The sequence below is a fragment of the Erinaceus europaeus genome, chromosome 4 (genome assembly GCF_950295315.1).
Source record: "Erinaceus europaeus chromosome 4, mEriEur2.1, whole genome shotgun sequence".
Classification (NCBI taxonomy): domain Eukaryota; kingdom Metazoa; phylum Chordata; class Mammalia; order Eulipotyphla; family Erinaceidae; genus Erinaceus; species Erinaceus europaeus.
This window is the reverse complement of record NC_080165.1, coordinates 93,465,311-93,537,399: the sequence shown is the minus strand read 5'-3', so window position 1 is coordinate 93,537,399 and position 72,089 is coordinate 93,465,311. Positions and strand designations below refer to the sequence as shown.

At 40.2% G+C, this 72,089-nt stretch overlaps 1 protein-coding gene across 3 annotated transcripts; it reads left to right on the top strand.

Moving 5' to 3' along the window:
- The first annotated feature begins 27,274 nt into the window (after positions 1 to 27,274).
- On the top strand, positions 27,275 to 57,253 carry TFAP2B (transcription factor AP-2 beta). 3 transcript variants are annotated; one of them, XM_060190055.1, is made up of 10 exons: positions 27,275 to 27,572; positions 30,792 to 30,818; positions 32,023 to 32,481; positions 37,259 to 37,319; positions 45,023 to 45,242; positions 46,837 to 46,955; positions 49,538 to 49,679; positions 52,595 to 52,854; positions 53,935 to 53,997; positions 55,286 to 57,253. In XM_060190055.1, the coding sequence occupies exons 1-9, from the start codon at positions 27,492 to 27,494 to the stop codon at positions 53,994 to 53,996; spliced, it is 1,431 nt and encodes a 476-aa protein (XP_060046038.1). In that variant the 5' UTR covers positions 27,275 to 27,491; the 3' UTR covers position 53,997; positions 55,286 to 57,253. The 3 variants fall into 3 exon arrangements, 2 of the variants coding, with proteins under 2 accessions (XP_060046038.1, XP_060046039.1); XR_009549522.1 differs by having other exon boundaries at positions 27,277 to 27,572; positions 52,595 to 53,997; XM_060190056.1 differs by lacking the exon at positions 30,792 to 30,818 and having other exon boundaries at positions 27,279 to 27,572.
- Positions 57,254 to 72,089: the final 14,836 nt, after the last annotated feature.

Here is a 72,089-nt window from a genome sequence, read left to right as displayed (position 1 = left end):
CCAAAGAAATAGCATTAATTCTAAGATTCAAATAACCTAGAGTTTGAACCTTATCTTGAACAGAGCAGTTAATAACTACTAGAATAAATATTTGTATAGTATGTGTCTTGAACAAAAGCCTCATAAGGGGGATTTTGTTGTAATTTTCCTTTTATTAACAAAGAAACCAAGTTTGCAGAGTGTCAAGTAACCTTCATAAACAAGTCACAGAATGGTAATTGGTATAATCAGGACTCAATCACAGAACTAGGATTCTTGATCTTAGCTCTTCAACTCTGACGTAACACCACTTATCTCTCCTAAATCATGCTGTCTGCATTTATAAAATCATAGTAAACAGAGTCTGGGAAAATGGGTCAACTGGCAGTTTCATACTTACATGCCTGAATTTCCTGGTTAGATCCTTGTCACTGTGTGTATCAGTGTTGCTCTGATTTCTCTTTCTCTCTCCATAGAAATAAATGACTATGTGTATCTAATGTGAAACTTTCACGTGATAACAAATCTGAAGAAAATATAATATTAAAATTACAGTAAAGGGGAGTCGGGCGGTAGCACATGAGGTTAAGCGCATGTGCTGCAAAGCACAAGGACCAGCATAAGGATCCCGGTTCGAGCCCCCTGGCTCCCCACCTGCAGGGGAGTCGCTTCACAAGCAGTGAAGTGTCTATCTTTATCTCCTACTCTCTGTCTTTCTGTCCTATCTCCATTTCTCTCTGTCCTATCCAACACTGAAGACAACAAGAATAATTACAACAATAAAACAAGGGCAACAAAAGGGAATAAATAAATATTTTGAAAAATTACAGTAAAGAAACATAGCTCGTTATATTTGAGGGATAGCTGGAGAATACCAGATCAAGTGTGAAGCACTGATTCAAGGACATAGCAGGTGCTTAATACTACTGTTTCTAGTGTTTTATCCCATTACAATTTCATACTTCAAGATGACCTGACCTTCATCCAGTTTTGGTAGCAATAAATTACTCCATAAAACCCCCAGAAAGACTTCCTGTAGAATTCATCTCTGGAAAAAGAACCAAAAGAACGTCTTTTCCAGTTCCATCACGATATAGATAAGCATAATAATATCTAGAAACTAGAAAGTTCTTTCCCACGAAGCACCAAAACCAAGCCCCTAAATTCTACAATATCATACTGATATGATAGTTCATTTTTGTTTGTTTGTTTTGTTTTGTTTGCCTCCAGGGTTATTGCTGGAGCTCAGTGCCTGCACTATGAATCCACTGCTCCTGAAGGCCATTTTTTCCATTTCTTGCCCTTGTTGTTATTGTTTTTGTTGGTATTGCTGTTGTTGTTGGATAGGACAGAGAGAAACTGAAAGAGGAGGGGAAGACAGAGAGGGAGAGAGAAAGATAGACACCTGCAGACCTGCTTCACCATTTGTGATGTGACTCCCCTGCAGGTGGGGAGCTGGGGGCTCGAATGGGGATCCTTATGCAGGTCCTTGTGCTTGGTGCCAGTGCGCTTAACCCCCTATGCTACCACCTGGCCCCCTTGATATGATAGTTCTGTCACTCTGTTTTCTCCCTATAACTTGTCTGAGTAGCTTCACCCCCCGAAAGTTCTATGCTGCCATTTATTATGTGAGTACAGCTGTAATCATATATGTCAGTTGAGACAGTACAATGGGAAAAGAACCATAGTACATCTCTTCTATTAGATTATTAAACATATTATGGTATTTGACAGGCAAAGACATTTTCCCTTTCTTCTGATTCAGATATCACTTCTTTCGTAATATTATTTTATTAGTGACTTAATAATCATTTACAAAATTATAAAATTAGTGGTCAGTCAGCAATGCACCCAGTTAAGTGCACACAGCACAAAATGCAAGGTCCTGTGCAAGGATCTGGGTGTGAGCCCCCAATTCCCCACCTGTACGTGTTGGGGGGCAGTTTACAAGTGGTGAAGCATGTCTGCAGATGTCTACGTTTCTCCCTCCTATCTCCCCTTCCCCTCTCAATTTCTTTCTGTTCTATCCAATAATAATAAAAGATAAAATAAAATAAAAGAAGAAAATATAAAACAAGATAAGGAAAGAAAAAAAGAAAGAAAGAGAGAAGAAAAAAAAATAGTCAACAGGAACAATGGATTTGTATTCCAGGAACTGAACCCAAGAGATAACCCTGGAGGGAAAAAATATATATAAAATTACAAGAGTATAGTCTCACACTATATCCACACTAAACTTACATGACCATCCTTTATAATCGCCATAGTTCTAAGTCTGAGACACAGTTTGGTTACATTGTTTTAAAATTTTTATTTATTAGCATGAGAGAGAGAAGAAAGAACCAGAGCATCATTCCTGCAAAAGTGATGTTGAGGTTCAAACTCAGAATCAACACTTTTAAGTCCAACACTGTAGCCACTATGCCCCCTTTCAGGCCACTGGTTACTTTTTTTTTTTTTGCAAATTTGTGTGTTTTCATCATCTATATTCCACATACAGGTGAAACCATCCACTAGTTCAGACGTCCATTCTTTCTCCTTTGTCAAAAAAAACTTGACTCCAGGGAGTCAGGCTTGTTAAGCGCAGGTGGCGCAAAGCTCCTAGGACCAGCATTAAGGATCCTGGTTCAAGCCCTGGCTCCCCACCTGCAGGGGAGTTGCTTCACAAGTGGTCTGCAGGTGTCTATTTTTCTCTCCCCTTCTGTCTTCCTCCATCTCTTTCCATTTCTCTCTGTCCTATCCAACAATGACGACAACAATAATAATAACTACAACAATAAAACAACAAGGGCAACAAAAGGGAATAAATGAATAAATAAATATTTTCAAAAAAAAAAAACTTAACTCTGAATTCCCAGTATGGTCATATTTCTCTAGAGGAAGTTATACACATATATACCATTCTATACAAAGTTTAATAAGACTATTTAAATCTTAATTCTAATTTTATTTTTTCCATAATTTATTTATTTATTTTTATTTTTAAGAGAGAGAGAGAGACCATACCTAACCTGAAGTCTTTTTAATGCAAGGAATGTGTTCTACCAGCTGTGATTTATCTTGCTAGCTGCTGAATCTAAATTTTCTGAAAAGTATTTTAAGGCAAATACTTTGCTCTTGCCACTAATTTACTCAATCAATAGATTTAGGGGTAAAGTCTGAAATTGTACTAACTTTATTCTATCCCCCCTTTTTTTTTCTACATTGCTAGAGTCAGCACCTCTTGCATTCAAGATTTCATTCTTCCTGGGCTGATATTTTTTTTTCCTCAGAGAAGAGAGGCAGATAGAAATGTTTTACTCAGATTCAAACCTGAGTCTTTGGCTTGCTCCCTACCCAGTAAGTTATGTTATCTGGCCCCATGCACTCCCTATTAAAGCACCCTAAAATTGAAGACTATTACCTTAAAGAAGAGGACTAAGGCTGAAAATAGAGGGCAAAGGGGGTAGATGCTTGAGCACACACATTATCATGCCCCCAAACCAGGGATCCTGGCCCTCCTACCACTGAAGGGCAGTTTCACAAGCAAGGAAGCATGTACTGTTGGAGTCTCTGTTTCTTTTCCTCTATATCTCCCCTCCTCCCTCTCTTAATTTCTCTCTGCCCTATCAAATAGAGAAGAGAAAAACGGGGGGATGGCTATCAGGTGTGCTAGATTGGTCATGTAGGTGCACTAGTGCAATTAAAACTTTAAACATAAAAATTATTTTTAAAAAATAGAGGGCAGCAGTGAGGGAGGTTGCAGCATAATGGCTATTTCAAAAGACTATGTCTGAGCCTCCAACACAAGCCCTAGGTCTAATCTCATCCCATCACCACCACAACCATATACAGAGCTGAGCAGTGTACTGGTATTTCTCATTCTCTATCCTTTGATCTCTCTCCCTCTCCCTTTCCCCTCTCCCTCCACTTCCCTCTCCCCTCCCCCTTTCTCTCTCTCTGTCTCAATAAACTAAAATGTATTTTTAAAGAAAAAAAAACAGAATGCATTTTTTCCAGACTAATCTTCCTGGAGTGGCAGGGCAGGATGACCCAGCCTCCCTTCAGAGTGAAGCAGTCCCTGCCATTACTACTTTATATAGGGATGACATAAGGGCTTAAGATGACATTCCTGATGGAAATGACCAGTGATGATGGAAAGAGAGATCTATTAGAGGTCTAGGCCCATCATATGTGGGAATCCAAGGGCCCCAAATGATGGGGTGTCCTGGAATTGACCCAAAACGTCATCATTCACTGAGATAGGCTCTTGCTTTATTCAACCTTATAGTCCTTTATTTATCTGAGTTTAGACTTTATCCAAGTTGTTAAAGCACTGAGTGTCATTTGTTGTATCTTAACCAGTATTAGAGTTATGAGGTCTGCCTTCTTTGGGCCTTTCTACTAGATTGTCAAGATTATTAGGTCTAAGTCTAATTAGAGAATTTATGATGCCTTCTTTAGGCCCTTCTACTAGGATCCTGGGCTTATTAAGAAATGTGGGCATAGTCCTAGGGGTTCCAGACTAGGAGAAATAAGGATTTAAAGAGAATTGAAATGTTGGTATGCTTCTAAATTCTGCTTATAAGACCTTCTGTTTTGATCATCACATTAGGTTCCCTTGTATTACTTACGATGTGGTGGTCTATTTACATAATCACTGTTTTACCTGGGTCCCGCCCTGCCTGCAGGGTATTGATTTAATCCCCACTTGTTAGATGGAAGCTTTCTATGTTCTGTTCGAGCTCTTTTTTTTTTTGCTCTGCCCCCTCTCCTAGTCATTTCCTTTCCCTTGCCACTTCCGGTGAAGAGATGCATAAAAGGCGATGTATCTGATTAATAAAAGAGATACTGCTTCCCAGCTCAGCCATGAGTCCCTTGTCATCTCTCTACTGCCCGTGAAGCTAGCCCAGCCTGGCATTGGAAGGGTTCCTTGTAGTCTTAGAAAGTCAGGGAGCTGGGTGATGGTGCACCTGGTTGAGTGTACACATTACAATATGCAAGGACCCAATTCCCACCACCAAAGTTCCATATCCCATATCTTCCAAAGGAAACTCCCCTATTCTTTGTCCCTCCAGAAGTATGGACCAAAATTCTTTTTTTTTTATTATTTATTTTTCCTTATTGTTAGTGATTGTGGGATAAGGGGTATAATTCCATATAATTGTCACCACCATAGTTCCATATTCCATTCTCTCCAATGGAAGGTTCCAGATTTTCTCCCTCTAAGGAGTATGGATCAAAGGTCTCTATGGGGTGCAAAAGGTGGGAGATGGCTTTGCAATTGCTTCTCCACTGGGCATGTGCATTGACATATGGATACATAGACCATCCTGTTTCTATCTTCCACTAGTGGAGTAGGGCTCTGCAGGCATGGGGTTTCAGGACACAATGGTGAATTCATCTTCCCAGAATGTCAGGTTGTAGTCATGGTAGAATCTGCAACTTGGTGGCTGAAAAGCATTAAGACATAAAGAAGGACAAATTGTTTAATAATCAGGAGCCTAAAGGTAAGAATATAGCAGATTGGAATTGAGGTCCAGGTATTATACACTCCAGAGTGATGCCCCAATACTCTAACTTTAATAGAAAAAAAAAAAGGACAAAAGTATTTTAAATAAATTAATAATGAATAAATAAATGAAACAAGCAAGTAGAAAGACCTAAAAAGACACTATAAAGTACCTAATGAAATAGTTTCTACTTAGACATAGATATCCTCCTCTCCTACTTCCTATTATACTTCCCTCAGCCAGTCCAAAGCTAACTTTATCAAAGTAAGGACTACAAAAACTGAATAAAGGGCAAGAGACTGCCATACTTTAATGATGACTCTTTAGTCACTATCAGGCCACCCCATCAGCTGGAGCCCTAGTCGGGAGTCCTGAGATTCCCAAACAGACATTATGGGCCTAGACCTCAAATAAATCCCTCTCTCCATTGTTACTGGTCATCTCCATCAGGAACAACATAATGGACCCCTTTGTGGGCCCCCATAGGACCTTGCCCTCAATGAGTATCAAAATTGGTAGAGAATGCTCCATCCTCCAACAGGGGGACAGGTTGGATAACATACTCTATCTACCACCTGAGGAAGATGGGTCCTGAAATTGGGGCAGCTTGGAATGTTTCTACTCAAGACCACAGAATGTGAGCTCAGACCTACAGGGATGCAGAGGCTACATAGGCTCCTACGCTGAATATGGGCAGCAGATCAAATTGATGGGGTTTACAGTCAACAATATTTATTCACCTTTCCCATATTTGGGAGCTACTCTCTTCCCTGATCCAGCCTTCTGGTCCTTTTTCCAGCCATGACATCATCTCCCCAGATAATAACTTGGGTCCACTCGCATGTTATATGTCAAGCTCAGGCAAAAACTGATGAAGTCATGGGCCCTTTGGAATATACCTAAAATACACCTAGTAGCTATTTCCAAAAGGGAGACTCCAAGTATTCATCTGCAATATTCCAGCCTTTAGGTTCATGATTAGTCAACAATTTCTATGGCTCTGTATGTTAACTCTTTTTTCAGCCTCCAGTTTCCAGATGCTAACATGATGCCAACCAGACTTCCCTAAGCAGATGACCCCACCTATGTGTTCTAGAGCCCCACTTCCCCAGAGCTCCACCCCACTAGGGAAAGAGAGAGACATACTGGAAGTATGGATCAACCTGTCAACGCCCATGTTCAGCAGGGAAGCAATTACGGGATACACCTTCTGTATCCCATAATGACACTGGGTCCATACTCCCATAGGGTTAAAGAATAAGAAAGCTATCAGGGGAGGGGATGGGATACAGAGTTCTGGTGGTGAGAATTGTGTGGATCTGTATGCCTCTTATCCTACGGTTTTTGTCAGTGTTTCCTTTTTATAAGTAAAAATTAAAAAAAAAATAGTTCAGTACCCAAATTAGGGGTTAGGGTTGGAGGGGTGGGGGGGGTGCAAACTGAATGTAATTCACTTTGACTCCTTTCATTAACTTTATAACTGATGGAATATAACTATAATATATATGTAACATATATGTTGTTATATATTATATATTGTTATATATTATATCAAACATAACAAATGGAAAATATCCTCCAATAAATTTCATATTCCTTTGTTACTAATATGACTTTGCAGTTGAGAGAGGTAATTTCTATTTCTATAATGCCTGGGACCACTACTTCTCTGTTCCTCACCTCTTTTTTTTTTAGCGCAGTCAAGTTCTTTCATATTTCTGGAATCAAAAAGAAAAGAATTCTATACAGCAGTTTTAGAGCAATACATCTCATATGCCAGCATACATTATATATATCAAGTATTGGGGCCATGCTGATGACTCTTAGTTCAAACTAATTTTGTCTTGAAAGTTGGACCCACATCTCTTAGCATGCTCACCTGCATGTACCTGTGGCTTAGTGAATACCTTCAAATATTGTGAGATTCTGGGTGTTTTTGTTGTTGTTTTGTTCTCCCCACCCCTCATTGCTTTTTAAATATATATTCCCTTTTGTTGCCCTTGTTTTTTATTGTTGTAGTAATTACTGTTGTTGTTGATGCTGTCATTGTTGGATAGGACAGAGAGAAATGGAGAGAGGAGGGGAAGACAGACACCTGCAGACCTGCTTCAAGTGACTCCCCTGCAGGTAGGGAGCTGGGGGTTTGAACCAGGATCCTTACACAGGTCCTTGTGCTTTGCGCCACATGCGCTTATCCTGTTGCGCTACTGCCACTCATTGCTTTATCTAGCTGTTCCTCAGAGTTGCTGCTGCTCCATGACCACACTCTGTAAAAGTCCCTCACCTTTCAATTTCTATCTGTCTGTAGGGAGGTTGTGGGGATGTGGTGGAGCCTGGCAGGGCTTGACCCAAGAGGTGAGTCCATCCTGGCAAGTCTCTCTCTCTCTACTGAGGGGCTGAGCAAAAGAGGGGACACATGAACCTCAAAATGTTGGCGGCCATATAAGTCTTCCCTGCCTCACACAAACATCCTGCATCTTCCTGCCTCTGGGAGCCCAGCATTCCTTAAAACATTAAGCCTGCTCCACCCTGTATTCCCTGATACTATGGCCTGTCCTTTTATTATCTACATATCTATCTTCTGCTTTGTCTTACAAATTACTAAAGTTCTCCTTCCTAATTCCCCACAGGGTATTGCTAATCCTACCAATTGAACCCCTAGCAACAATTGCTGGGGAGGTCCATACTATTCCTGGCCCCCTTTGCCTTTCTCCACCTCTTTCCTAACCATGTATTGTCAAGACACTTCTGTTTCTGTCTTGTCTCTTCCATGCCCCGACCCGGAGGAGGGCAGATGTGTATAACAGGAGGCTGACACCGGCCATTGCAGTTTGCACCACATGGTTTAACCAGGTGTGCTACCGCCAGACTCTGGGGCACTCAAATGAATAAAGATTTGTATTGCTTTGCTGCCATGAGCTTAGTTCCTGGGCCATCTATCTCTCTTGCGATGCTAGCCAGACATCTGTCCAATCTAATTTGAAATAAAAGGAAAAATGGCCACCAGGAGCAATGGATTTGTAGTGTCAACACTGAGTCCCAGCAATACCTCTGGTAACAACAACAACAACAAAAATAAATTAACAATAATAAATCATGTATTTATTAATAAAGATGGAAATTTCACTAACTGTAATCAACTTTAAGGAAGCAGAACTAGATCAAATAATCAATTTGAACTATTCTTTATGAGGATGTTAGAAGCCCAGTGTTAATAACTGACCACTTATGGACCAATTATGCTATCATTTTACAGAGAAGTAGTTAGGTCAGGGTTCAGAAAGGTTAAGTGACTTAATTAGGATCATAAGTGATTTTCTTGGGACAAAACCCCAATATTCTATCTTCTAATTCTTACCCTTTGCTCGCTTAAATCTGCTTTAATCTCTGTCTTCCCCTCCTCTCTCCATTTCTCTCTGTCCTATCTAACAATGACAACATCAATAATAACTACAACAATAATAAAAAACAAGGGCAAAAAAAGGGAAAATAAATAAATATTTAAAAAATTAATGTGCTTACAAGTTTTGCAATTATTAGTAAAAAATAGTTCCTTCTTCATCTATGATGAGAAATTTTGTAATAGTAGTGAAGTTCTTCATTGGTTTAACCAACAATAATTTTCAGTAATGTAGCTTGTGAGCTTTTATAACACAAAAATTAAGAACATTACTACTAATTCACTGTTTTCTTCATTTTGTTTATTTATTTATTTTGCCACCAGGGCTATTACTCGGGTTCAGTGTCTGATGATCACGCCACTATTCCCAGTGGTCATGTTTTCCTTGATCTTTTCTGATAAAAAAAGAAATAGAGAAGGGGAGAAAAACAGAGAAAGACACATCTGCTCCACCACTCATGAAGCTTCCCCCCTTGCTCCTGCAGCTTGAACCTGGGTTCTTGTACACTATAATGTGCTCTAACAGGTGCAACAGGACCCAGCTCCATTACTCTCCTCAATTAATGCATTTTTCAAAGATATCTTCAGTGTAATTCAACAGTAGGAAAGTACAACTCAAGAGCTAAAATTAAATGCATAAATGAACTGTGCATAAATACAAAACATTTATTAGGTGCCTGTCAGCATTCCGCATCTTAGAAACCCTTATAGCAAGGGCTGGTAGTAGCACAGCCGGTTAAGCTCACAGGGCACAAAGTGCAAAACCGGGGTAAGGATCTTGGTTCGAGCCCCCGGCTCCCGACTTGTGTGTGTGTGTGTGTGGGGGGGGGTCACTTCACAAACAGTGAAGCAGGTCAGCAGGTGTCTATCTTTCTCTACCGCTTCTGTTTTCCCCTCCTCTCTCCATTTCTCTCTGTTCTATCCGGCAATGAGGACATCAATAACGACAATAATATTAACCACAACAACGATAAAAACAATAAGGGCAACAAAAACAAAACAAAACAAAAAAAACCCTTAGGGGTAGATAGCATAATGATTATGCAAACAAACTGTCATGCCTGAGGCTCTGAAGTCCCAGGTTCAATCCCTGCACCACCATAAGCTAGAGCTGACTAGTGCTCTGTTAAAAAAGAGAGAGAGAGAGAGAGAGAGAGAGACAGAAAAGAAAAGAAAAGAAAAGAAAAGAAAAGAAAAGAAAAGAAAAGAAAAGAAAAGAAAAGGAAACACTTATAGAACTAGCTACTGTATGGTCTAGAAATGAGAACAAAGATCAATATGGGATTCCATTTCCTTTGGAGATAGATAATTAATTAGGGAAGTACTGCACATAAGACTGAAATTCACCTATGTATAACTGACTTAGTTTCAAAGAGAAGTGAGTAGGAAGGAAAACAGTACTAGTAACAACATTATTTTCATTAGAGATAGTTTCTAGGGTCCAGGTTGTGGCACACATGGTTGAGCACACATGTTACAATGCACAGGGACCTGGCTTTGAACCCCCAGTCTCCACCTGTAAGGGGGTGTAGGAAAAGCAATGTGAGTGGCAAGGCAGTATTGCATGTCTCTCTTTCTCTCCCTGTCATCCCCTCCCCTCTTGACCCTCTCTATTTCTGACTGTCTCTATCTAATATATAAATAAATATAATGAAAAATAGAATATAAATTATAAAGAAATTAAGTTTTGGGAATTGGGTGGTAGCGCAGCAGGTGCAAAGCACACGGACAGGCATAAGGATCCTGGTTTGAGCCCCCAGCTCCCCATCTGTAGAGAAGTCTCTTCACAGGCAGTGAAGCAGGTCTACAGGTGTCTATCTTTCTGTCCCTCTCTCTTTCTTCCCCTCCTCTCTCCATTTCTCACTGTACTATCCAACAATGACATCAATAACAATAATAACTACAACAATAAAACAAGGGAAACAAAAGTGAATAAATATTTAAACATTCCTTCAATAAAAGAAGAAATTAAGATTATTTTTTATTGTTTCTTTCTTTCTTTCTTTCTTTTTTTTTTTTTTTTTTGATTGACACAAAGAGAAGCTGAAAGGTGAGATGGAAGAAAGAGAGAGGACCAGGCGATGGCATACCCGGTTAAGTGACCACAGAATGTGAGCTCAGACCTATAGGGATGCAAAGGTTACATAGGCTCCTATACTGAATATGGGCCCCAGATAAAACCGGTGGTGTTTACAGTTAACAATATTTATATTCTTTCCTCATATTTGGGAGCTACTGTCTTCCCTGATGCAGCTTGCTAGTCCTTTCCCAACTATGACACCATCTCCCCAGACAATACCTGGGGCCATCTGCATATTAGATGTCAGGCTCAGGCAAAAACTAGTAAAGTTATGGCCCTCTGTAACATAACTAAAATAGACCTACTAGCTTTTTCCAAGATGGAGATCCCCAAATCTTCATCTGCAGTATTCTTGCCTTTAAGTTTATGATTAGTCAACAATTTGTTCTGCATTATATCTTAACTCTTTTTCAGCAAACAGGTTTCAGATGCTAACATGATGCCAACCAGACTTCCTAGGGCAGAGGACCCCACCATGTGTCTTGGAGACCTACCTTCCCAGATCCCTGCCCCACTAGGGAAAAAGAGAGACAGACTGGGAGTATGGATCGACCTGCCAATGCCCATATTCAGTGGAGAAACAATTACAAGAGTCATACCTTCCACCTTCTGCACCACACAATGATATCGGATTCATATTCCCTGATAAAGAATAGGGAAGCTATCAAGGGAGATTGGATATGGAGCTCTGGGGGTGGGCATTGTGTAGAAATGTAGCCCTCTTATTCTATAGTCTTGTCAATATTTCCATTTTATAAATAAAAAAAGCAAGAGTTCATATTATAGTATGAAAGGCTAGGGTTCAAATCCCTGGTCCCACTTGCTGGGGGGAAAGCTTCACAAGTGGTGAAACAGGCTTGCAGTTTTTGTCTGTCCCTTTTCCTTTCTACCCCTCCCTCAATCTCTCTCTGTCTCTACCCAACAGTAAACAAATATTACTAAAAAAAAAAAAAAAAGTAAAGAAAGATAGAAAGATCCTTGAGCACTGTAATATATGCATTCAGCCAAATGAACCACCACCTATCTATTCTCTTAGAGGAGATTTCTAAAAGAAGGTGAAGGTACAATCTAAGCCTAAGTGAAACGGAGAAGGAAAAATACAAAGAGAAATACAGGAATAATGGGTTCCAGGACTGTAGAAATAGAAACACCTCTCAACTATAAAACCATGTTAGTGACAATGGAATGTGAATTTGATTGGATAATATTTTACCTTGGTTATATTTGAAGGTAAAAGTATAAAGTTAATGAAAGGACTCAAAGTAAATCACATTGAGTTTGACCCACCCCACCCCCCAGTTTGGGTCCTAAAGTCTTTGTGTGCAGGTCAGAGGGAAGTCAGTGGAAGCTAGAATGACTTCAAGAGGAGAGGCCATAAGTCTTCCCAAATGTGAGATGAATGTGCTTTTTTTTTTTTTTTTTTTTTCACCAGACCAGAGCACTGCTCAGCTCTGGCTTATGGTGGTGCAGGGGGATTGAACCTGGGACTTGACAGAGCCTCAGGCATGAAAGTCTGTTAGCATAACCATTATGCTATCTACCCCCCCATGAATGTGCTTTTTAAAAAATATTTATTTATTTATTTTTCCTTTTGTTGTCCTTGTTGTTTTTTTATTATTGCTGTAGTTATTTTTGTTATTGATGTCGTCATTATTGGATAGGACAGAAAGAAATGGAGAGAGGAGGGGAAGACAGAGAAGGGGAGAAAAAAACAGACACCTGCAGACCTGCTTCACCACCTGTGAAGTGACTCCCCTGCAGGTGGGGAGCCGGGGGCTTGAACTGGGATCCTTGAGCCAGTCCTTGTGCTTTGCGCCATGTGTGCTTAACCCACTGTGCTAACGCCCGACTCCCTGAATGTGCTTTTTTGAAACAGTGCTAGAGCCTTTCCCATTTATAACCTAGATTAGTTTGAAAGTTGCAATTTAAGATCTCTTAGAAAATTGTGAAGCTCTTCCAAAATGACCCATGTAATTATTAGACCACACCAAACCTCAGAATAGGTTTTGCAACATCAGTACTATTGATATTCTGATAATTATTTATTTTTTGTGGTTTTCTTTCTTTCTTTATTATTATTATTTTTTTTTGGTTAGTTTTATAGAACAGAGAGAGATTGAGAGGCAGAATAGAGAGTGAAAGAGAATGAGAGAAAGAGAGACACCTATAGCACTGCTTCACCACTAGTGAAGATTCCCCACTATAGATGGCATCTAGGAACTTTAACCTAGGTCCTTATAGATGGTAACATGTGCACTCAACCATGTGCACCACCACCACTCTGCTTTCCTTGTAGAAAGTTTTCAATGTATTCCTTGTGTTTACCCACTAAGTTCTGACAACACCTAGTAGCCCAAACTGAATTTGTAAGTATGAAGTCTTGAGTTCAATTCCCAGTAAGACATGTGACTTCTTTCTTCTCCTCACTATACATCTATCTCTTATGAAATGAATAAAATTGGGAGTCGGGAGGTAGTGCAGCGGGATAATGGCACGTGGCGCTAAGCGCAAGGACTGGCATAAGGATTCGGGTTCAAGCCCCCGGCTCCCCACCTGCAGGTGAGTCGCTTCACAGTCGGTGAAGCAGGTCTACAGGTGTCTCTTTCTCTCCCCCTCTCTGTCTTCTCCTCCTCTCCATTTCTCTCTGTCCTATTCGACGACAACAACAACAACAACAATAATGACTACAACAATAAAACAACAAAGGCAACAAAAGGGAATAAATAAATAAAACTATTTTTAAAAATTTAAAAAAAGAAATGAATAAAATTAAAAATATATATCTCCAAACATTTCCAGATATTTCTTTTAAAACTAATTTTATATTTATTTATTTATTGGATAGAGACCGTCAGAATTAGCAGAATTTATTTATCTATTCATTGGAAAGACAGGAGGGAGAAAGAACCAGACATCACTCTGGTACATGTGCGGCTAAGATTGAACTCAGGACCTCATGCTTGAGAGTCCAATGCTTTATCCACTGTGCCACCTCCTAGACCACATTTCCAGATAGTTCTTTAAGATCAAAGTTATCTTCACATTGAGTACAGCTGCTTGTATGGAAAGACAAAATATCGCCATTCTGTTTCTATTTTCTTAACATTCTGTCCATTTTTTTCTTTTAATTTCTCATTCTTTCTTTTCCTGTTTCTCTTTGATCTACTTTTCCACTCTCCTTTTCTGTTCTCTTTTTTATATGTATTTATTTATTTTCCCCTTTTGTTGCCCTTGTTCTTTTATTGTTGTTGTAGTTATCGTTGTTATTATTGATATCGTCATTGTTAAGTAGGACCGAGAGAAATGGAGAGAGGAGAGGAATACAGAGACCGGGAGAGAGAGACAGACACCTGCAGACCTGCTTCACCACCTGTGAAGGGATTCCCCTGCAGATGGGGAACCAGGAGGCTTGAACCGAGATCCCTATGCCAGTCCTTGTGCTTCAAGCCATGTGAGTTTAACCCTTTGTGCTACCACCCGACTCCCTCTTTTCTGTTTTCTTATACAACTATGTGCACTTTAGGTTTGCCACTGCTCAGATAACTAACCCTCAAAAGTCAGAGGAAAGCTTGCTTTGGTAGGCTTTGGTAGGCATCCACAGAATGATCATAAGGCTAAGAGGACAGTTTTGAGTCAAATTCTACTTATGCTAACTACCATTTATTTTTCTTCTTTCCTTTTCTTTTCTCCTTTCTTTTTTTTTCCCCTTCAGGATTATCACTGGGGCTTGATGCCAGCACCAGCAGGACAAATCCACTGCTCCTGAGGCAATTTTTTTTTCCAATTTATTTAATAGGACAGAGGGAAATTGAGAGGAGAGGGAAAGATAGGGAGACATAGAGAAGATAGGGAGAAAGAAAGCTTCACCACTTGTGACACTATCACCCTGCAAGTGAGGAGCCAGGGACTTGATCTGGGAACCTTGCGCAGTTACTTGTGCTTCATACTATGTGTGCGTAACCCAGTGCACCACCTCCCGACCAGCTCTACCATTTCTATTATAATTTGAGATAGTTGCTTAATATTTTAGGCCTTGTTTTCCTTATTTGAAAATTAAGGTGTTTCCCCCCTCCTGCACCCATTGGTCTTGTGTAGATTAAATGTGTTGAACTAATGTGCTGAATACACTAAGCTTATGATGTGGGGCGGATGAGATCTCAATAGGTGGCAATTAATATGTAATAAAAAGAAAAAAGTCTCACAGCAAGGTTTCTGAGAGGCTAAAATAAATATGTGTGAAAACATTGTCAAAAAAAAAGAAAAGAAAAAAGTCAGGGGGTCCTGGGGTAGTGCACTGGGTTAAGTGCATATTGTGTAAAGTGCAAGTACCTGCTAAAGATCCTGATTTGTTCAAGCCCCCTAATCCCCACCTTCAGAAGGGATGCTTCATAGGCAGTAAAACTGGTCTGCAAGTATCTTTCTCTCACCCTCTCTATACCCCCTTCCTCTCTCAATTTCTCTCTGTCCTATCCAATGAAATGGGGGGGGGGGGGATTGGCCTCCTGGAGCTCCACAGATAACCCTGGAGGAAAAAATAAATAAATAAATAAATAATTCTTCAATTTTAATTAAGAGATTGTTAAGAATATAAGAGCCTATGACATTACATTAAAGCATTATTTTAAACTGACAGAACAGAACCAATAAATCTGAAGAAAATGAATATCTATTAAGGGTATAGAAAAAGATTATCCTTGAGACTTTCTTCCCAGTTAAATACACAAATTGCTAATTTATTTATGGTCTGTAATGTGACCACTTCAGATAAGAATGACTGCATTTGTTTTCAAAAAGATGTATTAATATAATAATCATTATAAAAGTAATGTGTCCTATTATCAGCTGAAAAAAATTTGGTTGAAAATAATTGGTCTTTGATCCATTTGGAGTTGATTTTTGTTTCTGGTGAGATAAAGTGGTTCAATTTCATTCTTCTGCATGTTACAACCCAGTTTTCCCAGCACCGTTTATTGAAGAGAGCCTCCTTTTTCCATTTAATCCTTTGGGCCCCCTTATCAAAGATTTGATGTCCATAGGTGCGGGGATTTATTTCTGCGCTTTCAATTCTGTTCCACTGGTTTATGTGCCTATTTTTGTTCCAGTACCATGCTGTTTTGATGATGATGGCTTTATAATATAGTTTAAGGTCTGGGAGTGTGATGCCTCCATTTCTGTTTCTTTTCCTCAAGATAGTTTTGGCAATTCTAGGTGTTTTCAGGTTCCAGATAAATGATTGTAGTGTTTGTTCTATTCTCTTAAAGAAGCTTGGTGGAACTTTGATGGGTATTGCATTAAATTTGTATATGGCTCTGGGGAGAATATTCATTTTGATGATATTTATTCTTCCAATCCATGAGTATGCCTCTCCCAATCCATATCAAATAATATTGCATCCGCCGATCACAACCTAACCAACGCAACGATTGCCACCTCAACATGCTTCACTTCAGACTGTGTCCAGAGACTTCACTTGTGGAATGACAACCTTTCAGCTTCATTACTCGGGTGAGACCTTTCCTTTTATAGCACACTCTAATTTCATCTCAGGTGGTTCACTTTCTAACAAAGTCCCAAAACCTAGATATACACCAGTTTCTGTGAGAGAGAGCTTATGTTCACACGTATCCATAAACTACTACAAAATATATACCTGAAAGCAGAAGTACACTAGAGTTTGCAGTGAGTACCTCCCTAACACTTCCTCTCCACTATTCCAAGCTTTGGGTCCATGATTGCTCAGCAATTTGTTTGGCTTTGTATGTTAACTCTCTTTTCAATCACCAGGTTCCAGATGCCATCAGGATGCTAGCCAGGCTTCCCTGGATTGAAGACCCCACCAATGTGTCCTGGAGCTCAGCTTCCCCAGAGACCCATCCTAGTAGGGAAAGAGAGAGGCAGACTGGGAGTATGGACCGACCAGTCAATGCCCATGTTCAGCGGGGAAGCAATTACAGAAGCCAGACCTTCTACCTTCTGCAACCCTCAATGACCCTGGGTCCATGCTCCCAGAGGGATAGAGAATGGGAAAGCTATCAGGGGAGGGGGTAGGATATGGAGATTGGGTGGTGGGAATTGTGTGGAGTTGTACCCCTCCTACCCTATGGTTTTGTTAATTAATCCTTTCTTAAATAAAAAAAAATTAAAAAAAAAGAAAATAATTGGTTAGGTAGGGCTGGGGAAACAGCATAATGGTTATGCAAAAGACATTCATGCTTGAGACTCCTAAGTTCCTAGGTTCAGTACCACCATAAACCCCAGCAGTGCATTCTCCCTTCATATCTCTCTCTGTCTCTTTCTCTCTCTCTCTCTCATCTAGTTCTCTCCCTAAGCTGTATTATGAAGAAGGGCATAGATGAGATGAGTTGTCAGTCAATAGATGTGCATACTCACCCACTACTGGATTCTGAGTTCCAGAGAGGTAAAAAGATCAGCCGAGATCCCAAGCACAAGGACTGCCATAAGAATCCCAGTTCCAGCCCCAGCTCCCCACCTGCAGGGGAGTCACTTCACAGGCGATGAAGCAGGTCAGCAGGTGTCTCTCTCCTTCTCTCCCCCTCTCTGCCTTCCCCTTCCTCTCTCCATTTCTCTCTGTCCTATCCAACAATGACAACAATAATAATAACTACAATAAAATAACAAGGGCAACAAAAGGGAATAAATAAATAAAATAAATTTTAAAAAGGAAGAGTCAGGCGGGGGTGGGAGGCTGAGGGGGGTGGGAATAGATAGCATAATGGTTATGCAAAGAGATTCTCATGCCTGAGGCTCCAAAGTCCTTGGTTCATTCTCTCCCACACTACCATAAGCCAGAGCTGATCATTGTACTAGTTTAAAAAAAAAAAAAAAAGCAGTGTGTCCTGGAGCTACACTTCCCCAGAGGGCCCCCCCCCTCCACTAGGGAAAGAGAGAGGAAGTCTAGGAGTCTGGATGGACCTCTCAATGCCCATGTTCAGTGGGGAAGCAATTACAGCAGCCAGACCTTCCACCTTCTGCATCCTACAATCACCTTGGGTCCATACTCCCAGAAGGTTAATGAATAGGAAGCTATCAGGGGAGGGGAGGGGATAAAGAGTTCTGGTGATGGGAATTGTGTGGAGTTGTACCCCTCTTATCCTATGGTTTTTGTCAATTTTTCCATTTATTTATTTATTTTCTCTTTTGTTGACCATTTAATTGCTGTTGTAGCTTTATTGTTGTTGTTATTCATGTCGTCATTGTTGCTGGATAGGACAGGGAGAAATGGAGAGAGGAGGGTAAGACAGAGAGGAGAAGAGAAAGAGAGACACCTGCAGACCTACTTCACTGCTTGTAAAGCGATTCCCCTGCAGGTGGGGAGCCAGGGGCTCAAACCGGGATTCTTATGCTGGTCCTGGGCTTGGCACCATGTGCGCTTAGCCTGCTGCGCTACTGCCTGCCTCCGTCAATATTTCATTTTATATATATATAAAACTATATCTTAGTTATTCTATAAAGTGACCCACAAAGATCCTATTAAGTTGGGCGTAGTAAAGTAGTACAAAAGATGGCGAAATGGTCTTAAGTTAGATCCCTAGCATCATGTTGCCAGAATTATACTCTGGTTCTCTCCCTCCTCTCCCCACCCCTTCTTATAAATCAGTCTGTAAATATTAGGGATGGAAGGACTGACCATGACAGAAGCAAAATAATCAAAAACTCAGTGACCAATAATTTCTACTAATAAAATTCATGCAACATATTGACTACATGGACTCAGTAAATGTGTACAATTTCCCAATAAAATAATACTTATACAGGTGCAGAAACAATGTAACCTTATACATATTCTCCCAAAGCCAGGCCTTTATAACTACTTGGTCTATTAAACTCTAAATGCAGTGTCAAGCTAAGCATCTGGGAATAGAGTCACAATATCTTGGCATTGTAGGGAACCTTCTGTCCAGTTTCATACTGGCAGACCTCCTGTCCAGAGTCACTCATCTCAAATAGAGATCTCCAGGCTCTGTCTGCAACCTGCAGGGTCTAGCAGACCATCACAAAGTTGCCTTGTCTAGCAATTCAACTTGTAGAAAAAATGTTACTTTGTATTGAGTTAAACTGGCCTCCTGAAAATATCTTCATTAATCTTTATTCCATATATTTAAAGGAAAATCTTTTTTACTTAAATGTTTTATTCAAATTTGCACCAACCATTTTGCTATATGCTAGCAAAAATGAAGATGAACAAGACAAATGCCAACTTTTTTCTCAGTCTATTTTTTCCCCCAGGATAATCCCCAAATATGCAAAGACAGAAATCATGCCTAAGTTTTCTCTATTTTAGGATCATACTCTTGTTTTTTCAACTCTATCTCCATTGACATGACTTCCTGGATTTTCTTTCATCTAGTTTCTTTCTTTTAGAAGCCTCTTGGTTTATCAAAGAGGCCTTAAATCAGGCTGTCCTGAGTGAACACAATGCCTGAACTGCAGTGTGATTTATGTAAGACTATGAGAATACAATTATTTTTTAATATTTATTTACTTATTCCCTTTTGTTGCCCTTGTTGTTTTATTGTTGTAGTTATTCTTGATGTCATTGTTGTTGGATAGGACAGAGAGAAATGGAGAGAGGAGGGGAAGACAGAGAAAAGGAGAGAAAGATAGACACCTGCAGACCTGCTTCACCGCCTGTGAAGGGACTCCCCTGCAGGTGGGGAGCCAGGGACTCAAACCAGTATCCTTTCGCCGGTCCTTGTGTTTGGCGCCACCTGCGCTTAACCCGCTGCGCTACCTCCAGACTCCCGAGAATACAATTTCTTTGGACTTAAAATCATAATCTTTACTAAGGCACACTGAAATTTGAATCAGTCTATGTTTAATCAGTCTCAACTGAGATTTTTCTGGATATGATGTCAACATGATTATTGTATACCAGAAAACATAAGGGCCCCAAGAACTGGAAAAACTGTGGATAATTTTGTAACTTCTTTTGCCGGTCTCTGATCCTCCTGTTCACACTTAGTGTTTTTGTTACTTTAATCTCTGTTACATTATAGCTTTGGGGATTTGTTCCAGAATATTAGCCTGTCAAAATATTTTTAAGTATCATTCTGTAATCCAGTGTACTAACTGTTCTTCTCAATATTTAGTTCCTGAAAAATAATGGACACATCATCTAATTCTTCTAAGTAACCAGTCAAAGTATATAATAATAACAAGACTTAAGACAAAAAACCCATATCAAATTACTGAAGCAATTACCTCAATTTTATTTTCATTAATTGGTATACCTCTTTGAAGAAGAATTATACAAACAGTTGCAAATTTGTGATTTTAATAGTAGATAAAACATACCAAGTGGGGGTCAGGCGGTAGCGCAGCCAGTTAAGCACAACTGGCATGAAATACAAGGACATGCATAAGAATCCCAGTTCAAGCCCTGGCTCCCCATCTTCAGGGGAATTTCTTAACAGGCAGTGAAGCAGGTCTACAAGTGTCTCTCTTTCTATCCCCCTCTCTGTCTTCCTCTCCTCTCTCCATTTTTCTCTGTCCTATCCAACAACAACGATATCAAAACAACAATAATAACCACAAACAATAAAACAAGGGCAACAAAAGGGAAAATGAATGATTAAAAAAAATACCAAATGACTACCTTATGCTAAAGCCCATCATAAACATCTCATACATAGTTTCTCATTTAATTTTCATGATCATTCCAATACAATGGCTCTTTTTCTTTATGTTTCATGTAATGATTGTTTCTATGTGAAACTATGTTTTCAAATGTCCCATGCAAGGAATTGAGGGTCAGGGAGACTAGGTAATTTTCCTTATATCTGAGACAGAAAGTGAAAAGATTTGTGTCCATATACATCTGTCATAACTCCAAAGCTCATGTTCTTAGTTTAAAAGTAGAACATTTCCAAATAACATAGCATTAGTGAACCGAGATTGGGAAGCCAAGGAGAAATATTAGAAATATCTTTGTGAAATCCAATTGTATTATGCCCCCAATGTTCAGCCTATGACAGAAGACAATGATTCATCTAAAAGGATGCTTTTTAGGGGCTTAATTCTTCCCCTTCCTAGGGCTTTCTTCTTTCTCTTTCTGAGTGCAAGACTACTCCACTTTGACTACCAAAACAGTGGGTTTTCAGCACTAGTTTCTAGAACACATACTTCTCTTTCACAAAGGTAAAGTGTTTTTTCCAATTTTTGCTAACAGATACTTCTTCCTTTTCGCATATTAATTCAAAGGTTACTAATCACAATTTCAAGATCAAAACTAAACACTCTTAGTATATAAATATGTAATTCTTCAATATTTAGATGCTTGAACTTTTTCTGAAGTACCAGTTAGGTGCTATTAAATAATATCCTTGGGTCCGATAAATCTCTAAGTAGGATATTTTTCTTGCTGTGTGTGCAGCCCAAGTTCAAGCCTCAGACCACATGGTAGGTGGTATGGCACTACAGAACACTTGAGTGCTATGATTTCTTTTCCTCTGTTTCTGTTTCTTTACTTGAATGAAAGAAGCAACTGAAACAATGCAGTTACACATGTATGATGCCTATACCACACACGTACACACACACACACACACACACACACACACCTTCATCCCTTTGTATTATTATTTTTCTTTTCTTTTAATTTTTTAAATATGTATTTATTTATTTCCTTTTTGTTGTCCTTGTTGTTTTTATTGTTGTTGTAGTTATTATTGTTGTTATTGATGTCATAATTGTTGGATAGGACAGAGAGAAATGGAGAGAGGAGGGGGAGAGAGAAAGATAGACACCTGCAGACCTGCTTCATTGCCTGTGAAGCAACTCCCCTGCAGGTGGGGAGCCAGGGGCTTGAACCAGGATCTTCTCACCAGTCCTTTGCACCATGTGCATCATTTTTCTTTTTTAAAGATGAGAGTTCTAAACATGTATGAATGATTACAATGCATCTAAATATTAGGGACAATTTCCTCTAGAAGGTCACAAAAATAAAATATTGTGACATGTTCAGAAAGAAATACTTTTATTTTAAACTTTACTATTTCTTGCTTTCATAAATCTCACAAAGCCCATTTCTAAGGAAGAAATATATATCACTCAGTAATTTCTCCTCATCTAAAAAATAAGAACACTAAGATCTGAGAGGGTCCAACAACTTGGCCTAGGTGACACAGATAATAGATGAAAAGAATTATATTAAAAATAGCCATAAAATGAGCAGTGTTCTTTATCAAAACATGTAAGAATGTTTTTTTGGGGGACTGATTCAATATAATATTAATTTCTTCTGATATCCCTTGTATTTAAGAGACACTTCAATTTTGATGTTATACATTACATGTGTTTATTCATGCTTTAAAGGTTATATTTCTGCTCTACATCATTCCGTGTCTTTATTTGCAAATTTCTCCTCACAGATATGTGTTGGTCTATTGGTCACATTTTGAAACCAAATTGTTTAGTGTTCTTACCCTTTTAGGTTGCTACTTCTCAAAGCAATAACATGGGAAATGTTCACAATGATGGAAATACCTGTCCTTCTGCATTAGTCACACCAGCCAATATACAACTCACACCTCTCACATTTTGTATGTGAAATATCCATTGGTATCAGAAACAACTGTTCTGTGGCTGTTTGCATCATTTATTTCAGTCCCCTGCCCTATCTTCCTTTCTTCTCCTCTTGATCTTCAGGAGACAGAAATTTAAAATCTGTTTCCTTGGCAACTTCATGCCCTCACAATTAGAGAAGCCTAAAGATTTCAGAATATATGAACATGTAATAAATTGCTTCTGCTTCGCAAAAATTGAAGAGACAGTAGGAATTTTCATAATCACAGATCTTTCTTTTAATTTCCACAAGTGATTCCAACTAAATATCTATCACTTTACAAATTTGTAAAAATTTCACTGATTGAACATTATGGTTAAAGTAAGAATTACTATTTCCTTTTCAGGGTTTACCACAATCTGCATAATGATGAAAAGTCTAAAGATAATTCCAACTTTATTTAAATTTTAAAACACTTATGCAAACTTAACTCCTTTTATTTCTGTTTCCTCATATCCAGTTACTGAAACCTATTGATATCAAAGGCCTATAAATCCAAGGGTAGACACTGAACTAATAGTTCCACACACTTTACAGTATTTTTTCCAAACCGTTGTTAAAAATACACAATCAAAATTCTCAAAACATGTGATCGTGAGAAAGCTTCAGTAGAAACATAGCAGAAAAACACAGATTGTCACAATAATAAATGCAGCTGTCATGTCTTTTTAATCAGCTCATTGGACAATAATGCTTCTGATAGGTGAGAAATGTGGGGGTACAATCTGGGTATGTCAAAATAAGTCATTTTCCCATTTCTCTCTTCCTGTGCCTGAGCAGAAAGAAAGAAAAGAATTAAAAAAAAACAACAAAAAAAAAACCTGTGGCCAGGCAGGTTAAGTGCACACATTACAATGTGCAAGGCCTTGGATTCAAGCCCCTGGTCTCTACCTACATGGAGAAAGCTTCACAAGTATTGAAGTAGAGCTGCAGGTGTCTCTCTGTCTCTCTCCCTCTCTGTCTCCCTCTCCTCTCAATTCCTCTCTGTCTCTATCCAATAATAAATAAATAAAATTTAAAAAAAGAAAGGAAAAACATATTATTTAAAAAAAAAACTCTGGCTAAACAATAATCAAAAAATACAGTTCTCCTTATTTTAGAGAACATGAAAGAAAGAAAAAAGAGTATTCTGGCGCTGTGAGCAAAGTGCTAAGAACACAGAAGACCAGAAATGTTTGGGATTTTTATACCTCCACTTTTCCAGACAAGACTTGGTGTGAGGCTCTAGAAAAGAAGGTCCTCACTTTCCCAATACTCAATCTGTGTGCTTCCTTCATAATGAGAAATTAAACTGTATTACAAAATATATTCCCTTACAAACATTAATTTAATGAAGTCACACAATCCTTCTTGGTAAAGTCAAGGTGATTAATAGCACACCTTACCATCTAGAAGGAGAAGGGTCTGGGCTGACTTTTATTCTTACTTATTTTTGTTTGTTTTGTTTTGAGACTATAGAAAAGGAAAGCTCAGGTAGACTATGGAATGTGTAAAAGGAAAGGCATTGCATTCTGACGCCCCAAGAGTAAGTTTACAAAATCTTAAATCATAGATGCAAGGTAAGAAATAGGGAAAGGAAGTCTGAAAATTGAAGCATTTGATTTTTTGTGTGCATTTTTTTTTAAAGACGGTTTAAACCAACCCCAAAAATTACCAGCAGAGGGCTCCTTTCTAAGGAGCATTATTTTTGAATTAGTGACTCCAAAATTTATCAGAAAACAGTTCCTTTATGTAAGATTTTGAAAATGTAGTTATTAAATCTGCTTTCTGCTGTTACAAAATGAAATAAATACAGAAGAAAAGGGGAAAATACAAATAAAACTAGCTGGGATGTCTTTGGCAATGTGTGCGTGTGTCCCCAAATATACACACGGGCAGAAGGCAAGACGATGGAAAACGCTTTCTTTTTTACTAGCTTAACTTTTATTCTAAGTAATTTGGTTTTTCTTTTGTACTTATTAGGTCCTTGCAGGAAGCTTTTTCTGAGTCGCGTGGTTGAATATTGACTTAGAAATTTAGGAGATAAATCTCAAATTAGTAGAACATTTCCAGTAGAGATTGAGCTTTATTTGTACGTTTTTGAGAAGTTTGATGTTTTGGGTGGTCAAACAGCTTCTAAAATTAGTATGCACCATAAGAATTGAACTTTAAAACGTCCTTAGCTGTAGTAGTTTTTGAAGATCAGAAATTGCTAAACAGGAAATTCTGAGACCATTCAGGATTTGCTTATATTATCCCGACAGAGGGAGCTGTTGCCCGTTTAATGATTTCGAGGAGACAAGCTTTCCCTTCAATTTCTAAGATTTTTTTTTTTTAATAATGTCCACTTTGAAAGAATGATTTGGGTTTTGATTATCGCTATGCATTTATTTAAGTATTTCTCGCTATATGTGTATTTTAAAGTTATGTCTTATCGGTTTTCCTGAATAATTTACATAAATTATAACCCAATGTGTAAACCCAATGTGTAAAGAACACTTCTAGTTTTAAAAATAGTGAACACTGGTAAAAAGAAGGAGGAGGAAATAAAAAATTGTGTATGTACAATTTAAATTAATATATAAAACTGTAATTTTTGTATATTGATAGTATGCTATCTATTTAAGTGTGGGTGTGTGTGTGTGTGTGTGTATCCCTCTTGAGTTCTAGTCTTGTTAAACTTTAGAGCTTAAGTCTATCAGTGATATATCAAAAAAGAGACGTACTTAGCAAGACATAATGTAAGATTTTTTAATGTTTTCTACTGGATTGTAATTATCTTTCTATTTAAAATATTAATAACGAAATCACTAATTTTAAAGAGAAGAAACAGATATCCTCAATAATACATTTGTCTCTGAGAGTCGGAATTTCCAAGTTTCTAATATTTATCATGCAAAATATTGATCTGGGTTGGACTTTTAGTTTGGAGAAATGTGGAAAGAGAAGTTAAAACCTGTTTCAAGTTCCATCACAAAATAAAATTAAGAAGAAATCTCACTGTATTCAGCCGAATCTGCCAACAGGGAGAAAATCATGCTCCTGGTAGAAGAAATATGTACAAGTTTTGTATGCTTGAAAGTGTTAAGCAGAGAAAAGGAAAAAAGAAAGAAAAGGATGAATGGAGGGTGGGGTGAGAATTTATGAAAGGAAGGATGGGTAACAGAATGAAGAGGAGGAAGGAGGGAGGAACAGAGGAAGGGTGAGGCAAAGCATAAAAAATAAAACTACACATCAAAAAATGGTTTATTTCTGAAGTTCCTTGTGAAGCGTGTCTTTGTGTTCATTTCCTTGGACCTATTATTAGAGATTTTTAAAATTTAAATTCTGCAGAATTGTTTATACCTCACGATATGAGTCTCCTTGGCTTTTGAATAGACAGTCACAGCAGCAGTGTGGAACCCTCTCCTGAAAGAGTACAGGTCTTTGCTGTGCACCCGGCAGCATTCAGCAGTCCTGAGATTTAAAGACAATTGCCCTTTGCAGATTCACTCTTATCAGGTTTAATAACTTCTACCCAAATTGCCCTGGTTACTGCTCATTCCCTCTTGTCATTTATTTTCTGCCCCTCGGGCAGAGATACTCCAATGGACTTCCCTTCTGGCTGTAGAGATCCTTCCGTATCCTGAAAGGTAGTAGAAAAAATAAAAGGGGTGAGGTAAAGGGGAGAATTTATAAGGTGAATATTCACTTCCTGATCATATTCAGAAAACCCTGTGCCTTCACGAGTGCCCATTTTCGAGATTTGGTTAACTCTACTCTACTTTTGTATTTCATTTATATTGTCTTTAATATGTGTAATATGTGTGTGCGTATATATCATCTTAATAAGGAAAAATACAACCAACCAAACAAAAAAATGCATCCTTAAAAAAAATATTTTTCCCTCTGAAGAGCATTGTGTTTAAACCTTCCAAAGGTTCAGGTAACCATTTCTTAAGTCTCCATGTTAAAACTATTTAAAAGTTACAAACAACAGATGAAATATAAAATGCACCATGCCTTTGCAAAGAAAGCTCCAAATAAACATTGCGCAAATATGTATGACATGCTGCTCCCAACATGTGAAAGAAAAAAGGAAAAGAGAGGTAGAGAGAGGCAGAGAGAGAGAGAGAGAGAGAGAGTAGATTTTCATCAAATTCAGACCTTAGTCAAAAGAGACCTCAGCACAAGGAATCTGTTGAAAAGATGCACAACCTCTAAAATTACAAACAATACAGACTAAGGTGTCCATAAGATATATACAATTTTAAATGTGCTGTGAAGATATTAGAAATGGGTACTGAAGTGAGTTAGGTTTTTTTTTTTTTTTTTTGTACAACAGTTTCAGAGGTAGTTTCTTTTAAAGTTCTGCAATCATTAACACCAAGACATAGCCCTCAAAATCTTAAAATTCTGTTTTCAAAATAACCTTCTGCTGAACACACATGCATAGCAGCTTTTGTGTTTGAAAATCTCTGTAATGGTCCTCCTTTTAAAAATCTACATAGAAAATGGGGGATTGTTAACCCCCTGGTTTCTCATTATAGGTTGTAAAGGCTCTTGTCAGTGGCTACAATGATTCATCATTTTCAACATAGAGGTTTTTAAATGAGTATATTTGTACTAATCACACTGAACAACTATCTCTCCTTTAAATGCATGTTTAGAGTCTTCAGGCTGTGTGTGACCCAAGGGTGCTTATATAAGTAAATGTGGGTGTCCGGGTGTAAATACGTGTTTATGATTTTTATAATATATATGTCTGTGTATGTGTGTGTGGGTTGCATCTAACTCCTGTGTGTGTGTGTGTGTGTGTGTAATAATGTTTTTTCTCTCTGCTGAGGCTTACTTCTCCAGCCTATTGTTTGAGACAACAGATATAAGTTGCGATGGGAGAGGAGCGTCGGATTTGGTGTGTATCCCCCATTTCCAATTATAGATGGATCATTACAGACAGCGGAGTCCTGAGAAGCCAGACATCTGCTCCTCACATGAATGCACTCACCTCCTAGAGACCAGGCTGCCATCATGCTCTGGAAGCTCGTGGAGAATGTCAAGTACGAAGATATCTATGAGGTGAGCAGGCACCCCCAGATGCATCTTAGAGCTTTGCAGATAGAGAATTTGAGCATCTTGACACCCCCAACAGATATGTATTTTTAAGCTATTTGCCGGGAGATTTCCAGTCGGTTTTCTCAGCTTTCTGTAACTTTTAGGAGAGCTGACTTGGGAGACTTCGCTACTCTGAAAAAAAGACTTTAAGGTGGAAATCTGACTATTTTAACATAGCAGATTTTTCTCCCTTTTTATTTATTTTATTTCCCGTTTTCTCTTCCTTGTGCCCCTCCTCCTCCTTTTAGGCTTGCTTAGGAAATATGGTGCCACTGAATGTGGGAAGGAAAATTAGAGACATAAAGGCACCGATTTTCCTCGTTTAGAGAGAGAGTGGGAGAAAATTAAGTTCTCAAACCTGGTTCGTAACAGACTTGGGTTTTTCATTTTCTTTCTTTCTTTCTTTCTTTTTTTTTTTACGTTTTAGTAACATTTCTGAAATCGGTAACAAACGGATCCAAGTTAAGAACAGGGGAAAAAATGAGGGAGGGAGATAGACAAATAGATGGGTGTGGATAAACAGAAGCTAAGAACAGTTCTTTTTTTCCTTCTTTCTTTCTTCCTTCCTGTGTTTTGCTTCTTTGAGCAACTGAGCAATTAAACAGAGGTCTCGATAGCCCTGTTCTTTGATATTTTCGAAAGAAAATATCTCCCTAAGTTTAGTGCTCTAGGTTCTTTTGCGCAGAGACTAGCGCAACTCCGGCTCAAACTGTAGAAGTTACCCGCAGCGGGCGGGTGCCCGCAGCCCCGCGGGCCGGGGTGCAGGGATAGCAGCCAAGACTGGGCCCGGGAATGGGCCGGAACGGGGGTCGTGGGTGCCCGCTGGGATTGCCCCTTCCGCCCCTTCCCCCAGGGACGTCGCAGAGGCGGCGAGAGTCGGAGGCGGGCGAGCATCCGGGTGGGATGCGTAGAGCACTGCCGGTTCGGGAGCCGCTGGCCGTAGGGGACTGAGTAACCTCGACTCCGGAGGATTGGTTTGGGACACCCCGATTTAGAAACCTGGGAGAAAGAGGGAGCTTGGAGGGAGTAGAGACTTCGAGGAAAAGTAGAGAAAAGAAAAGAGAAGAAAGGAAAGGAAAGGAAAGGAAAGGAAAGGAAAGGAAGAAGGAAGGAAGGAGGAAGGAAGGGAAAGAAAAAAGAAAAAGAGAATGAGAGAGAGAGAGAGAGAAAGGAGAGAGAGAAAGAAAGAAAGAAAGAACTTGGGAAAAGGCGAGCGGAGTTGGAGGACCAGGCTGGAGAGCGGAGTGGGGAGCGAGTTGGAGAGGAGGGAAGAGGACGAGTCCAGGGCGCGGAGGCTGCTCTAGTCTTTTGGGGGCTGCTAGGCGACCCCCTCGCTGGATGCCACGAGAAAAAACTAGCGGGGAGAGACAGTCGGGCAACGGGAATGCACAGCAGGTCTGGCCAGCTCCTCCCGGGTCCTCTGGTCCGATGGGACAGCTAGGAGCTCCGAGGACCCAGCGCGGGGCTGGCTGCCGCCTGGCTGCACCCTACCATCGAAGCCAAGAAACCGCGCCTGGTGGCCCCCATTCAGTCCAGCCGGGGATTCTACTGGGGGAGGGGGAGAGGGGCGAGGTGAAAGACCAGCGGAGCACACAGGGAGAGAGAGAAAGCAAGCCCTTTTCATCGGAATGATGATTGGGGGTTTCCTTTCCCCTTTGTGGTTGTGTATTAACTGTAACGAAGTGCGGCGCCTCCGCCTGGTGGGGGTTGTTTTACGTGAGGCCTCCCTTTCTCTCTTTAACAAGCGGGATAATGGTGAAGTCAAAGGCGCTGAAACTGTCCTAAGAGTGTGAGCGACCATAGCACTGGACGGGACGGGACCACGATGTAAACAACTGGAAGTATACATAGAGGAGGGGGTTCAGTGGTTTCTAAAAGTCAGTAGGATCAATCTCATTCTTGGATTATGAAGAGTCAACCGACTAAATGGAGATGGAGGGAGGGAGCGTAGAGAGGAGGGAGAGAATGATCGGGAGGGGTGGAATGGTATAGGGGAATGAAGAAGAGAATTAAGAGGCTAGAAAGGGGGACTGAATGAGATAGAGGGCTGCAGATATTCCTAACTGCCTAAATTTTCTGCTTAAAAAAATCAGAAGAACCCGCAGCCCCACTTGGAAGGGGCCTATTTAAATCGGGAAGAAGGTTGAACTTTAACTGAAATGGTAGTCAGGCCAGTTGAACGGGTTCCTGAAACATCCAAAAAGGTTTTCTGTTGCCCCTGGCTTTGCCTGGAAAGGATAAGTTTAGTGTGCTTGAAGACTGGCTACATGTATTTTTCTTTGGAGTAAAAAGAAAAATATGAGCACACATTTAAAAAGATAAGGCTGCAAGTTTTTTTTTTTTTTTTACCACTGTCCTTTAATAAGTAAGTACACTTTCCATTATCAGTGAAAGTCTACAAACATCATTGTAAACAACCAGGCCCAGTGGTTTATTCTTCCCTTACTTACAAAGGATGAAGCAATCCTTTTTTAGTTTAGTTTTTATTCTGAACACAAAGCACCTTGGGTGATCAATTCTTCCTATTAAGAAAGTCCTTCTCTAGGAACAAGAACACCTACAAGTCTTCCTTGATGCTCTCCTCTACTGAAATGTCCAGGGGAGCAGACAGCTTCACTGTCTCCAGCTCAGATAATTGAAGTTCTGCCTCTTTCCTGCTAAACTTTTTCCCCAGTCTGCCTTTGCCAGCCCCCTTGTCTGATTACATCTAGTAATTCTCCACTGAATGAACGTCATTTACAATAGTAGGGGAGCTCTGCGCTCGCTGCTGCTTCACGCTCCATTTGTCCTCCATTCTCCCTTTAAAGTACTCGTGTAATATTAATAGTCATGAATATCAATTATTATGAGGCAGTGTAGGCAAGCGGAGGGAGGAAGGGGCACCCGAGCAGTCTGAGCCCAGCTTCGGGCTGAAGAGGACTGCATCTGGAGCCCTGAAGAAAGGCAGAAGAAAAGAGGCCAAAAAGACAACAAGAGACCTATGAACAGCACTGTCTGTGTGTGACAGGCATCGCCAATCTTGTTTGGGGGGTGGAGGGGTATTTTTTTTTTTTTTTTTTGATGGCTTGTCCTGAAAACACCTCAAGCTCAGCTCTTGTGTCCAGCTCATTTCTCTGTTGGACTCCTTGATTTTTTTTTAAATCATTGTTTGATTTTGAGCAGTAACCAGGCTTTTTTTTCCAGATGTTAGTCCACACCTATTCATCCATGGTGAGTTTGGATTCACTTTGTACCAGAATTGCATGCTCCATCTTCTTACTATCTTGCTGTCTCTCTGTCTCTGAGTATGTGTCTCACTCTCTCCATCTCTGTCTTCCTTTGAGCGCCTTTGGCTTGGTAATTTAGCACCATAATTGGACGAGACTGCAGCTGCTTCTTTCTGCATTGTGTGTTCTTCGTCTTAGCTCCAGGAGTCAGCTAGGGAGGGGGGAGGCTGAACTGAAAAACTTCCTATTTACAATTGCAGATAGGAAATTTATATGATTATTTCTCCAAAAGGAGTCATGGGGACTTTACCATAGCATTTCCACTGAAGAAACAGACACTAACTCTTCCCACAAACACACCTCCTTCTTCTCCTTTCACTTACTTTACCATTCCAGAGAAGACCAACAATAAATTGGGCTCTTTTTCTTCCTTCTGAGCCCCAGACTCTTCATTTTCACACTCTAGAGTGTAATAGCATTGGATATAGAAAAGCAACCTCAGAAATAACTCCTGTTAACCACAACTCAATTTAACATGGGCTCAGGATATGATTTCAAATGAGATCCATTTCAATCAGACACTATTTAAATGTTTTAATTCCTCTTGGGGAGGAAAGAATGGCTGGGAACTCAGATCAGGCTCCCAGAATGATCAGCTTGTGTGGGGAGCTCCTGCTCTGGGGACTGGGTTATCACTGAAGCTAGAAGTTGATTCTGCATAGGAGGTGCCTCACAGCAAACTGTATGACGTTTTGTTTGTTATGCTTTGGTCCTCTGGATGGGTTAGAAAACATGGTCTGAAATACCGAAAAGAGCAGATATCATATATATGGCTCCTACATTTTTAACTTAAAAGATTAGAATCTCTGTCTATGCAGTTACTTTATCCTCTCCCTTTTTGCTAACTTTGCACACTCCTGATAGAAAATTCAAGTGTTGGTTAAGTGAATGATTCTCCCCACTCCCCACCCCACCCCCACCCCCCCAAAGTCTAACGTTTGCAAATGCTGAAATCATGTGCCCTGTGAGTCAACTTGGGAGTCTTAAGTTTCAGATTCTAGCCTTTCCTTGTCCTGGGAAGAACATACAGGCCTCTCCATTTGTTGCTTGTATTTTTTTTTCCTTCTCTCTCTCTCTCTCTCTCTCTCTCTCTCTCTCTCTCTCTGTTTTTCTCTCTGCCTTTCCTTTTCTCTTCTCTCCGCTCCCAGGACCGGCACGATGGCGTCCCGAGTCACAGCTCGCGACTCTCCCAGCTGGGCTCCGTGTCCCAAGGACCTTATTCGAGCGCCCCGCCGCTGTCCCACACCCCGTCGTCAGACTTCCAGCCGCCCTACTTCCCACCCCCCTACCAGCCGCTCCCCTACCACCAGAGCCAGGACCCCTACTCCCACGTCAACGATCCCTACTCCCTGAACCCACTGCACCAACCCCAACAGCACCCCTGGGGGCAACGGCAGCGACAAGAAGTGGGTTCAGAAGCCGGATCTCTCCTGCCCCAGCCTCGGGCCGCCTTGCCCCAGCTCTCGGGCCTGGACCCTCGGAGGGACTATCATTCAGTCCGCCGGCCCGACGTGCTGCTACATTCCGCACACCACGGCCTGGACGCGGGCATGGGTGACAGCCTGTCCCTGCACGGCCTGGGTCATCCCGGCATGGAAGATGTCCAGGTAACCACAAGCAAACAAAACAAATGAAAAAGGCAATAAAGAACTAGTGGGGTGGGGTCTGGGAACTGTTCTGTCTCCTTTTGGGGAGGTTGTTTGCTTTTTTTTTTTTTTTTTAACAGCACCACCTGGATGCAGGTAACAGTATATAAGTACGGCTTCTTTAAGGCAGTTTTTGAATTACATTTACAAAATTCAGAATGGCTAGGAATGAAATCCTAGGAAGGCAGAAAATAGGATATGTGTGCTTTGATTGTTTGGGATTATTAGGACAGAGGCTAAATGTTTTTTGTCTTGCCTTAGCTACCCTACTCCTTCCTATTCCCCTATGCTTTGTGTGTGGAATCTGGGTACCTCCCTAACTCTCCTTTATACCCACCTAACATATGGTCGCATAATAGCATAACAAACCAGGTTCACTGACAACGCAAGTGAAGACTCAGCTGTGTAGGAATGAAGGGTGCAGTACCAGGGCATAGGGTGCTCTATAGGTTCCAGGGCCTACTGCTGGATCTGCAGGCTTTTTTTTTTTTTTTTTTAAGCATGACAATGCAGATTGGGAGAAAAGCATATGCAGTGTTTGTCCAAGCCAGGTCTTACTTTGAGTGTCCCATAAACTGCAGAGCCCTTTCCCAAGATAATTAAGTTCCACAGCCATCATCCAGGAAGTGGAATATTTGTGAGGAGAGACCCAGAAAGTCCCACTTCCATTTGGAAATGAATGAGGACATAAGGCATTTTTGAACTTCCACCTTTTGGTCTGTCTTAAATGACTGTGGAGAAATATTCTCCATGTCCCTCTTCAGTTCTCCTCCACCACTAAAATCCCCCTCTACTAAAAGCTTCCATCCCCACAGAAGAGGTACCACGTGTCTATTTCTTAAAACAAAAGGCCTAAAACCACCCCCCACCCATCCAATATCCCATCTGCAACCAACACAATAGAGCCTAATTTGGTTGTGAATAGTTGGTTAAACTAAACAAAAAAACATCAAAGAACTGATTTCCAAAAGACTGTCTGGATGATTCTGAACAGGACTCCTTTGGCTTCTTAATTTAGTCTCTAGAAAAGGTAAAATATGGTTGAAAAGCATTTAATCAAACAATCCAGCATCACTAGCATGGTTGGTTGCATTTCCATGCATGATTTTAGATATACTAAATTTAGGTTTTAGATATTTAGATATAATTTTAGATTTTAGATATCCGAAGCAAAGAAATTGAAATGGGTAAGGGAAATGGGTGCACAAATCTTTACCTCACTGGGGAAAGATGCATTCTGAACACAAAATGTGAGGTAATGGAATGCTGTCTGTGAGAGTCTATGATGGTTTATTGTTTGAAAGGAAATTCCAAATATGACAGAATTGTCTGATGTGGAACTAGATCTATGTGGTAATAAGGATGAAGGTTTAATGTTTTTAACTAAGTTTGACTGTCTGGAAACATTGCTTATTTCAAAATATATTAGAAAGAAAATAGTTATAATATATATTCTGGTAGTGTGTTTGCATGTGTGGGGGAGGTAAATAAGCCTTTCTGAGTACAGTTCATATACTAGGTAATGAAAGTAGATTTACATTGCTTTTGGCAATGTTGACATTGACTACATCTCCACCACCCTGCAGGTCAAGTGGTTCAGGAGACCCAGCACAGGAACTCCTCAAAGAGGGAGCAAATGCTTTTGGTTTTAGACCTTTTCTTTCTTCCTTTCTTTCTTTCTTTCTTTTTTTAAAAGGCATTATTGCAACAGAGTCTGAGTGTTTAGCCACATACTAAAGGCAAGTGATAAATAGGGTCAGGTCAATATGCGTTTGGGAAAATGCATTTGTATTAATGTAGTGATGCAGTGGTCATAGACTGTAGAAGTAGAGAAAACCACAAGAGAGAAAGGGCAGGACTAAGCTCTTGCATACCCCCCCCTTCCACTTTTTTTCCTGCTTCTTTCCTAAGAAACACCACAGCCACTTACCTAAGATGTCACCTGGATAGGCCTGTGGGTCCTTCTTTGAGTGACCCAAAGTGCAAGAAGTCTCAATTATGTTTGTGTTCTAGGAGGGAAGTCACAGGGGCAGGGTCGACCTCCACCTCCACTGCAATGACAGGCCTCCTGAGGCGATGGGGCAGATAACAAAAGAAAGACTGGGGGAAAAGGTGTGCCTAAGGCTGAGCCTCTGAATCCAAAAGTTGAACCTCATCTTCTCTAGTTAGGAGAATTCAATTAGGGATCTGGAGCAAGTTAGAGACTTGGAGGACAGGTGCTAAAGTTTCATGAATTGGCTAGGGGTTTCAAGTGTGTGTGTGTGTGTGTGTGTGTGTGTGTGTGTGTGTGTGTGTGTGTGGAATAGGTTTTGCTGTATCTGAGTAATTTTTAAAAGGAATAAGAAAATGTCTAGGCTGGAATTTTATAGTCTGTTAGGTCTGCAAGAGTTTAGGTTCTGTGCTGGAACCTCCTACCTCCACTTAGTCTCAGACTAGACCAATCCTGAGGGTGCAGCCAGACCGGGTGAGCCTCAGAGTTGGGGGTACTCACCTGGCTGATGGGGGAGGATGTTGTGTGACCCAAACCCAAACACACACACACACACACACACACACACACACACACACACACACACACACTCAGGCATGCAGGGCCACCGCCCCAACCTTGAGATAAGAGGAGAGCTAATTAACCAAATGCTTCTAATATTTTTTAAATGAAACTATAAAACCCTGTCAATTTCTATTTCAATTTACTCACAGGGGCTATTAAACTAGCAAATCGCTATTTGGGCTCTGAGTATGCTATATTTCACTCAGTGTGTGTGTGTGTGTGTGTGTGTGTGTGTGTGTGTGTGTGAAGTAGTGTTAAAAAAAATAACCAAAATTCCGAAAAGCAGCATCAAAAAGTGAGTAAGATGACAACTAGTTTGGAGTTTGATTATTGTGAACATTTTTTTCTTCCCATCTTTGCTCCCTAATCTCTCATCACCTTCACCACTCCTAAGTGTAAACTTCATATTTTATTAAGGGTGTGAAGTCACCCTACCCAGTGCGCACGCACACATACATAAGCATTTACACACACATACCGTCCCTAGTGTCTTAAAGCAACCCCTGGTATCACTTTTAACTAAAGAAGTCTAGTAATTACGAGTCTGAGTTGTTTTTCTGTGCTTCCGCATGCAGTCCTAATTAAATCTTTACGATCCTCCCTGTGACGATTAAGCGCCAGCATGCTGCGTGAATATCCTGTACAAAAACCCAGCAGGCGGCCGTAATTAGATAGAAAATCAGACAAGAGCCTTCTCATTAACTACCACAACTACCCCACGTCGCTGATGAGGCGTATATACATATTTACGTACTGGGTGAGGTGTGGGAGCTCAGAATTCTGACTGGTGAGACCTGGGGTCTGCAGCCCACAAACACAGGAAACAGTTTTGTCTTGTGGACACATGTGCACAGAAAGGCGTGAATTGTGTGTTTGTGTGCACCAGTGTGTGGTGGGACATTCTCAGGAGTGTCAAATCAGCTACAAGAAGGATTTCATTATTACTCTTTCTTAAGATGTACATGACATGTTTCAACATGGAAAACGGTTCTTGTGGAGAATAACAGTTTTCCTCACCTTTCTGAGAACAGAAGAGTGACTATTAAAACCAAAAAGAAGCAAATTAACATGCCCTCTATGCGATTAGGTCATCTCCTTTCTAATGTACTACTTGTTTGGGATAGACAGTGTCTTCCTTGTGATGAACACACACCCTGTCTGGGGATGCAGTGTGAGTGGGTGGGAAGTGATGTGAAAACACAACCTCCTTCTCAAAGCTCTTGCTTTTTCCTTTCTCTGTAGAGTGGGTGACAAATTGGTCCAGATTTAAGTTTCCAAGGATCAAGGAGAGCAGCTGTATATTTCACAGAAGCCTATCATTTGTTTTCATTGGAGGGGAAGGGAGAGAGAATCTACTTCTTTTGGACACCCTGGAATGCATTCATTCCAGCAGTCATTTCCTCCTTAGAAGTACTGCCAATGCCAAGGGTTGAAAACTTTGTTCCTCTGGGATGAAATTGTGGCACAGAAGATAAATGCTCCTTGCCATTACCTAGGTGCTGACTGGGAGATTTCCGGCCTGTGTCTTAAGTCTATAGTTACTGCCTTCCTAACAGGTGTGCTCCTTGCTGGGAAGCAGCAGCAGCAGCAGGGTTGGAAGGTTAGTAAATTGTGCAGGTTTTCCTTCCCCTAAGAATTGTCATTGTACAGCAAAAAATATTCAAAGCACATAGGGTGCACAATCCTGGTGGCTTATAAACGTGTTCTGTGTATTACTGTTTGCATTGCATTCCAAATTGCTCAGACTTTAATTAAAATCTCATAATGTAAACTGTTATGTATTTGTAAAATGACTCTGAGGTTAAGACACACTGGAATAGAATAGAAATAGCTCTTACTAATATCGGTGAGAATCTCAGCTGTTGGCAAATTTTCTCAATTCATAATTGCAAATGGTATAGAAGTTTATATGTCTGTGTAATATCTGTGTTTAATAACTAAGCCAGTACTGCATCCCAGATGCCTCTCATAGTTTTCATTTTTCCTCTTCTTCCACTGGAATAATTTATAATTTGAGTGAATTTCATTTTGATGTTGATTTGAAGGTAATAATAATAATAAAACCTCCTATTGTGAATTAATATAAATGGAAATAACAGAAACTCCAGTTTGGGATGACATGATTTATGTGTGCAATTCCTTAATATCCAGTCAATTTGAATAGTGATGTTTTTATATTCACAGTCAGTTGAAGATGCCAATAACAGCAGCATGAATCTATTGGATCAGTCTGTCATAAAAAAAGGTATGAATCCTCCCCACCCCCAATTTAAGCTAAGTTTTCCTATGCATTCATGTCTCTGTGATTATTTTACACTTGGGAAGGGATTTGTTACTTTACAAAACACAAATATTTATTCACAATCATCAGACAATGGTTGTCTGGTGGGATGAAAGGCCAAGTTGGGAAGAAAGAAAATGGGGGGGGGCAGGGGGACAGAAATCTAGAGGAGAGAATTTGAGGCAGAAACAACTACTCTTTTTCTCATGGTGCATTTGGTAGTGATTCTGTATACACCTTAAATAATTGTACTTCCAACAGGTATGGAGCTGGATGAGAAACAGTGCTTTCCATGATAATTGGAGCTTACTGAACTAAGCCCTGTGGCATGGAGACAACTCCTTCTTTCCTTGTTTTTATATTTGATATTTTTTAGTGGAGATTTTCTTCACAGTTCTCTATGCTTTATGTGTTGTTTCTTCTTATTTTTTTTAATTACGTCAAATGTGTTGCTAAATATGTGCCTCCTGAGAAGCTGAGACAGCCTATGCACATTTCTAAATCTTTCTACATATGCCTTCATGATTTAGTGTGACTGTGGAATCACCCCATACTGTTAAAGGGCATGTGATATTAACAAATGTTTGCAGTCTCTTGTACAGCTGTAAGCAAAATAATTAACTAATTAAACTAATTAAATGTAATTACAATAACTCATTTCAGGCGTATTGCAGCTGCTTAATTTTTCCCCTCTTCTCTGACAGTCACTGAGAGAATGCCTGGCGATTATTGTGGCTGGTAAAGGGACTCAAATGTCACTTATACACCACAAATTTAGGAACTGAGTGTGGAAACAGCACAATCTTTAATTATCACAAGATCTGGTACTTGGAGGTACAATTTTAATGACTGTAACCCTTTCCTACTGATGCTGGAGAAGACCCATCCTTATGCTTAATGCTAGAACCCTCAGTATCAGTCATTTATGATTCATTTAAGCAATGTGCAGTGTGAAAATGATTAAAAGAATGATGCTTTGGAATGTAATCCAGAGTTAAAAACAGTATATAGGGCGGGGGGGGGGGGGTAGATAGCATAATGGTTATGCAAACATACTCTCATGTTTGAGTCTCCAAAGTCCCATGTTCAATCCCCTGCACCAACATAAGCCAGAGCTGAGTTGTGCTCTGGTGAAAAAAATAATAATAAAAATAAAAATAAAACCAGTATATAGTAAGAGGGGTTGTGAGGCAAAGAATCCAAACAGGGTGACACATTCTGAATTGTCTTTCTTTACAAAGGCAGAAAAAGTAGCTTTGAGAAGTGGGGCGGGGTAGGGGGGTGGGGGGGGTGAGCTGTACTAGAAATGATGCCATTTGACTTTGGAATGTGACAACCTGAGAAATAGTAAAGTTGAAAGCTAAACACTGCTCCAAAAGTCTCTCTTTTCTCTAGATATTATCATTCTGGTTTTGAATGCAAAGTTTGGGGTTTGTTAGGATGTTCTGGTTTATGTTATGATTTGCAAGTATCCCAACAGCTTATTTTCCCCTTTGGGAGAAAGGAGTTTTGGGGCTCTTCTGTTTGGTTAATTGTTGGCTGATTGGTGGTGGTGGTGGTGAAGAGATGCTCTCCAGTGGTTTCTTTTCTTTTCTCTTTCTTTTTCATGGAAAGCTAGCTGCCTCCTTACCTAAGGGTTTTGTTTCCTAGAAATAGCATTTGGCTGGCGGTGGGGCATGCCTACCAGATGACCAATCATAAATGCTATTAATAGCCAGGCCAATAAAAATATTTGGAACTTAACTTGCCTAACAAAATGGAGCTGAGAATGTTCTTAGATGTGGGGTCATTTGGTTTCAGGTCTTGTGAATGTTTGTCAGTGGAGTGGTATTATTTATGTATCAGTAACTCTAGGAATAAAAAGGGGTGAGATTGACTAATGTTACTGTTTCTATTTTGGAAACATGAAATACCATTTAAGCACCAACATACCAACATCTTTTTTTTTTTCCCCTCATGTGCAGCTTAAAGTATCTAAGTAGCACTACAAAACCCAATCATTCTATTGATTTAAGGGGCATTTTATAAATATGTAGTGTTAGGTCAACATCATTATTTAATATTTGAGTATATGCTCAATTACACCAAAAGTTTCTTTTTGTATTTATATCTTTAGAGAGTCATGGAAAAAATAAAAGTAAGTGGCTAGATTAGTTATTTAAATAATTGTAAACTGCTTAAAATAAAGTTGTGAATTCATTAGCTCCTTCCTTGAACTCTGATTCACAATTTTATTTTTCTTCCCTACTTTTATGAGGAATGTCTTCAAGAGTTTAATTTTATAAAAGATAGAAGAAAGTTTTCTGAACTAAATATTCTCAATTTCAGCAATTATAAAGAAACTTGCTTGATGTATTTTCTAATGGATTTCTAAAGATTTCTTTTTTTAAATTCTGCCTAATAAGAATAGCTGTCCCAGGCTGGGGTGTCTCTGTTTCTGTGTTTATGAAGTCAGAAGACTTTAAGCACAAAGAATTCCTCTTGTTAAAGAAGATCTAAAATTTAACCAGTCCAATTTTCACTCATGTTGATATCACCCGTAGATTACAAGCTAGCTCTCTTGTTATGTTTGCTATCTAGGCTTAGCTGACATTTCTGAAGTAATTTAGTTAAGAGGAAATGAGTTGTTCCCAGTAGAGAGAGCAAACGAGTGGAGTGAAGGTAGCCAGCGTGATAAATGGCTCTTTCATTTGAAGATCTCCAGAGCTCGTTTACGGCTAATTTTCTGTATTGGCCCCCTTTGAGCTATTAATGCAATCGGCAGGGACCGTGGCCCCTCTCCTCTTAGCTGCCCCATTAGAGCTCCCATTAAGCTGCCGAGTCTCAACTCCATAGCAGGAGTGGGGGGAGTAATGAAAGGTGCTTTTTAAAGTCTCCTAATCTAAACCGGCAGAGGGTGGTTAATACGATTTGAAGGGGGCTGGTCAATGAGCAATCAATAAAGTAATAATGAGAAGGATTCGGTACATTAACAGTCTAAAAATCCAACGAGACATTAAAAAATCATTCTTAACTCTCAGTTCCATTAAGATTAGGAATCTGGGCTGGGGGAGGGAGCAGGATGGTCCCCAACTAATATAAAGGATAACTGTTGCCACCCCACAGCCTAACTGATAAAGGACTCACCTAGGCTTTATGAAAAAGTTTCTGATGTAATCAGGGGCCAATATGCAATCAGTCTGACACTTTAGATAGAAGAAAATATTCTGGGGTTTCTTGGAAAGTCTTGTATGGCTGGAGTCCAGGGTTCAAATGTGACTGTGGGGCATTTTCATCGGTCTTTAGTATATCCTGTTTGGTTAATACAATTCAGTCTTCTATTCTCCCCCACTTATTCCCAGCTAGTTCTGGCCCCTTCTTCACATAAACACTTTGGTTAGTGTGGGGAGGGGAGTAAAGCTATTGCCAACTTTGGTTACAATGGATTCTGTTGGGATTTCTCCTACAAGGTTAAAAGCACTCTCTTAGAGGAAGAGGTTCTCAGTTTTAGTGCTAACTTGGAATCCAGCAGGTATTTGTTCAACTAGATTCTGAGATACATTGCAACCACCCAAGTAGTGACTAGAGTTCACAGAATGCTAATGCTGGAAAAGTTAAAATTTCAGGCCCTTCTCCAAATCCCCAATTTGGCTCTTCCCCAACATCCCCACCCCCAGTGGCAACGAGACTCTGAGTAGGTAAATGACTTTCTCAAGGTCCCACATACAAAGTGGTGGGCCAAGTCAGTTTCTAATCTCTTAGATTTTGCTAATAAAGACTGCCAAAACTGAACGATTGTTTTGTTTGTTTGTCTCTTTAATATTCTACTTTTCTTTTTAGGAAATGTATTTTTTTTCTCCAGGATTTCGATGCTTATATTTACTCAACTGCTATATAAACATGTATGGAATAAAATTTAACATTCAGGTAGATGAGAAAATATGAGAAAGAGTGTGTTCTGCTGGTAAGACTTCAAACAATGTCCAGTCTCTCCTTGTTTCCATATATACTTTATCATATTTAAATTAGGGCACTTTTCAGAGATGGGCTCCTTACTTTTCTCATTACCAGCAGATCAGACTCAGAGAGAATAATGTATTCAAAGTCTATGTCCTTATACTTTAAGTTCTAAAGGTACAGATGAAGAGCTATCCTACCAATATTTTAATTCTATATAGTCCATTAATGAGTAATATTATCCAATCAGTTTTCTCTTAAATAAAACTCCAGTTACTGTAATGAAATACTGATTAGTTTTTTAATTTTTTTAATTTATTTTCCAGTTTGTTGCCCTTGTTGTCTTGTTATTGTTGTTGTTGTTGATTCATCGTTGTTAGGACAGAGAAATGGAGAGAGGAGGGGAAGACAGAGAGGAGGAGAGAAAGATAGACACCTGCAGACCTGCTTCACCACCTGTGAAGCGACTCCCCTGCAGGTGGGGATCCTTACTCTGGTCCTTGCGCTTTGTACCACGTGCGCTTAACTAGCTGCACTACCGCCCAACTCCCCACAGATTAGTGTTTAAACCTGTTTTTTTTTTTCCTTCTTCCTTTAATAATCAAAGTTTGGGGACAAAGTTGTAAATGCAGCATCCGGAAGCTGGCTATACTGTACAAGTAAGAACTGAAGAAAAAAAAAACAGTTTTAATGTATGCACAGAAAATTGTAAACATGTAAAGAACTGAAAGCTTCATGCTGAGTTTTGTTATGCTCCATTTCCTTACCATTTCCTGCTGTCACTTTAAACTTATCTTAGTCATCTCTGGGTTCCGTGAGCAGGAACAGTGTTCTCTCATAATTACTAACAAATGAACCGGGCTCTGTTGCTCTCTGGGTTTTTGATAAGTTAGAGGAAAAGACAAAGAGAATAAAATATGGGGTTAATCAGCTGAGCTAAGCAGGTGTGGGAGTGGAGAGAAAGGAAGATGATAGCAGTGTTATGGGCTTAAAGGGAAGTTGGAAAAAAGGAATGTGAAGAGTCTAGTCTAAGAGACAAGATACAGAGAGTGGCTTCGAATCTGAGGATGAGAAAGTGAGAATGGAAACATGATTGATGCTTAAATTAAAAAATGGAAATACAGTAAAAATCATGTCTGTTTAAACAGTCTGCTGGGGATGGGGAGATGGGGGCAACAAAAAAACTGCCCCCCAGACACCAGTTTGCTGGCAGAAGCTGAAGGGATTGGTGATATTTAGGTGATAATATATATGTAGGAAGATACTGCCCAGGGGAGGGACAATATACATGCCCCAAAGGAAATAGCTCTTGTCAGGTAAATCAGACAATTAACAATAGTGAAATGAGAGGGCAGGTTATAAAGTGTTTGTAAAAACCTGACTTTTCAAGAGATATGGCACCTGGGACAGTGAGAAGCAGGTAAAATTCCAACCCACAAGAGGCATTCAGGTATCCAATATTTGAAGTACTGATAGAAACTGAATTCATTGCTTTGAACTTAGTGGGCTTTTCTGTTAAAATGTTCTAAGTATTACTTAAAAATAAAAACATTCCTATGTGTCATAGATGAAATGTCTGCAAAATTTATTTCTATAGCCTAACTATAAGGTAAATGTTGCTTTTCAAAGATGAGATTTTGCTGTAGTTGATTTCTATAGTTCATTCCATTTTAAACTATATTTTGAGGAATCAGTTTCAAGGTTATTTAATACCAATTCACATGATCATAAATTGTTTATAATGTTTGAATATGAATCTGAATATGGTAATAATGACTGCTGTGAAGTAAAAGGCTAAAATAGATGTGGATATTATGTAAGAATTCAATGACAGAATGTTCCCACCTCTGTCACTGTGTATTATGCAAGTTAAACTGCATATTTTACACACAATTAATACTCACACTTTAACTTTTCATTTGATCACTATCAAATGGAAAGCAATTTCACTGGTGAGAATATGAGGGTAGTCAGAAAGAAAGGAAAAAAAAAGGCTCTGTAGCTCTTCACTACAGGAGCTCTTCCAACAGGAGATCCGCTCAATAATTAAACATCCATTTGTCTTGGGACAAAGTCTTAGACTCCATGGATCAAATCAGAAATCCTAAATCGTTTACTAAGAAGTTGCAAAAGGAAATACTGTGGGAAGTTCTTTTCCACAAGATGTTTATAAAGGGCTGAGTGCAATTAATAGTAAAATAAAAGTTTTGAGGCTCATATAGTTCTCTGGAGTCTATAAACAATCATGGAGCTCTAAATGCTGGAATAAATGGTAAAGAAAGCAAGCTGTCACACTGTCACAGAAGGGTCAGTATAGGTTAGTCTGTTCTATGCAAGAAAGATTTTGCAACTTGTTTGACATGTCGGGTTCTAGACTTCAGAAGACCACATCCCACCACCCCAATCTGGATTATTGAGTGAGACAAACTTAAGCAGGAAAAAATGTACATAAGCCTCCCTTTTTGATATTGTATGCATGTTTCAGTCCTGAACTCTTTGAAGATTTACAGACTAATGGAAGAAGATGACGTATAGAACAAGTCATATGGGTTCAACCCAGTATGTTTCTAATCAGCAGGTAAAAAAATGGGGCTCTGGTAGTGTCAAAGCCCAAGGGAGTGAGACTGCCAAGGAACTTAGAGGTTGACCATTCCACTGCTTCTCATTCCCAGTCCTCAGGTTCTGCTGAGCCCCACCTCTTATTCAGGTGCAGATGACACTAAAACGCAATTAAACAGAAATATAGGCTGGAGAAACTGAATGAGCTCGGGTAGCAGTGGCAGCCAGCTGTCAGCTCTTATTAACTTCTGCATAAAACATACCTTGAGTGTGGTTTGTTATCAATTACTTGCCGAAATGAAACAACTGGAGCAAGGCAAGACTGCTGCTCATATGAATTACAGTGATTGGTTGATTGATCAGGGCACCTGTTGTAAATCATAACTGCCCCAAACAATCACCAGCCAGTGTTTTATGTTAATTTGTAAACAAAATTCATGTCACTGTAGAATTGCATTCACTGAAGAAGAGTTTTTTTTTTTTTTAATGAAACTGTTGTTGTGATGTTAGGAATGAATGAGATCCAAATTATAGAAAGGAGCAACTAACTCTTTCTTCTCCATCACCACCCTCATCTTCACACCCCCCACCCCAGCAGTTCAATTACTTGGCTGTTAATGAGTACAATATCTGATGGGATCATCCCCCTAATCTATTCTGACAAAGACTATAGATGGTCCAATACACGTAGAGGTTCCATAAAGGCCATTGATCAGTATTGTTGTTTTATATCATGGGTCATTATAATGTCCTCAGGAGATAGTAAGAACCTAAGATACAGAGAGGTTCTGTGAGATGTCCCAAGTCACTCAGGGAGCAAGTGGGGAAATAGGATTTCCTTGACTTTGTGGTACACTCCTAAATGTGGGTTGCATGTTTTCTTGATTTGTGTAGTGAGCAGTTATGTGACAAGCAACATTCACATGCCTGTACACATAGAGTAAGTTTCCAGAGTAGTGGCTTTTCCATTTGTTTGCACATAGTGATCTGAATGCACCACAACCACTGGGACAAACACTTCCTCCTTCAGTTTTCCACTTGATGGCTGACTCTGTGGCTTAGCTCTTGCTCATGCACCAAACACATTCTACCAGTAGGTCACCAGGATCAAAACCTGGTCACCTTTATGGGATATATATGTATATACACATTTTTTTTCTGTTTCTGTCTAGTTCCTGTTCCTCCCAAATCTGTGACTTCTCTGATGATGAATAAAGATGGTTTTCTGGGAGGCATGTCCGTCAACACTGGCGAGGTGTTTTGCTCAGTCCCTGGTCGTTTGTCTCTGCTCAGTTCAACTTCAAAATACAAAGTAACTGTGGGGGAAGTCCAGAGACGACTTTCGCCCCCCGAATGCCTCAACGCTTCTCTCCTCGGCGGCGTCCTTAGAAGGTAAAAGCCCCTCAAACCAGTTTTTGTGGGAATTGGGGGTGGGAGGGGCTGGATTCAGACACCTTGCCTGACGCAGTTGCCTAGCAACTATTGGTCAGAGCTCCACTCCGCTGAGGCCCTGCCCTGCGCAGCGCAAAGGGAGAGCGGTGGCTGCCTGGGGCTCCTGACAGCCGTGCAAAAGCCCTCCGACCCGCGGAGCTGCTCTCTAAACAACTATAGGGCCCTCCTCAGAAACCATGGCTTCCTCAAGGCTTCAGGCGCTTCTCTTCTCCTACTAGCGGTTCCCCTAGAGGGCATTCTCTAACCTAAGCACGATAGAGAATTTGCACTTTTATGGAAAGTAGTAGTTTCTGGAAACTCTTTATACACACGGTGTATTCTGATAGCGCGCTGATTTACCCTTTTTAAAATGCAGTTGGCTATTAAGAAGGCTTTACGACCCACAGTTTCAAAATGTCATCCTGAACTTGTGACTGTCTTCCTTAACACCGTTATCAATGCTAAAACTGTAGAAGATACTAAAGAGGTATTTCTCAACACCGCTCAGGTGCTCCCTTCATAGACTCTTGTAGGAAATGGGGGTGGAGGCGCTTCTAAAATGAAAAATCTTTAGCAAAGCCCCTGCCAAAATTTGAACCTATTGTTAGTGTCCCTGCAATGAAGGTGACATAGTGAGAGAGGCACTTTCCAAATTAACCTCTTTCTTCCAGTTGAATGTCCTTTCTTTCCTAAAAGCTATGTGAGTGATATTGCAAAGGAGGTCAGAAGACTGTAAGAACTTTTACTTTTATCCTATTGTTCTGCTACACTTAGTTTCAGTTCTGTCAGTCACCACTAACCCTTCCCCCATGTGTGTATAAGACTTGATCTTATCTCATAGCTAGCAATCCCCCAATTTTCATTTTATTGTTATTTTGATTATTATCATCATTAGTTTCATGTTTCATTCTTTCTTTTCTTTGACTCTTTCATTGCAAAGGCCACCTGTTTTAGCTGGTGCCTTCCTCTCTTTAAAACAACTAGCTGTGGTCCGGGAGTTGGCACAGTGAGAAAGCTTTGAACTCCCAAGCATGAGGTCCCGAGTTTGAGTTTGATCCCCAGCAGCACATGTGCCAGAGTGATGTCTAGTTCTTTCTCTTTCCTATCTTTCTCAGAAATAAATAAAATCTTAAAAAAAAAAACTAGCCTTCCAGCTCTTTTCAGTTAGGTTGCACTCATTCAGTTTCTGATCACTCCACTGCCTCCATGACTAAGAAAATGTGTGTGTGTGTGTGTGTGTGTGTGTGTGTGTGTGTGTGTAACTTTTACTTTCTCCAAACCCCCAACTTAACACCCTAATTATTCCCATCTGGTATTTCCCCCCTTACAAGATAAAAAAAAAAAAGAAAACAACTCAATTTTTTTATGCTCTGTATTGCAGAAATTAAGCAAGCCTCAGCAAACTATCGGCAAATAACCAAAAGGAAGGGGGAGAAAATGTGCAAACCTCAAGTTAAAACCTCTTCAAGCTCCACTGGGCTTTAGATTGCTAAGTCTAAACTTTGTTTCAGGAATATTCTGAGGTTAATCAGAATGTTAATTCTTGCAATTTCAGAGCCAAATCGAAAAATGGGGGGAGATCTTTGAGAGAAAGGCTAGAAAAAATCGGTTTGAATTTACCCGCGGGCAGACGCAAAGCAGCAAATGTCACATTACTCACCTCCCTGGTGGAAGGTAAGCAAGACGTGTGGCCATTTCACGAAGTGGCTGAGCTTAACTGTGGGCTGAAGGCTGACATTTTAAATGTTTCATGATTAACTGGAAATCATTGCAATTGTTGTGCCCTTATGAGTTGGATGTCAAGCAGTTGCTTGAGAGAAGTTCAAAGGTCCTTTAACTTAAAGGAAGCTGACAATTGTAGAAAGGTCTGAAGATATGTGTGAGGGTTCCTATACTTAGGCTAGTAGTGGCCAGGTCTAGTATCCAAGCCAGTGCAGGGGTTACCCTCTGTAACCACTTGCAGGGAATTGAATCTGAAACATTTTCTGTTGCAAAAATAACTTTGTAAATAGAACTTCATTCTATATCTCTTCCCCCATCCAGACTATTTCTTTTTTTTCTTCTCTTTTTTTTAATTTTTTAATGTTTATTTCCCTTTTGTTGCCCTTGTTTTTTAATTGTTGTGGTAGTTACTGTTGTTGTTATTGATGTCGTTGTTGTTAGATAGGACAGAGAAATGGAGAGAAGAGGGGGAGACAGAGAGGGAGAAAGACACCTGCAGACCTGCTTCACCACCTGTGAAGTGACTCCTCTGCAGGTGGGGACCCGGGGGCTTGAACCAGGATCCTTGAACCGGTTCTTGCGCTGAGCTACTGCCCAACTCTCCTCCAGACTATTTCTAAATTCTCAGTTGTTAAAAAAAAAAAGTATTTCCTGAAGGGAATTCTGAAGTACTGTATGTAAGATCCCTAGTGATTATTTTAAAGTTCATATCACACCAAGGTGCCTGTTACCTGGGACTTATTGTTACTGAAACATAACTTCAGACAATTGATGCCCAGAAGAAAATTGGAGGGCTGGTGAGGAAATACAGAGGAAAATTATGCATAGCCTTCACTATAGACTCATTAAGTGTGAATTAAAATACTGTAATTATAATAAACATATTCTAATGTGTTCATCAGTTTGGGGTTGGCAGTGGTATTTATGGTGTGTGATAAACATGACCATGGACACAGCCTAGAACAAGAAGATCTGCAACTGAATTTATGGAGTAGAGGAGGGACAGGAAATATAGTCAGATGATTCTAATGGAAAAAGATGTGGCAATTTCTTTACAGTCTACATGCAGATTATGGTTTTCCTTTCATTTTTATGATTGTGATGACACTTATGTGGGGAGTTCTTTTTCAGAGGTGGAGATCTTAGGATATTTAAGAAGCAACCATAAAGTCATCACAACTTACAAACATTGCATTTTTTTCCATCTTTTTTTCTGTTGTCATGGGGCTTCACTGCTCTGGGCCAACTTTTTTTTTCTTTTTTCAGATAGAGAGGGAGAGACACTACAGCACCAAAACTTCCTGCAGTGCATTAGTACTCCCACATGGACCTGGGTTGTCAGCTTGACAATGCAGGTGCCTTACCAGGTGAGTTATCTCACCAGTCTCTACCATCCATCTTTAAGGCAAAGTCGCTTGGCCCAGACTTACTTTTTTTTTTTCCCACGATTATGCTAGAACTCAGTGTCAGCACTATGAATCCACTGCTCCTGGCGACCTTTTTTATTTTTTTTTTCATTTTATTGGATAGGACAGAGAGAAATTGATAGAGAGAGAAAGAGAGATACCTGTAGACCTGCTTCACTACTTGTGAAGTGTCCTCCCTGCTGGTAGGGGAGTCAGTCCACCCATAAGTCTTAGTACTATGCACACTTAACTGGGTACCACAACCAGGCAATAAGACCCACTACTCTCCAGTGGAAGTACTCACCAATCTTCTAGACTATACTTAATTAACAGCCAGCCATCAGCCTAGAAGTTTACTATTTGCCCTTCATTTTGAAAGGCAAAGACGTAATCTCTGCCCAAGACAGGGATTTGGATAAAGAAAGGAGAACACTGGAAAGCCTGTGAAATTACAACACATGTCAGTTTTCAGTCTTGTGAAACCTCTAAGTATCAGCTCTGAAGTATTCTGTTGTTACTATTATAATGACGATGAAAAATAAACTATGCCCCTTAAGAATAATGAAGCTTGAGGTTAATTCAACCCATCTCTTTTTCATGTTTAGGATTATTCCTTTAACCCCTAAGGGTATGCATTTAAAAAAAGGTTACAGTGTCTTATTTGAAAGATTTCTACACAGAGGAATCCCTCAGAGACCAGGTTTTTATAATTGTTGTATCATTTTTTTTTTTGCAGTTGAATGTCCTCAAATAGGATAATGTTAGTCTGGGGAGATTGCATTGGTAGGTAGTATACCAGGCATTCTTGGGGTTTCAGGTTCAACCCCCAGCACCATCCTATGCCAGAATTGATAATACACTGATCTCTCTCATAGAAATAAATCCTTTAATTTTTTTCTTTTCTATAGTAGAAAGATGATGACAGGAAACTCTGAAGGGAAGAAATCTGAAGATTACATAACAGGGATACTGACAAGGGGATATATGCTACATTGCTGGATAGAAATTCTCATATTATATACATTTGTACATATTCTTTAATATGTGTAGTCATATATACACAGGAGTATCTCCTAGGATAATTAGGGGTCTGGGTGCTGACTATTACCTCTATTGCTATACTTTCAGGAGAAGCTGTTCACTTGGCTCGGGATTTTGGGTACATCTGTGAAACAGAGTTTCCTGCCAAAGCTGTTTCTGAGTATTTGAACCGGCAGCACACGGACCCCAGTGACCTGCACTCCCGAAAGAATATGCTGCTGGCCACCAAGTGAGTGTCCCATACCTTCGGTCCTCATTTCTGACTACTCCTGCTCTAATGGAGCAGATCCAGAGCAGAAAGACCAAGTGGGTTATGTAGAAGCATCATTTTCAGTCTGTGGTTTGCCACTCATTCTGCCCTTCTAGCTCAGCCTCAGTTTTTCTCCATCCACCCACTTCCGGCAATACCCGCAGAGATTATAGGTTTAAATTTTCTATTTCTAAGTTTCTGAAAAGTATGGTATTATTAGTCAAAATCTAGACTTTTTAAAGTTCTCCACAAACCGGGGGATATTAGGTAGATATTACCCTGGTGGAGGCGTGGTAGCCACAGCCACACGCCCCCAATCCCCCTTCCCCCCACATCTCCGCCTGGATTTCTCATTTCACACCCAAGTCAAGGTGTCTGGATATCACCTATGTGTACCCACCTCTACCCAAAGCTCTAATTATTCCCTTTTCAACCTTGCTATTTGGCATCTTCCAAAGACGTAAATTTTACTAGAACTCCGGAGGGGGAAATAGTAAATCTCTGGCTAAATTTAGGTCTAGAGCTCATTTGAACTTTTACAGTGGGTTTTCTATTTATTTGATTTACTCCTGTCTTTGACTTCGCTGTCATATTGTTGGTGTTTTATGACCGGCTCAAGCCTGCAGTGGGCGGCGCTGCTTGCACCAGCACGTTTCTCTCGTAGGCATGGCCCAAACAGTGGTGCTCATTTATTTAGTGCTCCAGGACGCGGTTTGTTCCGTTGACAGCGTAATTTAAAGAAATATATGGAAGGCTGAAAAATCATTTGCTCAAATTTGTCCAGATGTTTTTGAGACGTGATTGGAATTTGATTGCCCCTTTCCGCAGGGTCAAAAAATATTAATGTCCCAGAACTTTAATTGCTTGCAGACTCTGGTTTGAGCTTTGAAGATTTAAAGTGTTTGACTCTAAGCATTTGTTCTTCCCAGTTCAGAATTTCCTTTTTGGCACTTCGGTAATGAGTACAAACTTCAGTAAAGACTTTAAGTATCTCTTCCAGTGATCACTCCCCCCCCACATACACTTTTTTAAAAGAAAGTCTAGTGTACCAACCAGCAATGTAAATGATCTTTCCCAGTAAAGCACACACTAAAGTTTGCTCTGCTGTTCTGTTGCATGGGCTTTGGCGCTTTATTAAAGAGTAAAGGTACTTTGGGGGAAACAAAACAAAGCATATAAGTGATTAGTTTTTGATTTTAAAACATGTGTTCATTAACTAGAAGAGGGGAGAAAGAGAGTGATGGAGTATCACTCTAACATATAGGTTGCCTGACATCTCCAGATCAGAACTATATGCTTGAGGATCCTACAGTTTATTCACTGCACCATCTCCTGGGCTGTCAGGGTATGTAAATTAGATAACAGGATTCCTTTCACAAATGACTCTAACCTCTGTCATTCCCCTCTAAGGAATTCCTAACTTCCTCCTTGAAAGCCTTGTGGCTTTTTTAGTTCAGCACTTCTTAACATGTTGGAAGTTCAGGCTCATCTGGGGGAGATGTTCCCTGACCCCCCCAAAAAATTACTAATTAACCTAATCCCAAACACCTTTGATTAGAATTACTTAGTACCTGGATGTATGTATTTAAAATCCATAGGTAATTGTCAGATATCCTATTTAGGTTAGCATTATCATTACCTTTTTATTCCTAGTTTTGAGGGTTTACATTCTTATTTTTGAGTGAAGAACTTGGTAGAGAGAACAGAAGGTGCCTATTAGTGATTACTACTCACCAGCCTTAAAATCAAAGAGCTTTGGGGGGTTGCAGGTGTGTGTGGAGTTGAGGGCTAGGGGTGGAGAGATAGTTTCTATATAATAACCCCTTGGGAAAGGATGATTCAAGGCCCTTCACACTAACCTCCAGGTACCTGCACTGTTCATTTACTGGTCAGATCAGGTGACAGCAAGTATCAGACCATGTGTGTGTAGAGGGTTGGAACTGGAGTTCTAGAGTTTTCCTTTTCTCACCACCCTTCAGACTGGATGGAGGCAGGAGAAGGCTGCCAGTCTGTGAAAGGCTTTAGTATGTCATGTTTCTGACTTTCAGGACCTGACCACCCATCATATTAAAATATTCATAAGATAGCTCAATCCATAGTTGGGTATGCAAAGTTATACTAAGGTAAGGGAATCACTCTAAATGGTAGGTGCTTTAAGGAAACAAAACCTTTAACAAATAAAAATCTATCCTCTCCAGTGTCTTAACCACTTAACCACTAACCTGAATATGTGTGTGTGTGTGTGTGTGTGTGTGTGTTGTACCAAGATTTTCAGTAGCTTGCACTTGAAAGAAAGGGTAGGAAAGAGCAAACACCCTTTTCCAAATACTGCAGGTAAACAGATTTTTACTTTGGATAAAATCAGCATTCTCTCCTGGAATAAACAGTTGCTTGCCTTGGGCCATGCAAAGCTACAGCAATCTGCTAAGGTACCAGAGACAGGCTTGTGGCCCAGAGGCCTAAATCTTTCTGGGCATTTTGAACCTGGTTTCCAAGAGGTTGCAGAGATAGAGGGAGGAAGGGGAAAGCACTTCTATTAAAATAATTGTCAACCGAGAGCTGAAAATTACTGAATATTCAACAAACTGTAAAGACGGGCAGACTTGCCAAAATGGTGTCTTTGTGGAATGCTGGGGAAAACGGAGAGGCTGGGCTTTGGGTGAACCGGGTGCATAACCTCCCCACCCCCTCTTCCCTAGCAGTCCCAGCTGCTCTGGAACGGAGTGCGGTGGGAAGGGAAACAGAGCGGAATCGTACACATTAGCCGCGCTCTTCAGCTCTTTGGTGCCTAGAGCCTCTGGGCTTGTGTGAGTGTCTCTTTTTTAATGCCAATGACAACGACATTGAAGGTGTTTTTTTTTTTTTTTCTGCCCCCCTCTCTCACTCCTTTGTAGGCAACTTTGTAAAGAATTTACAGATCTGCTCGCACAGGACCGGACGCCCATCGGGAATAGCAGGCCCAGCCCCATCCTGGAGCCAGGGATCCAGAGCTGCCTCACGCACTTCAGCCTCATCACACACGGTTTCGGCGCCCCGGCCATTTGCGCCGCGCTCACAGCCCTGCAGAACTATCTCACCGAGGCGCTCAAAGGCATGGACAAGATGTTCTTGAACAACACCACCACTAACAGGCACACGTCTGGGGAAGGCCCAGGTAGTAAAACTGGCGACAAGGAGGAGAAACACAGGAAATGAAAAAAAAAAATTAAAGAAAAAAATGTTTTAAATACAAAAGGAAAACAAAAAAAATAATTTTAGCTTTAAAATATTGGATTGGCTTTGGAAGAATTATATTAGGTAGAATACACATACAATCAAAAATTTAAAAAAAAATCAAGGCTAAATATCACTTAAAAACAAAAAACAAAAACCTGAGGCGTACAACGGAGCAACAATACCGGTTCTCAGTGTCTATTTCAAGATACATTTGGAGACAACCGTCCGGATTTTCCACTTCGGTTCTTTCGAGCTTAGTAATACTGATAATAAAAGAAAAACATGATTTTTTTCCCTTTGGAAAATAAACATAAGACTAAACATGAAAAAAAAACCCACTAACTTATTGGAAGAAACTCGGAGAAACGTTGGTGTCAGTGCTTTGAAAGCTGGTTGACTGAGACGCACGAACTTTTTAATTTTTGATTTTTTAAAAAGGAAACTCGCACCCCATCCCCCACCCTTCCACCTCACCTTAATCGTTTCCCAGCCACCCTTTTCTACGTTGCTCTCCCTTCCTCAAGCTGTCACGGGAATCCTCCAGGATGAAAATGAGAGTGGTTAGACCTATAGCGTTGTGTTTCAGCCCCTCCTGTCCCCTGCCCCCACCCCTCGCCCGGAGTTCTTAACTCAGTGGTGCCCAGCTACCCGGCCATTTGCAGAGTTGGGGGGGGGGGAGTGAGGGCGAGGGTGTGGGCGAGAGAGTGGGAGTCCGTGGAGGTGCAGGCCTTGGCTGCAGCTTTTGGTGCCCGCTGGTTTAGTGGAGACTCCAGCAACTGAGGCTGAGAAAAATCCGGACCAATAAGTTGATTCACTTATCATCAGTTCCTTTCAGCAATGTTACTAGTTCCCAGCCTTGCCAGCATCTACATACAGGGACCCTTGCATTTGTTATATCTGTCTCACCTACTAATTTTTAAGAGCAATAGTAAAACACACACACAATATGAATACGTTGATTAATATGTAATTCCTTCGGAGGGGTATGTACCATTTCATTCTCTTCTGTTTTCCAAAGCTTTGCCCGCATGGTTTATGAGCTTCTTCAAAGAGGACTTGGGCTTCCTACACAATCTATAAGGTACAGAGAAAAAAAAATCTCTTTTTAATCAAAGCCTGTGTGTCAGAATTCTGCAGGTACACTTCTTTAAAGAAGCTCAAAGGGAATAATTTAGAAAGTGGCCAATAAGAGATTGACTCCTTGAATCTAGTTGCTAACAACAGAAATCTCACACAGGATTCTGGGGGAGGAGGAACTGCAAAGAAAAGTTTTTTTTTTTTTTTTTTTTTTTTTTTTTTTTTTTTTTTAGAAATGACTAAGGGATCCTAGCGTCCACTATTTTGACAGTATAGCCACTTAAAAAATGAATCCCAGTTATCTGGGCTTTTGTACTATGTTAATGTTTAAAAAGAAAAGCAGCTTTTTGAGAGTTCCTGGGGAGAAGGGTGATATAAACACCAATATTTCAGCAACAGTAACTTGCTTACAAGATACTTTATGAATGAGGCATTTTTGCTCTACCCCCACCCCCAGACATGCACTTGTTTTGATACATAATGGTAAAATAATGCAAAGTGAAAGGAGATATATTTAGGCTTTGATTTTCACTGTCTGGATACATTGGGACTATTCCCAGCTGATAAAGTTTCATGCATTTAACATCTCTCACTTCTGGCACCACAGTTCCTTTGGTGGACTCCATCTAAACATTATCATGAAATTATATCTAGATCCCATTGTCTCCACCCTCTCAAAAGCAGTGGGAAATCCCCATGGTAGAAGTGGGTGAGATAGGTGACTAAATTTAGTGTTAATACTGGCAAGTCTTCAAAAAGATAGACATTAGGACTTTTGTACCGTCCGCTGAAGAAAAAAAGAGCCTGATGCTATTCTGCAGGATTTACCATTAGTATCCACCCAGATTCTAGGTTCTGCAGCGTCCATGGGTCTTGATTGTGTGTGTGTGTGTGTGTGTGTGTGTGTGTGTGTGTGTGTGTGTGTAAGTGGGAATGTTGGAGTTTAGGACCTGATAACTTTGAGTGAACAGTTTCTTGAGGGAGGCAGTTAGGGAGTCGGTTTCCAGTGAGTAGGAAGATCCATACAAATATTAAGGTCACACCCCAATCCAGCATCTATCCATCAACTCTTATGGCAGCCTGGTGGTGTGCAAAGCTGAGTTCTAGACTGAGTTGTGAGGAGCATAAAGATCGGGCATTAACCAGTTAGGGTGAATGTAGACACTTCCACCTCTCCCCAGATGAGAAGTTTGCTTCTTTGTCCGAGAGCCTGCCAACTTACATTAGATGTATTATGATTGCACAAGGACAGGCGAGATCACACTGAAAACCATCGTCTCCTTTCCTTGCAGGGCAACGCGCCTCACGCGTGTGAAGTGCGAGAGACGCGATGGACGCGCCTTGCTCTTACTGTGCAGGCCCTGAGAGCGTGGGGGCCACTCGCACCCTGTCGTGTTGAGGACATAAAATCAGCCGCTGGAGGGGCCACGGGCTGCGGGCACCCTTCCCGCTCTCGGTCTCACCCTAAGAGCTAAGGCAACCGAGAAAGCCCGGCTCTCCAGTAGGTAATGGGGCATCGCCCCGCGGGCTGCAGGCGGGGAGGGGTCTCAGCGCGGCCCAGGCTCTTTGCTACCAGCGTTCACCCGGGTGCCTGCTCCCGGAGGGCACGTGACATAGTGATGACCCGGTAATCTCGAGCTCTCTTCCCCTTAGGCGTCCTGCCCCATCTTTGCTGGGACTAGATCTACGTCCACCCTCAGGTCCAGTAGACGGGTGGTGGGACAGGAATTGTTGGCTGCGCAGACTCCCCTTCAAGGCCCTGCAGCCCAGCTAAGTAGGATTCCTTTCAAGTCTCTCTTGTCACCACTCTCCCTTTTCCTCCCCATTTCGTGTACGACCCCCATCCCCCTTGCCTTCTTTAGCTAGGCCCTCTGTTCAGTTTATCTGCTAATTGAATTATTAAAAGCTTTGGTTTCCTTGGGCCCATAAATCAATAAACAGTAGGATTAACGCAAAAGTTTGCCTTCTATGTCAAGGAAAACATTTTAGAGCAAGCCCTTTGAGCTTTATTTTCAAATCAAACAGGTGAATTGCAGCTCTTGCTCCATTCCTGGACTCCTTAGGCATTTTATCCATGCCACATGTTCCCTCCTAAATAAGAGGTGCCAAACCAAAATAGCTAAAGATAGGACAAAAAGCCAGAATGTGGAAGTACTGTCCTCACACTTTCCACTTTTCAAGTCCCTTTGGAAGTTCTAAATGTGTTGTACTACTCTGCCCAATCCTGCACCTTCTATAGGTGTTCTGTGACTTTTTTTTTTTTCTTTTCTTTTCTGGGTCTGCGCAAGGATCTCATGAAGGAAGTGAACTTTAACTTCTCCAACAAATGGGAAAAATAACTTTCTCTCCCTACCCCCTATATTATTTGGCTTCCGCTCACCCCCCACAATACTTGCCCCCCCCTCTCTCTAACTCCAAATCCTTAGGTTTCGCCACCCCACCCCCAACACACACTTAAACCTAAGAGGCTTTCAAAGACCTGGCTATTTTATTTTCTTTGGCCAAGGAAACCACTTTCTCTCAGTCATTTCACATCCTAAGTAAACTTTGGTCAAATGGAAAACCTGAACACCCCCCCCCCCCAGCTTATCTGCACACTACTCCTCAGTTACAAAGTCTCACTTTACACTTAAAAGGGCAACTTATTCCTACTTACAGTGTTTATAGAGAATTTGTCATCACATCTGATATCATGTATGTATAATACATTATGTGGAAAGAAAATAATAACCTTAAACCATCTGATGCTGCCTCAAGAGCCCAAACAGTGTTTTCCCTCCTGTGCTGATGTTTGATGTATGTTAAATAATTGGGGGTTAAAAAACAGAGTATCAAAATTCATTGTTTTCTTTCAAAAAGTGGAATGAACTCTTTTTTAAAATAGCAAAATCAGCTCCTCTTGAGTTAATCTGTAATTCACTATCATTGTTTTTGCCACACAATTGACAAATATCAATTTATTATCTCTTCATGAGGAGATCTCTGGAGGGTATCTATCCATGTTAAGTTTGTATATATTTATTTATGCTTAATTTAATGGGAATGTGTAAATATGGCGAGCAAGTAGTTTGGGATTATTTATCTGTGAATCTATACCTCTGTGAATGGGTGGTAAAACAAAACAAAACGCTTGACCCTAGGTAGAATCTTATCTGAATTTTTTCTGTTCTTTATAGACAAGCTGTCATGGTAATGGGTAGAAATTGGTTTACTGTCCAGTGTTGATCTGATTTACATAAATAAAAGATTGTTGTGTTTTTGTTGTGTTTTCATCTTCAATTTCTTCAATGTCAGTAGCTTTATTTTACATACAAAAATTTATAGCTGTTGTTTTTTTTTTTCCCTTTTTGTCCTCCCCTTACAAAAACATGGGATATGTGCTCACTGCAGCACAACTATAATAGAATTTGCTTCTTGAAAATACACTTTTTTTCACTAGGATATATTTTTTAATTGTAAATTGACACTTCTTTCTTCTAGCTAGATTTGCAATAATAGCTCATGTTAATTGCATCTTTAGTTTGCCCTTTTGGAAAATGAAGCATCACACTTACTTTGCAGGTAACTAAAAAATCCTGTGTTCCAATAAACAATGACATGCCTTTCCTGCATGGGATAGTTTTGGCATGCTTCTTCTTCAAGAAAGTGGTACAAGAAGGAGACAGCTCCATGTCTCAGTTCTGCATCCCATGATTTGGGATCTCAACAAATTAATTGGTTCATTTTAGGACTTAACCCAACTCTGACTTCTTTTACAGTGCAAAGACCCTCCATAAACAGACGAAGAATGGCTCTCTAGAACCAGAAGAGGAAAGAGGTGTAGTCTTAGAAAATTGCTTTTACCCTAGGCTCAAGGTTACTTAGAGAAGTCAGAGCTTTTCTCATTTAAGTTAATGTGCTGCAGCTAAACCCTAATGGACTGCAGTGGTGACACATCCTCTCAATCTGTATTTCATCCCAAAACTTGAGTGTTTTCCTCAAGGCTAGGAAAATAAAAGTCTTCCAAAATGTTACATTTAGGAGAAGTCACTGTTACTCTTTGAACTTCAAGGTATTTATCTGGTAAGTGTAAGCCTCCTAATGTTCTTTCCAACACTCACATAGTCTAGTTTAACTATAACAGTCAGAAGCAGCAGTATGTATGTACAATCAAATAGCCAAAGTTAAATCTAGATAACTCCTACTTATAAGAATGCTTAGCATACAGTTAGTGTTTACTTAATAATAAACCTCTATAAATTTTCTATTTTTTCAGGTGAATTACTCACAGCTGGACTTCCCTACAGGGAAAGACAAAAGGGGCAATAGAATCTGCTCCATGTGAGCTTTTCCACTTGCTGCCTTTCTTATTAACTGAAAAAGGGAGGAGGGTAGAATTATAACATGCTTAAAGAAAAGCACTCCCCAAAAAGTGAAAAAGGGAGAAAAAAGTAAACCAAAACAAGTATGATTAAGGAGACATACAATTCTTTTGTCTAGAAAGAAAAATAATTATGTTTGCTTCAACTGTTTAACACTTGGAATAGGGTCTGGTGACCACTGGGATTATACATGGGAGAGTTATTTCCATATCCTAGAGTAAATCCTCCTCAGAAGGGGTTAGCTCCAAATCAGGAGAAAGAGACCTGCAATCAAGTATACCATAGGTATAGTTCAGGCTACATTTTCTTTCCACCATCACCTGACTAGGACAGGATCTAGAAAAATCACTTCTACTAGGTAAAACTCAAAGCTTTTAGGGATGTGGAAAAGAAAAGGAGTAAATACCTAGAAGGAAAAGTTGGAACGGCAAGGAAAGGGGTAGGAAGTTTGTCTATGGACTGCTCTCCATAGTACCTCAGCCCCCATTACTGTCTTTTACATGACAGTGAAGGGAGTAGGGAAAGAATCAGCTGCAATTAGGCCAAGGACCCCAACACAAGTCTAGCGCAGGAACCTTAGGTTATCTTGGAGGAGGTCCTTCAAGGAGGCAGCCAGTTTGGTGTTCAGGAGTCTGCTGAAACTCGTCTGTCTGTTTCAATGGTTTAAGGGTTCTTATTAAAAATAAGGTAGGAGGAAGATTCTATTTTGGGGAAAAAAAAAACGTAGCCTCATCATTTCCCTTCATATGTAAATAGCATTTGAGAGGGATCTCCCCTGGTATCCCTGGACCTAGGGATACAATTGGCCCGTCCCTGCCTGCCGGGGGCTCAAAACTCCAGGCAGTCAGCTCTCTACCTTTGGCATTCTAGGGTGAGGGAGATTGTCTGTCAATGCTAAAGCCTCAGCTATTAAACGTGCGACTCACCAGTTCATTCATCTTAGCTTCCCATTAATATATGTGAGCCGGCGACGGGACGGCTCTATATAGCCCTATAAATTGATCTCCTCATAAATCTTCCAATTTGTTTATTTACATGTTTATTCGTTAGTCTTCTAAAGAGACTGATTTAGATGTGGGTAAGACTCAGGCAATCATCACTCCTAGTTTCCCCACTTGTAATCCTGGAGTTCTGGGGAAGAAAGGAATTGTGCAGGAGCAGAAAAACGCAGGATGCAAATGCATTCTCTTGCTCTTTCTTGCGTTTTATTTTATTTTATTTTAATGAGATAGATACAGAGAGAAAGACACTGAAACAGCAGAGCACTTTCAGCTCTGGCTTATGGTGTACTGGGGACTGAACCCGGAACTTCGAAGCCTCAGGCATGAAAGCGTTTTTTGTAGAACCACTATGCTGTCTTCCTAACCCCTCTTCTTCACTTTGTTTCTATTCCAAACTCGCGCTCTCCAAAGTTCCTGTTACAAAAATCTCCACGTTAATTTATATCTCCATAAACAGCATTCCCCAGACTATAGCTTCTTCTCTCATAGCTTGGGGTAAACTCCTTTTTCACTTCCCTGGCAGGCGCTTTCCAATCAGACCTCATAATCTCTTTGCTTCTTTAGGGGTGAGGTCAAGCAAAACGTCTCACTGGTTTCCACGCCTTATTTTTATTCTTCCTCGTTTGAGTTCCCTCCTTGCCCGTTTCCACCCTCCCGAGATTGGCGCATCCTCACTTCCTTTATCCTCTTGCCACGCAGCAACCGCGAAACCCAGGACCCACGCAGGGTCCCTCCGCACCTGGTGCCGGGTCCGCGTGCGCACATACTGTGCGTGCTCCGCCCCAGCTTGCACTAAGCGCAAGCACATTGGCGCGCTCTGGGCTTTGTAGGACCCGTGTCAAATGCGCACGCGCGAATGCAAACACACACACACACACACACACACACACACACACACACACACACACACACACACACACACACACCCCACACACACACCCCACACACACACCACACACACACACCACACACACACACACACACACACACACACACACACACACACACACACACACACACACACACACACACACACCCCTACGCCCTCTGGGCAGATATCCCTGATAGTCCAGGCCAGGACCTGTGCTTGAGGATTGCTGCCATGAGCCCCAGGGATCAAGCCACACAATTTGCAGTCTGCTCCAAAGTATGGAACTTTTAATTTTATTATATTCATTTTTTATTTTAATAAGAGAGATGCAGACACCCCCGCCCCCTCCCCTCAGATCACTGTTCATCTCTCGCTCTTGGTGACGTTGAGGATTGAACCTGAGACCTCAGAGCCTCAGGCAGAGACTATTTTGCTTAACTGCTCTGCTATCTCCCCACCCTTATTTTTTATTAGTGATTTAATATTGATTTACAGAATTACAAGATAACAGGGGTACAACTCCATGCTGTTCCCATCACCAGAGTTGTGGATCTCTAATCTCTCTATTGTAAAGTACAGCAGTTCTCTTAAGTTTGTAGAAACGGGTTCACTATTATTTCTAAAATTATCTGTTTATATTTGTATATATTTGCTGCTCTTTATTGTTGTTGTTGTTATGATGCCATCTTCCTTTCCAAATCACAGATACACCTATTACTATATCCAAATGTCCCTCCTTTTCCCCTCTTCTCTCAGGACCTTGATGGAGTTGGAGTTTAGAACCGTCTGGTCATCTTCCCCCTATCATTTCTCCCCTTTTGGGACTATGGACCAAAATTCTTTATGGGGTGCAGAAGGTGGAAGGTCTGGCTTCTATAACTCTTGTCCGCTGGACACAGACGTTCACAGCCTTTTTCTATCTTTTCCTAATGGGATAGGGCTCTGGAGAGGTGAGGTTCCAGGACACAATGGTGAGGTCATCTGCCCAGGGAAGCCAGGATGGAATAATGACGGTGTCTGAAACTTGGTGCCTGGCCCATAGAAATTGAAAAAGGGAGGAGAAATAAAGAGGGAGAGAGAGAGAGATCTGCACCCCTGCTTCACCACTCTGAAGCTTCTTCCATGCAGATGGGGACCAGGGGCTTGAACCTGGTTCCTTCTGCATTGTTACGTTTGTGCTTAACCAGATGTATCATGACCTGGCCCCTGCAACTCCCCCCCCCCCATTTGTTTATTCTTAGATCAAGGGACCAGTTTTTTGTTCCATCAGCTCAATGGGATATTACACTGTTCAAAGTCAAGCAGGTGTTTTCACTTTATTTGATTTGCCCACTCATTTGGAAAGTATTGGTTCCTGTCCACTTTGTATCCTTTTTTTAATATTTATTTTTTAATTTATTGTCCATTTTGTTGTCTTTTTTATTGTTGTTGTAGTTATTAGATACGTCGTTGTTAGATAGTACAAAGAGAAATGGAGAGAGGAGGGGGAGACAGAGAGGGGGAGAGAAAGACACCTGGAGACCTGCTTCACTCCCCTCAGGTGGGGAGCAGGGGGCTCGAACCGGGATTCATTACACGGGTCCTTGTGCTTCACGCCTTGTGCTTAACTTGCTGCGTTACCGCCCAACTCCCATATCTTTTTTTTTTTTTTTAAAGTCTTTTCTCTCCTCTCCATAGTATCAACAGCCTACTGAAGTTGATTCCAGAGAAGGGGCATCCAAAACAGAAGTCAAAATTGATGTTGGGAAAGGCCTTAACATAAAAATGCTTCTTTAAAAAATTAAACAAAATAAGGGAGTCGGCGGTAGTGCAGCGGGTTAAGTGCAGGTGGCGCAAAGCGCAAGGACCGGCTTAAAAAACCCGGTTCGAGCCCCTGGCTCCTCACCTACAGGGGAGTCGCTTCACAGGCGGTGAAGCAGGTCTGCCGGTGTCTTTCTCTCCCCCTCTCTCTCTGTCTTCCCCTCCTCTCTTCATTTCTTTCTGTCCTATCTAACAACGACATAAACAACAACAATAACTACAACAACAATAAAAAAAAACGAGGGCAACTAAAGGGAAAATAAATTAATATAAAAAATTAAAAACTAAACAAAATAATAAGAAAACAAAAGCAAACAAACAAACAGCAGTGGCCAGTGGATTTAGCAAAGGTGACCTGCCCAGACTTCATGGAGGGCAGCTCTAGCAGTCATCTGTGACTCAACCACCAGTAAACGTCCTAGACGTGCCTGTCCTAGTACATAGAAGTAAAAGTTTCAAGGATGTGGCTGTAAGGTGCCACTTTTCAATATAATTTATACAAAGAGAGACGGAGTCCATATATTCATAGACTGTTTGGGGGGATATCAGAGTAAAGCCAAATGCCCCGACCTGTACAAGGCTTTTAGGAAATGACTATGGAAAAGGAGCTGATACTGACAATTCAAGGCTTCTGAGCTGACCTAATCTGGTAGGTTTCAATGTCCATGTCCAGAAGAGAAGCAGTTACAGAAGCCAGAACTCCCACCTTTTGCAACCCCCAAAAGAATGTTGGTCCATACTCCCAGAGGGGGAAGAAATGTTAGTAGAAGATAACTAGAGGGCTCTGAAACCCAATTTCAAGACCCAGAGAGAGAAGAGGTAAAAAGGAAAGGCATTTGGAAATAGTAATTGGTGTAGGTGTGACTTAGAAAGGAGTAGAAGGCAGGACCACAGGGTGGGAAGAGGAAAGAAAAGCAAATATATAAAAATATAGATAGTTATAGAAATAATAGTCAACCCGTGGTCTGGGAGATGGCGCAGTGACAAAGCTTTGGACTCTCAAGCATGAGGTCCTGAGTTCAAATCCCAGCAGCACATGTGCCAGAGTGATATCTGATTCTTTCTTTCTCCTCCTATCTTTCTTATTAATAAATAAATAAAATCTTAAAAAAAAAAAAGAAATAATAGTCAACCCATATCTGTGTCCTAGAGGGAACTACTGCAGTTTCCAGTGAAGAGAATGGGGACACAGAACTCTAGTGGTGGCAATGTGTGGAATTACACCCCTGTTATCTCATAATTTTGTGAAGCAATATTAAATCACTAATAAAATTAAGAAAAAAAATCAGGCAGGCTTACTGTCATACATTAGGGTGGAGCACAAATTTAACCCAGTGGATTCCAGAGCTCACTGCCAGAACCATGAGGTTCTGAGCCCTAGAAGTTAGTATGACAGTGCTCAGTTCTAGGTCTGGCAGCTGAGAAGGGCTAATGGCTGTTTAGTATGGCAAAGTGAATAGTATAGTTTCCAAGGAAATTGGATTTGAGTTGTGCCACCCACATAGTTGTGGATCTTATTACTAAGCTGCCGGCTATTTTTTAAGGGTTTGGAAAAGGGCAAAATCTCTGGGAATAGTCATGAATTTAAAATAAAAAAGTATAAAACCAAAAAACAAACAAAATTAAAAACAAAAACAAACAAAAAAACAAACATAAACAAGCACACAAACAAAAAATGTTGGCTGGGGAGATAACATTATAGTTATGGATTCCATCCTGGAAGGTTCAGTCCTTAGCACCACCTTAAGTAAAAGCAGAGCAGTGCTTTGTTAATAAATAAATATTATTCTTTTAGCCCACCATTAAAAGATGGTGCTAAACCAACTTCTAGATCAAGTTATCAATACTAGACCAAGAAATTAAGAAATTAAGTAAGAGACCTTTGAGGAACTATTTTTGAGCTATGTTACTGCTTTTAGAGGGACACACACACACACACACACACACACACACACACACACACACACACACCAAAATATGAGACCTTCCCAAGACCTAGAGTAAAATACCAAAGCAAAAACAGTCACAGAAAAGTTGACTTCTACATGCGTTTTTTTTTTTCTTTGTCATTTTTTTTCTTTGTCAAGGGAGGAGTCTCTCCACCCTCATTTCTTAATTTTTAGAACTCTTGCTTTCACGATAGAATTCTACTTATTTATTATTTTAAAATGCAACATTTTAATATAAGAATTGATGACAGGTGACTTGCTAAAGCAACATGGTGGTGTTACATTACTATAGGATATTTTTTTTTCCTTTTGTGAACTTCGTTTTTAGTGGAGAACCCGCCTCCTCCCCCTTTCCCCAGTGTCTTTTGCTTTGATACAATACACCTTATCCACTCTGCGTTTCGTTTCACTTTGTTCCTTCCCTTGCTTTCCCCATATATTAAGTCTAGCTTATAAGTGATATCATTAGGTATTTGTCTTCCTTTTGGCTTATTTCACTTAACGTGTTATGTTCAAGTGTCACAAGATAGAATTCTTATCACCAGAGATTCCCTAAAGATAGTAAATAGAAGCAGAAGTGGTTTGATCTTTTTTATAAATTGTTCATAGGCTTTCCCTTTTGCTGTTTTTAGGAAGAGGACACAAAGTGATTCACTTTCTCTTATACTAGTCTATTTATTATTTTCTTCTTCAAAGATAGGGCTTTTCAAAATAATGGGATGGAATAATCCAAAGTAGGATAAAGCTGATCTGGTTTCCTGTGACCTCTTACTCTGCCTTTATTTCTCAATAGTAAACATCTGTGTTTGGTGACCAGTATCTGAAAGTAGTAAAGATAATTTGAACATTTTTTTTTTTACTTGAGGAAGAGAAATATGAGTGCCAGTAAAAAGTGGGAAAATTTTTTGTCTATAAAACTTTTTTTATATTTATTTATTTTCCCTTTCATTGCCCTTGTTGATTTTATTGTTGTTATAGTTATTATTGTTGTTGTTACTGATGTCCTCGTTGTTAGACTGGACAGAGAGAAATGGAGAGAGGAGGGGAAGACAGAGAAAGGGAGAGAAAGAGATATCAGCAGACCTGCTTCACCGCTCATGAAGCGACTCCCCTGCAGGTGGGGAGCCAGGGGCTCAAACTGGGATCCTTATGTGACCCTGGCACTTTGCGCCATCTGCGCTTTCTATAAAACTTTTGTAGCATGAAGCTAGGTGCTTTTTTATAGGACCTGAGGAATTGAACATAATAATTGTGTACAATTAAGAGTAAACCGTATTTTTATTTGTCTTTTTAATTTTATATTTCAAATAAATTAGAAAAATTTATTCATTATCATGAGAGACAGAGAAAGAGAATGAGAAAGAGAGAGAGAGAGAAAACCAACCATGACATCATTCTGGCACATTTAGTGCCAGGGAATAGACTGAAGACCTCCTGCTTTCAAGTCCAGAACTCTAGCCTCCCAGATTGCAATGGGCAATTAAAAAAAATCAGTGGTCTGCGAAGTGGCACAGTGGATAAAGCATCAGACTCTCAAGCATGGGGTCCTGAGTTCAATCCTTGGCAGCACATCTACCAGGGTGATGCCTGGTTCTTTCTCTCTCCTCCTATGTTTCTCATTAATAAATAAATACAAAAAATCTTTAAAAAATTGCATTGTTTGTTACTTCTGTACCAGAAAAGAAGAGAAAGTTGATTTCTCTCTAGTCTTGTTTGAAGTTTACTTCCCCATGTGAGGACTATTGGCAGAATACATTATTCTCCTACTATGTTCATGGAAGCACTTCTTTATTTTATGAAAGCATTTCTTTTCAACCTAAAAGAAAACCAGAGCCAACCAGCAGTACAAGTTAACCAAGTGTTAATTAATTTATTGAAAATGATTTCAAGTTTCAGTGTGAAAAACTGTGAAATTCCCCAATTTTGAGGTAATTTGTAAAGGTCATGATTTGAGAGACTTTCAGAAATAGTCAATTAAAGGACATGATCTCCAAAAAAAATTTAAGAATGAGATATGATCTTTTCTTCTTCCTTCTTTTTTTTTTCTTTTTGCCTCCAGGGTTATTGTTGGGGTTGGGTGCCTGCACTATGAATCCACTGCTCCTGGTGGCCATCTTTTATTCCATTGTTGTTGTTGCTGTTATTGTTGTTATGTTGCTGCTGTTGTTGGATAGGACAGAGTGAGGAAGGGGAGACAAAGTAGGGGAGAGAAAGACACCTGCAGTCCTGCTTCACCACTTGCAAAGTAATCCCCCTGCAGGTGGAGAGCCGGAGGCTGGAACTGAGATCCTTGTGCTTTGCACTGTGTGCATTTTCTCTGGTGTGCTACTGCCCAGACCCAGGGATATTTTCTTATTTTCATATTGTCTTCATGCCACTCTGCTGTGGGATTTTGATGATAAAAGCTTACTTCTTATAAAGAGCATATGTGTTATCCATAGTAAGCATACCTAGTGTATATACATTGTGAAACAAAAATTGAAAAGTTTGTACATGCTTTTACATGTAAATATATATCTATACATAAATTCTGGGAACTCATTTGCAGGAAAGCTCATTTGGTAAAGTCACCCTGTTTTTAATGTTCTAAATTTGTAGAAGAGAATGTGTTTAAAAATCAGCTTTTGGGTGTCGGGCTATAGCGCAGCGGGTTAAGCGCAGGTGGCGCAAAGCACATGGACCGGCGTAAGGATCCCGGTTCGAACCCCGGCTCCCCACCTGCAGGGGAGTCACTTCACAGGCAGTGAAGCAGGTCTGCAGGTGTCTATCTTTCTTTCCTCCTCTCTGTCTTCCCCTCCTCTCTCCATTTCCCTCTGTCCTATCCAACAACGACAACAACAATAATAACTACAACAATAAAACAAGGGCAACAAAAGGGAATAAATAAATAAAATAAATATTTTTAAAAAAGAAAACAACAAGAGCAACAAGAAGGAATAAATAAATATTTTTAAAAAATCAGCTTTCCTCTAAACTGGACAGTAGATGGCTTCTCTGGATCTCATCACTCTAGTATGTACACAGAAACACAAATTTTCAGTGAATAACTCTGCATTAATCTCATACGCACAGGCACACACAGACAACTGTTTTCACTCATCATTTTTCCTTGATGTTAAACATGTGTTGAGAATTTTGGAACTCTGACTTCTCCAAATCATATTTGAGACTTTGTTCTTACACATGCAGTTTAGAAACCTACAAGGTGATAACTAGGTTATCCTTCCTCTCCCTCTCTTTTACTGTTAATAACTCTGTCCTTCTTCCCTCTCCCTCACTGCTTCCCTTCACCCTCACCCCCCCCCCCCAACATTCTGTCAAGCAATAGGCTGTAAAATAGTTATCCAAACCAGCAGCTAGGCAAGTGCCGATTGAGAGTAATTTCTGCCCCAAGCGTTTAGCCCAGGGCAAAGCAAGCGTGCTCTCTAACTGATCAACCTGGATATTTCATTATTCATTAATTTACTGTTTAACCAAATCCCACTCATTATCAGAGGCAACGCTTGGCAGAGCCCAGCGAACAGTAGCAGTTGGTGTCAGGCGTGGAGAATTGGCCCATTTGATCCTGGGCTGTTTTATTATTCAACACCACTGACTGAGAAAAAGGTCCATGAATAATAAAGAGCCAAAGCGTGTTTGAACTGAGAAGCATGACACAGCCTTACAAAACAGCAGTTAGAAAATTAAAGGCAAGGTGGCCCAGACTTTGCATTTTTTATCCTGGCTGTGGGCATAGACATTTATATCCCTACATTGTTTTCAATGACTTTTTTCTTTCTTTTATTATTATTATTTTTAAGTCCTTAAGACATAGGCATTTGTTTCAGTCAGACTCACCCTTTCAAAACAGGCCATTGAAGAACTCAGGTGCAAACTTACACAGCAAGAAACAAACATGCCTCCAGATGGGACTTGAAAACATACTTTCTAACCTTAATAGTCAGGTCCTTTGTGGCCTTTATCAGCTATAGGGAAGATCTGGGTGATTTTAGTTCTCCTTTGGATATACCCTGGGTTGGTTTAGTAATATAATTCTGATGATAATTTAACAAAGTTTATGTTTTTCTACTATTCAAATGGCTTCATAGCCAGTCTTTGGGCCCACAGTACCCTGCTATAAAGGACATACAGCTGGGACTTTAAGAATTCTATCAGTAATATCTAGAATCTCAAACTGACAAAAGGCTCTATGAAATATATAGAAATGAATGAGGAATTTATACTCCTCCAGAACCTTATTTATTTATTAGCTTATATAGGTAGTAGTGGTCATACATTTTTTTAGGTTGTGTTAAATCTGTAGTGCATGCTTGAACACAGTTGTTGGATCCGTTGGTGATAGGCCTGAAAGGACCTATCCTATCTTTCTGCTATTATTTTTTTATTCATTGATTTATAATATTTATTGATTAGGTATGATAAGACTTGAAATAGTAATGGTAATAGTGCCCTTTGTATGTTGTTTTCTACTGTATGGAAGCCCCTTAACTTTATCCAAACAAGTATTTTTTTTTAACTTTTAAATTTCTCTTTCCTTTTTTTTCCCCTGTTATCATCGTCATTATTATTGCTGTTGTTATTGCTGTGGTTGTTGTTGGATAGGACAGAGAGAATTGGAGAGAGGAAGGGAAGACAGAGAGGGGGAACGAAAGATAGACACTTGCAAATCTGCTTCACCACATGTGATGCTATCCCCTGCAGGTGGGGAGCTGGGGGCTTGAACCGGGATTTGGCTTAAGCTAGTCCTTGCATTTTGCGCCATGTGCGCTTAACCCGCTGAGCCACCACCTGACTCCCCCAAACAAGTCTTAACCAGAGAAACAGCACAAGAATAGTTTTTTATTTAGATGAGAGGTAAATAATGGTAAAAAAAAAATTCTCAGTGACCAATGAAGTCATTACATGCTACTATAATCATAAAAAGATTATATATATACATGAATATGTATAAGAACACATTCATACACATTAATCCTCTAAAATTATTCATAGAAAATAATTATTTATCTTAGTTTAGGATAGAACTGCTTTGGTGATAAGATATTTAGAATAACACATAAAAAGCATTGTCTAATGGTAATAGTGGTGAGATCAAACTTTGAATGATTTTAATGTTGGAATCTGTAGACAAAAGTTTAAGGTACTAAGGGGAGAGTTGATATATTTTTTCTTTTCCTTTTTCCTTTTCTTTTTTTTTCTTATGCTTTTTAAAGATAGAGGCAGAAAGAGAGGCACAGAGAAAGTGAGAGACCACAGCATCAAAATTTGTTTCAGTATGAAGGGTGAGCTTGACCCTGGGGAACACACATGACAGTGTAACACATATGACATTGCAACACACATTCCAAGTGAGCTATTTTGATGACTCGAGGTTTGACTTTTTCTTACCTCAGGATAGTCTCTTGTTTTCCTTGAGTGAAGAAGGACAGGATGTTAGGGTAGACAACATTTCTTTAAATACCATCGACTTGATCACTTCATTTTACAGATGCTTAGGAGAGGGCTGGGCTCATCCAACCTCATAATGTAGAACTGCAATTAGAAATTTAGTTCTGCAATTAGAAATTTAGAACTGCAATTAGAAATTGGAAAAAAAAAGTCTACTGTCTTCATCTTTATTTTAAATTTTAGTGTTGAATTTCTTTCCTATACATCTTCCAGTAGTTTTGAAAAAGTGTCCTTGAAATATTCTGTTTCCTGTGATCTGGTGATCCAGGAGGTGGCACAGTGGATAAAGCATTAGGCCCTCAAGCATGAGGTCCTGAATTCAATCCCAGGCAGCACAAGTACCAGAGTGATGTCTGGTTCTTTCTCTCTCTCCTCCTATCTTTCTCATAAATAAATAAATAAAATATTTTAAAAAAGAAATACTCTGTTTACCAGAAAATGAAGTGTATGTTTTTTAAGCAGATCTCTACAGTGGGTACCATTTTGTCACCATAATTTTTGGCATTAATTACATAAACACCATGAATCCCAATATATCTGAAACTAGACTGACAGGAAAATAAGATAAAGATTAATTGTTTTCTTTTTTAATATGATGGACTAGGTAGTTCACTTATAAATAATAATGAGTACAGGGCCTGGGTGGTGACACATCCAGTAGAGTGCATACCTTACCATGGGTAAAGATCAGGATTCAAGCCTCAAGTTCCCACCTGAGTGGGGTAGGAGCTTTACAAATGGTGAGATAGTGCTGTAGGCATCTCTTTTTCTCCTTCTCTAACACCCTTTTCCCTCTCATTTTCTCTCTGTCTATGGCCAACATAAATATAATAAAATAAACCTTTATTAAGAAAGTAGGGAATCGGGGTAGCGCTGCGGGTTAAGCGCAGGTGGTGCAAAGCGCAAGGACCAGCATAAGGATCCGGGTTGGAGCCCCCGGCTCCCCACCTGCAGGGGAGTCGCTTCACAGGCCGTGAAGCTGGTCTGCAGGTGTCTCTCTTTTTCTCTCCTCTCTCTCTTCCCCTCCTCTCTCCATTTCTCTCTGTCCTACCCAACAATGACAACAACAATAATAACTATAACAATGAAACAAGGACAACAAAAGGGAATAAATAAATAAATAATATTAAGAAAAAAGAAAGTGATGAAGGGGGGCTGAGTGGTGGCACACCTGGTTAAGCACACATGTTACAACGAGCAAGAACTGAGGTTTGAGCCCCCAGTTCCCACCTGCAGGGGGAGAGCTTTGCAAGTGATTGAAGCTCTCTCTCTTCCCCTCTCTGCCACCCACTTCCCTCTCAGTTTCTGGCTGTCTCTATCCAATAAATTATAATAAAATAAAGATACTAAAAATATCAGTTTGAATAAAAAAGAGAAAGTGATAAAGCAGTGCTGCAGGTGTTTCTCTCCCTTCTCTCTCCCCCTTCTTTTTTAAATTCTTTTTAAAAATATTTATTTCCTTTTGTTGCCCTTGTTGCTTTATTGTTGTTATTGATGTCGTTGTTGGATAGGACAGAGAGAAATGGAGAGAGGACGGGAAGACAAAAAGGAGAAGAGAAAGACATTTGCAGACCTGCTTCACCACCTGTGAAGCGACTCCCCTGCAGGTGGGGAGCAGGAGGCTTGAAGGGGGGCTGGAACCGGGATCCTTACGCTTTACGTAAGGTTTTTGCACTTTAGGGTTCTTGCGCTTTAAGCCATGTGCGCTTAACCCACCGTGCTACTGCCACTCTTTCCCCCCTTTTTTCTCAGTTTTTCTCTTTCTCTGTCAACACAAGAAGAAAAGGGGAAAATGTCTGCCAAGAGTAGTGGATTCTCTATGTGAGCACCTAGTTCCAACAATAATCCTGGTGTCACTTAGAAAAAAATTACACTTGTAGGCAACCCAGATGCCCTATGCCAAATGACTGGCTAATAAATTTATGCCACATATACATAATGGAATACTATGCAGCTGTTAAGAATGACGGGGTTATCTCCTTTTGTAATATACTGATCAGAACTAGAAGGTATTATGTTGAATGAGATAGGTATACTGAGTGAGATAAGCCAGAAAGAGAAGGACCAATACGGAATGATCTCATTCATAGGTGGAACTTAAATAAAAAAGAACAGTAAGGGAAAGCATAAAGGGAAAAGTGGTGTATTGAACCAAAGTAAAGGACTCTGAGGAAGGAGAAAATTGGATGAGATGAAGGGACGTTGGAGTCCTGGTGTACAATAGGGGAGAAGATAGTAGGTTGGGGGAGTAAGTGCCTCCCAGACATCTAGAGACATAAGGAGATGAAAGGGTTGTATCTATGCATCAGTGATTTTAGTTTAAACTATTAAACCCCCAATAGAATATTAAAGAAAATTAAAAGTGAGTAGAAGTCAACAGAGTATGAACATGATTAAAACTTATGACTGATACAGATAATGTCTTTACGTCTTAGATCATGTCAGATCTCATTAAATCATGAAACCACCTTCCTTTGATTATGACCACATAATTGCCACCAGAATTATTGCTGGAACTTGGTGCCTGCACGATGAATTCCCAACTCTTAGCGGCCATTTTTCCCTCTTTCTTCTTATGTTGATAGAGACAAAGAAAAACTGAGAAGGGAGGGGGAGAGACAGAGGGGTTAGAGGAAAAGAGCTCTCAAAGTGAAGAAAATTTAACA

Bases quoted from the DNA above. Each gene is read 5' to 3' on its own strand.
- TFAP2B (XM_060190055.1), top strand. From the start codon at position 27,492: ATGCACTCACCTCCTAGAGACCAGGCTGCCATCATGCTCTGGAAGCTC. The intron at 27,573-30,791 runs GTGAGCAGGCAC...TTTTTTTTCCAG, and splicing joins AGTACGAAGATATCTATGAG to ATGTTAGTCCACACCTATTC. The intron at 46,956-49,537 runs GTAAGCAAGACG...CTATACTTTCAG, and splicing joins ACTCACCTCCCTGGTGGAAG to GAGAAGCTGTTCACTTGGCT.